Below are 72,089 nucleotides of genomic sequence, written 5' to 3' on the forward strand. Positions count from 1 at the left end.
GCATCTCTCTAATTCTTTTTCCTGAGCCTTAACAATGGCTAGTTACAAAAGCAGCTAAGAAGGCTCCATAGGTGATCTAGCACATATATTTTATATATTTTATAGTCCTTATAGCATCCTAAAATCAAATTCCTGTTTTACTTTGAAGAATTCTTGGTTCAATGCATTATTACAGATTAATTATTCTGAGTTTTGGAAAACAGCCAGTTAAGATGGGCAGGAAGAGAAATGTTTGGTTTTGACCAACTACATAACAACTCTAACAGCATGTGACACTCTCTAAAACAATGCAACTTTTGGGGCATGTATGGGTACATATTTATTATATTTTTATCATTATATTATTTATTTTATTTTTTTATTTATTTTTTTTTTAGCTCATGGTTTAATGGTAGGTGGATTATTGGAACTGATGATCTTAAACGTCTTATTCAAGAGAGAAATGATTCCAAGGGAGTTCCAGGCCATATTCCAACTCTGTCTACTTCGACTAAATCCTGCAGTTGTACTACTACATCCTACTGTTGCAAAATGTTACTTTAAATTTATTGGGCACATTTCTGAGAAATAAACATGAGCTCAAGGAACATGTGAAAAGGAAGAAAATTATTATTAATATTTTTGATCTAATTCTTTTCTTTCTGTTGTGGTATCAGCACTTGCTCTGTACAGGCTACTCCTGAATGTCATGAAATATTCAACCAAGACAATTGAGTTTTGGTCACCGAAGCAAAGAACAAAATTCTTAATTATGTTACTGATCTCCCAGATTCTCCCTGTGAAGTTGGTGCTGGGGAAGGAAGATCAAAAGAATAATTGCACAATTATATGAATCTTCCCTTCTCTTTAAAGGATTCTGGTTTTGAATGGGTCTTGGAAGCTGCAGCATGCTTCAGTTCTGTCTACATTCAGGAAAATGTATGAATACCTGAAGCAAAAGCAGAATTTTCCATACTTAACACTGCAAAAAGGATGGGGTTACTGTGGAGCTTCTCAGGAATATCTCACCCTTTTAATTTAACTCCTGTGTTTTCCTAAAGGTGATCACCAGCAGGGAACTTGCACATGGCTTCCATGTGGTCATACACTTCATTGTAACCAGTGCTGCAATTTTTGTACATAAAACTATCTTCAGTGCTTCATGGATTTTTAGTTACTTGTACTCAAAATGTCTGAATGTTTGAAGTAGTAAGTTACTGCCAAATGCAAATGAAATGATGATTGTGATGTGAAGTTAATAGCAATTTCTGAACATTTTTTTGTTCAGGAAAATCCTGTCAAAGTGCTTTGAGAAAATGAAGGGTGCATCAGGCTAAAACTTGTATCAGTCTATGTTCCCAAATCTCCCCATAGAACCTAATTTTCAGGCACTCTTTCTGGTCTCGACTCTCGAAGTCATACAGGAAATGAGGTACTTGCATGTACAGCACCCATGGAATTGGGGATCTGATAACCCTGCTATAGCCCATGCTATAAATGGGAAAATTCTTCCAGAGGGCTCTGCCAGTCTACCTCATACATGAACCCTTTACTGCCTTTGTCAGTCTTTCAGAGATAATATTTTGCATATGCCAGGCCATTTGTACCATCTGTAGCACAAAATTTTGTTGAGCAGAAGGAGCACAGACACTTGGATAATTGATTGGTCTTTTATTAGAGCAGGAATAGATACTGAGGCAGAAAACTCGATACGAGGATTTTGCCATTTAAGTAAATAGAAATAGTGACCATATCTGTTTAGGCACTGCAAGTGTCAGTGCAAGGTAAACAGTCAAACTGAGACAACAAAGAAATATATGAAGTATGTGCTGTATTGTCTTATCTCAGCTGCTTGGTGTTGGAATGAATGGCTCACCTTTGCAACTTTGCAGGCTGAAAAAATAATTTATATGCATGTTTATAAAAATTAGTCTCACAGCTACTCCATCTTAAGGTGTTCATTTTTGGATCTTGACAAATGCAGTCCCTAGGGTTGAGTATTGTGGTAGTAAAATGACTGATTGCAACGTTTATCATCATGGCGCAATAACAAATAGCTCAGTCTGGCAGCCATCATTTTCCTAAACCCTTTTGTCAGTAAGTATGTGCTGACATAACTTTCATGGCAGTTGTATCTCTGTAGCCTGACTTTATTCCCTCATCCTTTACCTCATAATGTAAAGCATTGCTTCACAGATCCAGATGTGGTCCAGGCAATGAAAAGAAGCCAAAGCCAACTCATCCTATTACTCAAAATACTTTAGTGTTGACACAGTGAAAGGACACTACACATTCAATTAAGGGCTAATAGTTTGGCCTAGCTCCTAGAAAGGAGCCACAGCACTGTACAGCAGTAGTACAATGCTCATTTCAGTGAGCCTATCATTGTAAAATTTGACAATTTCATGTATTCTGCACTTCATGGATTTAGGTTAAAATGTAAATTTAATTTGGGCACAACCCACCCAAGTTGTGAGTGCCCTGTTATACGCACTGAACTTTGATACTCACTGTGAAGAGGTAGTGTTATTGGTGGATTTTGTATTGGTCATGAGCTGTTTACAGAAACTTGATGAATTGAGCTCAAGTAGAAAGTTATCTTTCAGTGACAGATATATATAAAATCTATAAAATCTCCAAAAATTTAAAAATGTCTAATACTTCCTTGAATGATCACAGAACTATGTTACTAGCTGGCTTCTGCCTGGAGAGCACAGTTATCACATTTTCAAGGTATTAAAAAATATATATATATTGTCTTCACTACAGCATCCAAACAGATAGACTGTTTTCTCTTGACATTTTTGTTTGTTTGTTTGTGTTTTTTTTCAGAAACAAGCAAAGTAATAGCTGCAGTATGAATTCTGCCAGAGTCCAACACCCATGTTGCATAAGGGTTGAGGAGACTGATCTGGAATCCCAGTTGACAACACGAAGATGAACTCTCAGGGCTTGGGGTCTTGGCCATACATCATACAGATCTGTAAGTGGCTGTTCATTAACATAGGAACAAGTTCGAGTTGAGACTGTGGTGTCCTAGCAACAGAAAGCAAAATGTATGCAATTGTTTAATGCCTTAATTTACCAACTTCTTCATTTTGCATTCCACATGAATTTGAGATGAAAGCACCAATATATATATATTTGTATGTTTGCATATATACGTAGATATTTTATTCAGTTATAGGTATATGCAAATACACACACACATATATATGCATGTGTGCATCCCTAGAATATATGGAAACCTCAGATTATGATCAGAAAATATTTATTCAAATTTCCATTTATGCTGTTGTGGAGGAAAGAAATAGATTTAAATGCAGAAACAGGTGAAGAGTCCATTATCAAATGAGTGACCTTGATATCATGGCAGTTTGCTGCATCATAGTGTTAGTCTAAGAACCTTTATAAAAATATCTTTTTACAAAACAAGGCAAGACATTAATGTGTTTAAAATATCCTCTAATGAATTCTGATCCTTTCTCTGCTGAAATCCAAGTGCATTTACAGATGGTTTTACCATATTCTATCCTATCGCAAAGAAAGAAAAAAAGCTGAAATTCAGCTGGCTGGTTTCTCACTACTTCTCTAATCTGTCTATAATTTTGTGCATTTAGTCTGTGGGAGAGATTGGATAATTAAAGAATTCCATTACCTCAACTGCTTAAGCATTGTTACCTCCAGAGTTGGATTCAAAGGAGACTTTTTTTTGTTGTTTGACTTTTGAGGGAAGAACCTGTTTTTGCAGAGAAGGATTTCAAAAGCAATAAGAGAAGAATATGAACATAAGAGAAGAATATGAACATGCACATAAACTGAGAGGATGCATTCTAGCTTTGTGTTTATAGCACTGACATTTTATTTTACCTCTTTCTCATCATTGTTGAAAAAGTGTTTTGTATGACTTTTAGAAGGAAGTTCAATGGTTCCTTCAAGAGATGTTTCTCAAAAGGCAGAATTGGAAAGCCCACACTTATCTCATTCTGTTGATCATTTACTTCTGAGTCTGTGCCTGAAACAAGGGACAGTAATGGGCTATAGGTACTACTTCCACCCTACAGGGCTGTATAAGGCATGGTCAGCAAGCTACAGAGCTATATGGAAGAAGAATAAATAAATTTATTCTGGAACATTTTTCATTTCAGTGGATAAGAATACTTATCCTTATAACTGGTTAACACTCTGTGAAAGTGTTAGCCAAGTACAGGCTGCTGATCTGAGAAAGTGAGAAATATTTAGACTGCCTTAGCACTTCTTCCCACCAAGCTACTTCTAGATGTTTCTTGCTTGGTTTAAACACATTATTAGCAGGGGAGAGACAAGGAACTTCTTTTTTCCTCAATGACCCACTGTCTTCTCCTGCCCTCCCACAATCCTTTTTGTCTCTAGACATGTCTCTAGATGGTAAAAGGTGAAAAGGTTATTCCATATAATCCTGTAAAAGGGTTTTGTTGTTGTTTTTGTTGTTTTGGTTTTGTTGTTCTTGCTCTTGTTTTTTAATCTATAACTCAATGGCTAGTTCAATTGTATGACTTCTTAATATAACACAAGCGCTGGGCATCTCATCAACAGAGCTGGGGTGGGAACAGATTTCTTGATGGTGTAAGAAGGCCTCCCTATCTAAAACACAAAGAAAACAAGTTATTTCAAAGGTTTATATAGGGAGATGGAAGTTATACCAGAATATTTAGCAGCTTTGTGGCCTAGTTACCCACCTAGGATATGGAAGATAGTCATTAGATACAGGGGCTTACCTCATCTCGGGGCTGGACCCTGATACTGGCTCATGAATGTCTTCCTCTCCAAGTCCAGGTTTTCCATCATGGACCTGAGCAATTTTCTTAAGAAAACATGTTGTGTTTTCTTAAGATGTTGTGTTCCCATATATGTTTTATGTTTGGAGGAGCATCAGCCCTGAAGAGGGCTGTGTCCAGTGACTAGTCCAGTGACTAGGACTGGATGCATCTTTACCGTGCAAAGGGCAGGAAGCAGGAGCAACACAACCAGTTCTCCATGCTGTTGTCCTTGGGCTGCTCAGTACCACTCAGTACCCCACTAGGTTAATGACACTGCTCTGGGGGCTTCCTGCATGACTTACTCCCTCACCTGGCATTTCTAACATCCCCCCATGCTGCTCAGTAGAGAAAGGTCCTTAATTGGTGGTTGTGTTAGTGAAAACACATAGGCTTGGGAATTAGTCAGTCATCAGGGCAGAACTGAGAAAAACTGAAGTCCTTACAGACCTGATTCTCATAAATCTTTCCCTGGATGGGAATGACTTATTCCATTCTTGTAATATTCAAAGCAGGTAAATGTGAGTATTTATAACACCACAGAATTGTAGCTAACACTTCTTCACCCAGTCTCAAAATTTATGGTAACTTACTTTTCTAACTGCAGCAATTTGCCACAGGCCTTAAAAAGGATTTTGAGTATAAAACACCTTGGGGGATGGGGGGAGTGGAAAATAAATCAATCTCTGATGATCACAAAGTATTATGGTCACCATATAAAGCTGTAAATTCATATGTGACACTTAAATTGGGAATGTGTGTGTGTGCAGCAAATTATGCAGGGAGGAGAAATGTCTGAATTCAAATGATAGTGCAGGTCAGGGGAATTTCACCCCTTCAGATACTTAGTCTAAAAAAGACTCTGTATTTTGCAAGGTAGTTGCTCTTTACTAGCACATGGTAACCATGATTACCACTGCGTTTGCCAGGAGAGAAATACTCAAGAAAATTCCTACCAATCCTCTTGGGGCAAAGAATTTTCCCTTGTGGAGCTACAGCTGGGTCTGTTTTCACTGCTGCACCTGGTATGTTCCTGATCTAAACCCAGCCCCTGTTTCCTCCAGTAGTTGGCAGGGAAGAAGTGTGCAAGCACATTCACATGTATGTTCAGCTCAGTGCTCCTCTGAACAAGCCTTTGATGCCTCTGAACCTGTGGCTAGCCTTTCAGGAGCAAACTGAAATCCTGCTGCCATCCGCAGACAGATTTGTTGCCATGTGTCACTTATTGTGGCTGTGACTATTTGCCCAGTAGCCCGGAGGGATCACTATGGTGTCGTCAGTCCCTGTGGCCTCTTCAGCTTGGCTTTGCCTGTCAATAGCTCTCTGACTTTTTCCTTTGCTGTAGGTCACATGGATATTTCAGTGTTGTAGCTACCTCTTGAATAGTTGCAGATCAATTTCTGGTGCACAAAACCATGGTCATTTTCACTTCTCACAATGATGTAATTCTCTGGAAGAGCAATCAAAGAAAATGTTATGTACAAACTGTATCATACATAGTAAGTGAAGGGTATAGCTACAATATATAGCTAATGACAGCAAATCAGATAAACTTAAATAGCATCTCCCTGGTGCTGTGAGGTGAATATTTTTCTCTCGTCTTCTCAAAGTTTCCATGCCAGCAATATATTATGATTTGACATTTAACATTTTGTTCTATTTTACTTTTGTCTGGGAGGGGTTAGACAGATTCTGTGATGTCCCACTCTCGAAAACTGAAATTAGGTTTAGGGGTGTGTGTGTGTGCATATGCATATATGTTCACATAAACACCCAAAGACATTTTAACTCTGTTGATAACTCAACAGGAAAATTAAGTATGTGCTTTATTGTTATCCTCTTTAAAAAAAAAAAAAAAAAAAAAAAAAAAAAAAAGTGAGTGGCTCAAAAACTAAAGCACTCGAATATTGCATATAACAACTATGTAATTGTGACTACTACTTGGTCTGGGAAGCATGATTTCTTATGCATATTTCTGTATTTATCGATGTATTATCTTAATAAGAAGGTATTTTAGAACGGTATTGCTTTAAGTTTGTAGGTTTCACTGTGGACTTGGCTAGGCAGAATGTGATTTGGATTTATTGAAGCAGATGTTAAGCAGAGAGAAGAGACTGACATGTCTGTAGTGGTTCCGTAACTGTCTGAATTATTGTCAAAATGCTAGCACTGGCACATCTCTAATTTAATACACATTTCAGCAGTGACCATGGTAATAAAATCTAAACTGTCTCATTCTTCTTTCATTAAAGGCAGAAAGGGGAAAAAAAAAGGGGGGGGGGGGGGGGGGGGTTGGGGACAGAGAGAGATCTGTATCAATATGAATACAGAGGTGCTTCTGATTGACATGAAAGTGTCCTTTTATCAAAAACAAACAAACACAAGAAACAAGAAAGCAAAGAAAGATTAATTTTGTTGTTATAATGCATTATCGATTGTGGGGTGTGTTCTTTTTAAACAAATGTGATGTTTCAACGGAATTCACCGTGCACTCAAATGGTTAATTGCAAAGCTGCCCTCCAAAGCACCATGTCTCATTTCTAAACTGTACATCTCAACTCACAAGAGAGAGACAAAAGATGAAAACAGCTTGGATCTCAAATTTAGAAAATTAATAAAAACTAGATAAATAGCATGAGTCCCCTACAGTGAAACCTGTCTGGGTTTCAAAGACATTTAGGGGGCTCCTGTACTTCTGTGATCCATGATAGGTATTGTGGCTACTGGGGTGCTCAGGAGATGGAAGCTCCCTCACAAAGAGCTAGGGACTGGAGCCGGTCTATAGAATCAGGGCACCTACACAGAAGACAGACCCCAGCATGGATTCTGCCTCAAACGGGCGAGGGCTGCTCAGGTGCTTGATTGCTCAGGTGTTTGGGTTGCCTTTCTGAAAGCTGCATTGCAGGAACAGAAAGGGCTAATGCCATGTCACAGCAATACCTTTTCTTAACAGGTTAGACAGTTTCAGCTGCTTGAGAAACAAGTGCCTTCATTTAGCTTATGGATAATTCCTGAAACAAGGCACTTCTTTTTGCATCAGCTGACACTAGCAGAAGACAAGCTTGAAGTCAGTGGGAGCTAGGGGTTCTATCTAGGTCTGCAGAAGCTAAGAGTACCTTCAGAGCTGTGCTGTGAAAGGATATTTTTCATCCTAGTAACCAGCCAAATTAGGAATATACCACTGTGCTTAGAGTAGAACACTTCAGTAGGTGGTCAAACATCTGCTTGATAAGCATAACCCATCACCAGAAGTGTCTAATTAATCCCAGTGTGAAAGTGCATCAGTTCTATCACTGTTTTGGGGTGGAGTCTTTCAATTGCTTCAACAATTATGTGCTACTAACTTCATGCAGGGAGACTTGATAAGACAGTAGGGTTGAAAACAAATGGTTTTTGTTTGTTTGTTCATTTGTTTGTTTTTTTCTTCAGAACATATATTTGTGAATTTGTTACTTTGGCATTTGGTTTTAGAATTAGCATAGCTTTGGATTATTCTACAGGATGGGAAGTTCTGACTTAGCCTAGCCCTATTTATATATAAAGAGTAATGATGATAGTTATCCATTTATAAATGCTGTAATTGATCACTTGACACATAATGCTTAGATTTAATGCCTCATGTAGTATGATAAAACTCTTAAATATGTATATAATCCTCAAGAGGGTTTAGTTAATTACTTTGGGAAACAATAGTAAATTTAAACATGTGGGTAATTAAATTCTCATCCACAGTGGTAATATCTTAGCTATTCAATATAGAATGTAAGCTGAGTTTATCTGCTTTTCATTGGGAAGTGGCATTGAACAGTAAAATCTTCTAATGAGATTTTTTTTTTTCTATAAACAATAAAAATAACCCACTGAAACTTGGTTTCTTTAAAATGATTTAGCATAGTGGGAGCATGGAAACAACTCTGAATTACAAATAAGCACAACCGTCCAAGCAAAGTATGGTAACAGTGCTGAAGAGGCATTTGTAGTTATTTCTCACCTCTTAAACATAAGTCTAAAAGAAGTTTAAAAGTCCCCACTAAAAATTCAGAAGATTTTCTGTCACTGGCAAATTCAAGATTCATTAACAAACTGATTAATTGTGATCTATGTTCAGCTGGAGCACTAAAGAAACATGTTGCCTTGAGAACACTCCTCTATAATGACTTTTAAAAGTTCTAAGTAGTCCTGCCATTTTAAAGACTCAAATCAGTTAAATCTGTGTATTTTTTTCCAAGGAATATGATGGGAGGTAAATATCCATGATGATTCACACACACTAAGCTTAATTAAAAATAAATAAATAAATAAATAATGGAATTTTCTGTGACATTGGACTCCATCTCATTTTAAAGATAATGTCTCTTTCCAAATTTCTTCAAACTCTTCTCAAGGAAAAGGTTATACATATATCAATGTTTTTGTTCATCAGATAGATTATCTAGAATTATCTCTATTATATTATCTCTCATTACTAGAGGTAGAAAAGTACCATGGTTTTTGATATATGACTGTCCAGTTTGGCCATGCACATAAATTAGAGGTCTGATTTTTCCAATTCTGCTGAACCAGACTTGCCCAACTCTATAACTTACAAAACAGATAGTTTCACTCCAGAAAGAATAAGACCTATGAAAACAGGTAGCTTATGTAAAAGACTTTGTCAAAAAGCACTTTAATAGAAAAATATACCAAAGTCTATGAATCCAGGAAAAATTATTCTGCAGTGGAACTAAGTGTTTCATGTGAATACTTAGTTGCATTTTCCCCCTTATTTGTGTTATCTCCGTAATCTGCTTTGCTTTGGTCAAAGTCCTAAGAAGTTTCTGAAAGGGAAGACTTGTGTTTTGTAGTTCTGAAGTTTAATCACAATTATCCCATCAAGTTTTTTTTAATTTATTTATTTATTTTAAATTTTTCTTCTCTGGGAAGTAGCTTTATTATTTTTTATGAGAACTTTTAGTGAAAAAGTGTGCACTTCCAGTCAAAAACATTGCAAAGAAACTTTAAAATATGGCTGAATAATACAATTCAAGTTGAAATCTAGAATAATTTTGTGTAATCTGGAGAGTTTCAAACATGCATTTTTAAATCTGCATTGTCAGAGTATGTTTTGTCAAGTTAAATTTGTCTTATCAGGAAACAAACAACAACAAAAAAATACACTGGTAAAACTTGTTTACTGGAGTTTTGTGAAAATGTGCTCCTTCTGCTGCTGAAGTTTTTTTTTTTTTTTCCTGATTTTTTTTTCTTTTCTTTCTCCCTTTAAAATGATGGATATAGAATAAATGTTCCATATTGGAAAGACACATTGCTAATGCTCCTGTTGTCTTGGCATTCCAATACAAACCTCTTGTCTACACTGACCTGAGGTTATTGCCAGTTTAGCAGGCAGAAGGGGAGGTTCCCTTGGTATTCTTGAAATGTAGATGGTACATAAATCATTTTAAGGGTTTTAGAGGAAAGGAGTTTAACTTTTTTGAAAACTTTTCATCCTATAGCCCACTCTGTTGTACTAAAGCTGTCAAATTTTAAGCATATGTGGTGTTTTTCTATACATGGAACAGTGTCTTTCAGATGAGTCTGTCTTTTTCAAATTAAGAACAACAAAGTTGGCAGAAATGACAAACACATGGTAGGACAAAAATAATAAAAATATTGCTAGGACAACACAGGTTTTTCTTGGCAGAAATGGGAAAATTTGGTATATTGTAGTAACATTTGTTTTATGATAATATTTTTATGTGCATGTTGCAAGATGAATTTTGTTGCTTTTTCAGAGAGAAACAGAACTAGAAGGACAAGAGTTGCTGGTGACATTTGACTTGAATCTAGAAAGGCTTTTATTTTAGATTTACATTTCTTTATAAATATCTATATTTACACCTTGCTCTGAGAATATCTGAGATTATTCAAACATTAATGAATCATCTTCATAACCACCTTCTGAGGTAGAGAAATAGTATAATTTTGACTAAAGAAAAACAACCGGCAAATGGAAAGACTTAAGAGCCTCACCAAGATTAAGGTTGTTCTTTCCTATGAAGGATTGCAGGTCCAGATACAAAATTTTATTAGACTGTGTAAAACTGACAGATCTTCTTGGACTTGGAAGAACCTTTTCACAAGGGCTTATCTGTGCAGATAAAATGCTGGTATGGGAATTAGAAGGAGCTGTGGTCAGATGTAGATAATTATGTATTAGCTATGCATAGTTTCACATGAGATAGTTGTCAGCAGAAAATAACTTAAACTTGTTATATATTTTACTTACCGGCATTGATATAGCAGTGTGTTAATATTGAAATAACTTGAGACCTGGGGCTGGCTGTCACACCAATGGGAAAAAAAAAAAAAAAAAAAAAAAAAAAAAAGCAGTTATCCCCTTCTTTTTTGGTGGCTGTGAGCAAGTATTATGAAAGCATAACATTATTTGAAAATTTCAAGTGAGCAATGTCCATATAAAGATGTCAGGCAATGACTATTCTCAGAGATGTACTCTGGCCTCCCTTAGGATTAAGCTCATCCTAAACCCTCCCATTTTCTGATTTAGTGGCTTTCTTTTACCAACTCCTTTTCTCATAAAAGTGCAGTAGCAACCTTTTCAAAACAAATCCTTGCCTCTCCTCTCCAAAATAAAAACTTTAAAAATAAAAAAAAATACAAATGACAAATGCAGTTCTTCCTCTGGGAAGAGAAGAAAAAAGTAACAAAGTACATGTGATAGATGATCTTCTAGTTCATTGCTGATGGGTAGTATTAAGTCTCTTAAAGAATAGGATTTTCTTCCAAAGATTCCCCAAACCGGCACCATTCTGTTAACCTTGATGATAAAGTGGTGTTTAATCCATTCCTTCACCCCTCTCTCCATCCATCAAGTATCTTCTTTTAAAGTTCAAGCTCCCATTTTTACAGCACAGTATTGAAAGCATTTTCATCTTAGTGTTATATCTATGTGGCTAAAAATGTTGGTCTGGTTGCCAAAATTCAGAACCCCAGAAGGTAAATAAAGCCCCATGTTAAAGGAGATTACTTTTTTAGTTTTCTTCTAGTACTTATTCATGTTTCATCTGTGAGTACTCCAGAAAATACACTTGAGTAATTAGAATAAAATTAGGCCAGTCCTCATAGAAACAAGACTTTTTCCTTCATTTGACACAGTATGTAGCTTTGTGTTCACCACAAGTTGAAACTGAGCAGTTAGAGATTCTCATTTCTCCATGTCTGCTCTTTCCCAACAAAACATGTTGGCTAGGAAGCCAGAGTGAAAGGCCTGCCAACCTGATGAAAATATGCAAGTTTTCAAAAATGTCCTCATGCTAAATCACGAGGAAGCCAAGGCCTTTTGTTTTGTTGTGAGAAATCAAGGCAACAGTCTAGTGGAAAAAACATCACATGAGGCTGGGAAAATGAAGAGTTAAATCCCAGCTTTGCACTATTTAGAGTCAGGACTTGGATGGTGTCATCTAATTAATACATGAATGCCCTTCTAAGTGCCACTGGCTACCTAAAGATGTATGCACTGCCTCATTCACTCCAACCTATGCTCTTTCTTTGTTGTAATGCAAAATTCCATCTGGAAACATCATAAACCTTTTTTTTTTAAATGAAGTTTCACTTAAAGCTTCCAGTTAGAAGTTCCCTTCAACTGATGCTTATTTTCTAGAGAAGGATAGTGTTAGTCCAAGATCCTTCTCCCAAGGAAGTTGACCAAGCTTTGTTGTCATCTTAAAGAATTAGAATAAAATGTGTGGCTTTTTGTTTTTCATGGTCAACTCGGTACAGTTTTTAATATGAAAATTATTCAACTGTAATCTTGAACTGCTCGCAAAATGATTTGCTCATACACAGGTGTTCATGGAGGCTGACCAGCCCGACTGTAATAAGATATTGTAATGTGTTATATCATTGATAGACTGGGGACCAGGGAGTTTCACTTCTACACTGAATAATTAATTAAGCAAGAGGATGGAGGCAGCCTAATCTTTTAATAATAGCCCTCTTAGGCTGTGTTACAGACAAATTCTATTAGGAAAGAGATGCTTCTGATGAGCATGAGGCCTAATCTAATCAGAAATTTAAGTCACTTTCCTGTGTGGATCCTTGGATGACCCTTAACTACCACAGAGCAAAGAGCTTCACAACGCCAGATTGTGATAGGGATAGGTATTATGCTGAGATAGTGACTGCACTTTCTGAATAGCATGTTTCCTTATGATTATAGTCTCACTAATTCTCTCTTATTTTATTGTTTCTCTTGCTTTACTCTTTTACCACTTTTTCAGATCAGATCCATAGATGGATTGGATATAATTCCACATAAGCCAGGGGAAATATGCTAATATACATTACAGAAAGATGTTGTCTCACATAATAAAGTCAGATACCAACGTGAGACAGAATTTAAAATTGAGTAATCCCCTTCCTGCTTGAATCATAGCTTAATTAGTATTATTGGCAGTACCAATAGCTTACTGAAGTTTGGTCTGGGCTTCTAAGGAGGAAGATACAAGGCAGAAATTCTCACCTTTTCAAAGAAAAAATATCTTTAGAAATGACAGAAGTCCTCTTTTTCTTTCTATGCATGTTTTTTTTCAGTGATATTCTATCTAAGTTTTTTTCTCTTAGTTGTGGCACAGGAAAATCATCTCCATATTTGCTGCATGTTCCTAAATTATTGTATCTAAGTAAGCTACCAGTTGCTCCTTAAACTATATTTGAAGTATACCTATCCACAAATCTCAGACAACTCAGTCATAACCTATTATTGGCATCCTGCTGAATGTCCTGGCCCACCTATCACTCTGGGGAGGACTTATGAATCCAAGAGCATGGCAGAACAGATGAAGTGTTCTGACCTGTGCACTGGCAACACAAATGAGAGCAGCAGAAGACACAGGCAAACAGGCAGCTCAGTCCCAGCAAGAGGTAATGCAGAGAGTGAAGCAACAGGAGAACTGCCAGCAGCACAGACTCAAAAGCAGAATACAAATATGTTTCTACATGCCTTGCCTACTTCTGTCTCCTGCCCTCCCTTTTGCTGTCCTCTCATGCTGAAATTACAGTAACCCATTTTCAGGGCAGACATTCTCTAACTGCTTAGACATTTCAGAACTGTGTTGTAGGAATATGAAGTGAAAGCTTTCAAAATTATTTCTTTTTTTTTTTTTTTTTTTTTTTTTTTTTCCCCTCCTCCAGCTTCCCAGCTCCTTTTCTAAAGCTTAGCATACAGTTAAGCCCTAAAATTTTAACACCTTTTCCCTAGCCATGTCATGTTCCCTTTCTTACATCTCTCATTTCTACTATGGTGCTGCACTCAGCATGCAAATTAGTAGCTTTGCTGAGAGCTTTCTTTTAAGACCCTAAATTATCTCCACTAGTTTATTAGATCATTTCTTTAATAACACCAGCCTTCATGATTCACAGTGCTCACTTCTACGAAGGAAATATATTGATAGTATAAAGCAATTTTTTGTGTTTTTCAATTCTTTATTTTATGGTAAGCATTGTAAGATGTTCATTATATGCCTCTACCAGTTTATGGATGCAAATCTCTTCTCTTGCCACTTCCCTGGCTGTTTGTATTTCATTAATATCCAGAAATCTCAGCAATGGCCCAGGATCCCAGTGCAGTATTTGTACTGGGAGCACAAAGCTACCATTTTGAGGAAATAAACACAAGCATAGTGAAATTCTGAAAGCTCTGTGCTTTCAAATACTTTCTTTTTTTCCAGATGTGGGTTAAAGGGGTAAGTGTTAACCATTGGAAATAGTTACTAGAGCTTTTCATCTCTCAAGACTTTAATCTAATTTTTTATTAATCTTATGGTTTATGGAAAGTGCTTGTTTAGATAATGCAGACTAGAATACTTTTTCTCCTTGACTAGAAACATTACTGATGTAGCAGCTGCTATACAATTTTCTGCAACAAAATGCATACAGGAAGTTGAAAAACACCAACCCAACTGTTTCAAATAAAGCACTACAGTACACAGGTGCTGCTCAAAAGACAAGTTGTTCTCATAGTTTAAAAAAAAATTATGCACCAACATAAAAATATACATAAATATGTATATACATTTTTATACCTGTATGTGTAAAAATAGTCTAAAAACAAGAACAGTCACAGAAATTCTCTAACTTAGTATACTTAGGCTCCACATATAAATCAACTTGACCTTATAGGTGGCATCTGAAGTAGTCCACCACCTGCAGTAAATCAAGAGAAAGAGTGTAGTAAACAGATGATGGTCTTGTGAAATTTTAAGGAAATCAGACATAACTGGCCTGAAATTCAGAAAGGTTTCTCCTTGGAGGGCAAGCATTGACCCTTAGGGCAGTATCAACAATTTTATAACATGCTCAGAAGCAAATATCTCAGTGGCACAGCATCACAAGTAGCTGTGCACAATATGTTTGCCCTCCAGTAGAATAAATCAATGAGAGAACAAATAGTGAGTGTGGCAGAAAGGGAAAAAAAAAAAAAAAAAAAAAAAGCCACAGACAGGCACATCATTTCCTCCTGTGATGCAAGCTCATCCTTTTCATAAAATAAGAGAGGGTAGGAAAAATAAGTGGAACATCCTCTTGCTGAGAAAATGCCTTAAATATTTGTTACAAACAATTTTCAAAGGAATCATTGAAAAGCCTGTGTTGTGGATTCAGAATGCTGGAAGGAATGTTTAAGATGAATTGGTTGCTTTCTCCAGATAGGATAGGATACAATAGGGTACGATAGTATATATACCTAAGAGAGATTTTTACAAATTACACAGTATAATTTTTTTTTTTTCTTTTTTTTTCTTTTTTTTTTAAGTCTAATATAAAGTAGCTATATTACCTTATCAAAAGAGGACTGAGGTTTACTGTTAAAACAAAAACCATAAACAAGCTAACAAAACCCAGCAACAAAACAAAACAAACAAAGCTTTCAGAAAATGCAGAGTTAACTTAAGGACTTTATCTGCTATTTGCTAGTGGATAGGATTGGTTTCTCAGTGTTTAATCAAAACTGTTTTAGACACAGGACGTTAAGTTGGTGCATCTGTTTTGGAATTACACTTTGGAAATACACACAGTCATCTATCTTTTTGTTTATCCTTTGTTGATTTCTAGGCATCTCCACTTGAATTTCTAATCAGACTCATGCAGATGATGAATATGTAACAGTCAGTTATTTTGTAGCTGTGATAATGGCCTGAAGATGTAACAGAATCCACTACACAGGAACAGTTAATATCTCTTATTAGACTATCTGCAAAAACAAACAAACAAACCAGAAAAACATTTAAAAAACACCTGCTCTTGGCCTCATCAGATCAGAGGAAAAGCAGAAAAACTAAAATAGGTGAACAGCACCTGTGTGTACCCTCTGTTTTGCTGGAAATTTTTGCTCATCAGATCTGTTGGAGAGTTTTTGAGCTTCAACGCATGCCTATTTCTTCCAGCTGGTCCCATCAATGTGTGCTATCTCTGGCTCACCAAGTCTGTCTCCCTAGCTATAAATATTTAAAGGTCAAAGATATTTTCTCTGACATTATATTAATAATCACATAGCACTTATATATTGTTTTCAAGATACTAGGAAAACGTGAATCTTCTCAGCTGTCAGCAGTGGTTGCATTTAAGGTGGGAAAATGCAGAGAGAAGAAGAAAAGTGTGCTACCACAGGCTCAATGAATTGAATATTGTTGGCTCTTGATTCCAGTCTGTCCTTGGTTTATTGCACACAGCTCAAGTCAGTAACAATGAAGAACCAGTTTTCTAAAAATAGCCAAGTAGCCAGAAATATCAACACACAAAATATAGTTGGATTACATACTTGAATAGTGTAAAGAGTCTGATATATTTATAGAATACGATCTTGATCCTCTTCCAAGTGTGTGTATAGAAAATTTACAATTCTAATAAAAACAGTTGTCCACAACCTTACCTTATAGTTAGCAACCCTGAAATCAGTAATGTTAAACCTAAATCAGAAGAAGAAAAGCAAAATCTAGTCTCTGTGTTCAGTTAATTAGAGCTGTTTTCTGTCCCCATTATTTCAAATTTTCTATACATTTATTATTTTAATGAAACACTGAAGGTTATAAATGGTATTAACAGTTGTCTGTTCTGTCTTGCTTCTTTACCAACTACTGATTTTTATCAGAATTTCCACTACTTTCTCAGCTTACCATCAAATGCTTACAAAGCAAACTATTCATGTTTAAAAATGTTTACTTCTTTCTTCAGAAAACAAAAACAAACAAACAAAAATCTTGTTTAACACAAGCTTGTGTTACCCAAGTTTTTACCAAGTTGTTGCCTTTTTTTTTTTTTTTTTTTTCCTTGAGGACACTACAATGTCTTTGAACAAATCTTTTTCTTTTCTCCTTGGAACAATATTTGCAATATTTTTCCCACAATGTGCAAATTACTATCTAATCAATCACGTTAATTTTGGCATAACAGCTATCAGGGTATCTGTTATGGTTATTCACAGTATTGTTTATTATCCTTTTCTGCGTTAAAATTGCTAAAAAGCAGCAAACTGGAAGAGCTTGAAATGTTTTTTTGAGGACTACCTGAAGCAGCACATCATGCTGACTACTCTTACATCCTGTAAATATCTGACTGAGGAAACAAGAATAATGTTTATGAAACAGAGGATGAGTCCTCTGGATTCACCTTTCTAGACCCATGTGTTTAACTCTGAAAAGCTTACCTGGAAAAATCCAGGGAGTGAATTTCTTTCAGTAATTTCAGGCCAGGGGATTGGTCTGGTCTTGACCGGCCAAGCACATTCAAGTCATTGGTGCTCTTTCAAATCCCAGCTGTGAAATGAATTGAGTGGAGTTCAACCTCAGCCAGAATTTTACATTTATTTTTTGGGGGGAAAATAACATCAAACTAATAAGCTGTGATCTTGTCTAATAAGCACTTTGGATTACCTTCCTGAAGGTAACTGGAACTTTTGGTTAATGTTTTTCTTGGCACCTGATTCCATTGCAGTCAAAAACATTGCAAACACCTTTTCAGAAGCAACTGGGGTCATTGCACCATCATTTTACGTGAGCATGAGTCACCAAGATGGGCTGGATGCTTATTCTTTTTTTCTTTTTTTTTTTTTCCCCAGTTACTTGTGCTTGACTGTACTTATACACCACTTGATATCTGTGCAACTGTTCATTTTTATTAAAAAGTATGGTTTAAATAAAAATGTTACTGGAGTTGATATAAGACTTAATATTTGTTCCGAGTCACAAGGACCCTGGCAGAAGTACCTCAAAACTAGCAGGCAGCATTCAGAGAATATGGTAAAGAAGCAGTGACACTGAGGAATGTTTCTCATTTGTGACAGAAGTGTGGAGTAAGACATTTTCCTCTCCAGAGTTTTGGACAGTATACAACACAACCCAGTAGAAAATTCTTCACCAGCCCTCTTCATTAGAAAGCCAGAGCCCTAGCATCACGTATTTCCTTAGACATCAGAGTATAATACCACTATTTTCAAACAGTATATCCTATAAGAAAATATTCCTACAAAGAAGTCAGGAATACTTTTCAAATCTATTTCACTGCTCAGTCATCTGAAGTAGATGACAATAAAGAAATGGACAATCTTGCTAATGCAGAAAGGCTCTCTGATTCCAATAACCAGACCACAGCACAAATGTTATCTTGGATTCTGTAATTTAAAATTGTGCACTCCCCAAACACTTTATTAAACTTTGAGACAGCTATTCATTAACCACAGCATTTGACCATCTTCATGTGGCTTATGCGTCACTGCAGCTATTTTCTGTTTATCACAAGTGTGCTCTCAGTCAAGTTATATGACCATTTTTTCCATCCTTTTTATCTTTGAAGAAATGATACTGGATAAGAGCAGGTAGATAACACCAGTCTGACAAAAGCTTGAAAAACTCTTAAAAATGAAATAATCAATTTCTTAAAACATACTATGTTTCTCACTTCACACAAAAATATTTGCATTACTAAGACGTTTAAATAGCTAAACGAACACTCTGTGCCTGCTACAAAAAATACCACACACACACACAAAAAAACACAAATGATAACATCAAGTGCCTCAAACGGCTATATTGCAATTGCCATACCACTGAATAGTTTTATCTCAGAGAGCAATGCAGCTTCTATACATTGTGATTTTACTTGCATAAGTACATCTGCTTTTCACCAAATTTTCTGTTATGCTGACTTCTTTGAATGCTGCTTTCCACCATCATCACACCTTCACTAATAACTAGAAACAGTGGAGGTGCTTTTGAAGTGCTTCTTTTTTATTTTTATTTTTTACACACCTACTTAAATGCTTGGAAATTTTGTCTTCTATTCTTACCACTTCTTTTTGCCTTCAATACATGCTTCTTTTTTAATTATGATTTTACATACTAGACAGACATTAGTTCATTAGCTCCAATATCATCACTCCTACATTAACCTACATTTATTGCGTTTAGGAAAAGTGAAAAGTCTACAGTGCCTTCAACACACTTAGAAATACATGTACTCTGAGGAACAGGCATTTGGCTCCTTGTTGTCTACAGCCATCAGTCAGCTTCCTGAAACATTACCTGTGATTGCTCTTGCCTTTGCAAGAGTAACATGTATTACAGATACTGAAAGTAGTCGTGCAAATCTAGAACAAGTTGCATGAAAGAAATGAAATGCAAAGTGACCTTTAGTGGATGCGGGTAAATTTCCTTTGTTTCCAATGCTCTTTGAATAGAAGTTGAGTCTTCAGGAGCTTGCAAACTTATGGTTAATTTTTGTAGTCTGTTATTATTCGTAAGTGCTTCCAAGTGCTGCAAATTTATAATATGTTTTCATTGGTTTATGGATAATTGTATACACTTCCTTTGTTTTGTGAAGGCTTTTCTGATAAGCAAGATTCATCTGTACTGTGCACAAAAACGTACCACCACAGATAAGGGGTGTACAGATTGAGGGCTGTTATGAGTTTTTTTGCTGTCTCCTGGGGAAGGCATTAACCCTCAAACTTAGAAATTACATCAAACATTTCTTGAGTTTAGAGATATTTGAAGAGCAGAATTTTAAAAGGATGATGTTCACAGACACCATTGTTACTTATAATTTATTTTTTAATAGTAGAATATTATAAGTAACTTATAGAATGGCCTAGGAAAGCTCAGCTTTGTTGCAACAAAATCCACAGTTAAAACACACTTTTTTGTTGTTGTTGTTAACTCTTGTTGCCTGATGAACTCCTCTGTATAAAAGTCTAAATAAATATGCTAAAAGCTTCATCTAGTGGCTTTTAGTTTAGGATAGCCCAATAGAATAAAGTTGAGAAAGAAATGCTACCGGTATCTTTTTGTACCAGTTCAAATGATGGTTTCAACTCCAGGGCTGATATCTCAATATGCTTCACAAATAAAGTTATACAAATTTGTTTACTTTAGATGAACATTGTTTCAATATGACAGTCTTACTTCAAATCAATGATAGATCAGTGATAATGCTAATACTCTCCACTGAAAACTAACACCAGCTTTTAGTATTGATTTTCATTTCAATGTGTATCTGGGTGGTGCATTAGCAATATGCTTTCAGAGAGTCTTCTAATACTATAACCATATCAACAGCTACACAAACAAAATCACAGAGATATTTGACCTCAGATAAAAATGTACAGTGTGTATTTATAGCTAGCACCAGAGTTAAATGTATTTTAAAATGGATTCATGTAGTTGTGATAGCCTGCTTGTGAGATTGTCAATGTTGCAGGTGAGCTTGTTTGGTTGTTACTACATCTGAGCAATAGTTATGAACTCCAGTTAAAGATAGACCCAATCCACTCCTGCTCATAAAACAAGATGGTGAAACTCATCATAGGGCCATTCCATAGATATCATGTCCTCTTCCTCCATGCATTTCTTTGTACCAAGTGAATGTGCGGTTTCTTAAGAATCATACAGGAAAATGTATATCAGAAAATCCGAGTTTCTTGATACGTTTTTCAATTGTTGACACAGATCATCTTTTAGAGATAAAGCAAGTTTTTTGCATATGTGGTGTTATTTTCAAACAAAGTATTGCTTATGTATTTTCTTCCTTATGGGTAAAATATGATGGGATCTATGCTGAGGGAAAGATTTCAGGCTGCAAATGCAATTGGTTTTTCGCCCTCTCAAGTTCAGGCCCAGAGCCTGAACTTGCCTCATCCAGGAGAGGCAATCTTGTGGGTGCATTCTGCTTCCCCAGATTTCCAGCCAGTTATCCTGGGTCAGCCAACAAACCCTGTGGCGACATCCCAGTGCCTAATTCTTCTTTTTAGCCAATCTAGCTACTCAAACATATTTCTTTCACAATTGCAGAGATCTCAGAAAGACAGAGGATATACCAATATACAAACTAGTGCATACACTTTTATAGTGTAAGTTGCTTGAAGTAATTAGTCTTAAGGCTTGTTGAAAAGTAAGGTTTCTGCTCATTTACTCCAGGTTTGTCTCACGAGTTGATGTTGTTTGACCAAAGCAAAAGGAATACTATGTCAGTGTGTTTGTACTGCATTTTCACATAAGTAAATGGAATGTTCAAGTTGTGGATTTCTTTCATGATCCTTCTAAATAATTTGATTTTTCCCCATTTGTTTAATCAAATCCACAAAACCAGCTACAAATCTCTTGGTTATTTATTTCTCTTTATCATTGAGCATGCATCACTAGAAACTTCCAAGTCTGTGATGCAAACATATGTATAAAGCCAAAAAATGTTCTGGATGAGAACACAAGGGAAAACAGTGCTGATAAGAGATGACTGCAGTGAAATGCTGACACTTGATACATTGATATTACAAGCCCTAGCACGTCCATTGTGCTTTGCAAACTGTGATATGCTGACCTAAGGGTCATGCACACAAAAAGCTAAACTGCTCATTTCGATCAAAATAATGGGAATAGGCATGTTACAAATAAGTGGATGCTGTCAGGCTGTCTTTCTAGCACAATCTGTGTGTCAATAGAACAGGTTTATTTTCAGCAGAATACATGAGTGTGACCTACAGAGTATTATTACTATGTATATTTTAGAAATAGTTAATCATACTACTCAGAATTACTTTCCCTGGTCAGAAGACAAGAAATATATTTGTACATGCTGGGATCTGTGTATCTGTGTGCACTCTGTACTGGGATAGAAGAGTTAGCTCTTGATTTCTTTTTCTTTCTTTTTTCCTTAAAAAAGTGTGAATACCTCCCGGAATAGAGAATTGTTTCACAGCAATTCACTCTCCTTGGAGGTAAGAGATAAAGATTCTTACTCTTGAATTATGCAAATAAATACATGGAGGTGGGAAAACTGTTGAATTTGACTACTCTGTGCATCCCAGCCCCTCTCCCATTTCTCCTCTTGTTTGGCCATCTGAATTTACTTGTTCTATCTGATATCATAACAGTTCGACTGAAGCTGATAGGTCATGACTAAAAGTTTGAGAAAAGTGTTGTTATTGTTTTTTTTTTGTTGTTTTTCTTTTTGTTTTAATTTTTCTTTCTCTTTTTGTCTGAAGAAAACTAACTAACTAACTAAATAATCCTGGCCAAGTGTACCAGTTACATGTGCATATAAAACCTGATCTTTATGCAGCAAAGTGCTTTCACTAAGACTGTATTCTTTCACGTCACTAAAAAGAGACAGAACAGCCTATACAAAAATGGAATATTATATGTTAAATCAACCACAGTCCAAATTCATAGCCATCATAATAAAAGGTGACAGGTCAGTATGCCTTGTTCTGTCTAGTGTCTTTCAGTACATGAGGAAAATGTTAGTAAAGTTGCAAAATCTTAATTCATGTTTTACTAAGCTAGCTGCTACATGTCAGTACAGAAATGTTTTGTGCATCTGATGTGCTTGTTGGTGGACTTCTTGATGCTATGTGGCATTTGACACAAACTGAAGTGTTTCTGCAGAAAGTGTTAAATATCTTTAAGAAAAAGATGGTGTATTTTTTAGTTAGCAATTGCAATTAAAATGTGTTCTTTGCTAATGCCTTAGTGTAATGTTAAGTAATTTATCTACAGAGAGGCATAAAGAGAAGCACTTGATATAGTTTCTTATGTAATGCTTTGAGACATTTATTAGACGAGAATGCTATTGCAAAAGAGATTTTATTTATAAAATAACACCTATTTTATGACATGCGGTAGGTGCGTTTGTGAGTGAATAGAGATATAATTTAGCTGGCCTACATCTAGGAATGGCATCTCACAAGAGAAGTTGCACAATTAGCACAGATCAGATTCTTCCTTTCAGCAGTGTAATGCTCAAATATTTAACACACAGTTTGGATATTGGGAAATGTAATGCATGTACATTGTTGCGTGTCACAGCTTGTCTTTGATATCTCTTATTTGGGGCTTCTATATATTAATTATGTGTATATTGTCAGTAAAGGATAATAAATACTTCATCTGTGCTGTGAATGAGGAATCTCGTTCTGTGGGGAACTGGTAACAGGAGTAATTTAAGAAACCAGATTGCTGCCAAAAATAACAAAGTAGAAACATGAGTTGGTTATAAAAATATCAGGGCAATGTTTTTTTTGTTCTACCCTGCAGATAATTCTATATTTAAGGTTATTGTCTTGCTTATGGATATCTCTCTCCTCCCTGATTATAAAGAAATGTAAATTAAAAATTTTTATGCAATGGTAGAAATCTACTACGAAAGAATATCTAATGATTGGTGTCAACATTTTCCCCCTCTTCAGTGTTTCTTCTCATCTCCCTGCATGCCCTAGCAGACATTTCTAGCCAAACTGAGCCACATTATGTTGGAAGTCACTGTTATTCAATGTACACCTTCTGAATTGTGTGAGATGCTTCTATGCATAAAGACTGTAGAGATTGAGACTTTCCTAAATGAGTCTGACTGGACTGAATCAGAGCTACTTCTGATCCAGACTCAGAGTGGCATACAGGACTTCCAACTGTTATTAATTCAACCTCAGCAGTCCAACCACAGCAGCACTGTGTTTAATGTATGTTTTACAGCGGTACTTGTGTTAAGCTATTAATTGAAACTATTTGTAGAAACTATGCAGAATAAAACTTGGGACTGATGATGAATGGCCTCATTGTACTAGGTCATTATAGTCCTAAGTAATTTTGTTGGTTGGTACTTTTAATTTTACACCTGAAATCAAATAAAAATGATGAATTGCAGAGAAATGAAATAAGTATAATTGGCACAATAGGTTATTACACTCCATGATTGGAAGTAATGAATTGCAGCAGGAATTAAAGACAAAGGTATACCACTTAAACTGAATTAAATATGCCTAAGTAGTGAAATAGATATTTCTGCCAGTCCTTAATGTTCTCAGGTTATCCAAAGATAATAAAGAATCTACAGCCCATGCATCTTTTTACTAACTGTGTGCAGGTAGCTTAATCCCACAGACTTGATTGATAACAAGCACTAGGTCATCATCAATGTGGGAAAGAGCAAAATCAAATCCAAACCAAAATTGGCCCTGCCCAAACCTACTGCATGGCCTGTGTTTAGATACAGCCTACCTCCACAGTCTCCTCAGGCACAATAAGTCTTTTTCAGAGTACAGAAATGTCTTCAAGACCAATGCTTAGCAACATTCACTACACTCAGAAATCTGAAAATACAGTTAGTAAAATAGCAGATATTAGACATGGTCATTGTTCAGCCCAAACTGGATGTCACAGTAAAAGGAATGCGTATTGACTTTTGTCCCTCTTTTTGTCAGTAAATATTTTAAGGTTTAAACCCATGTTTTCCAAAATCCTTGATAAAGCTTCTATATAGCTGGAACAGGAACATTCTGCTATCTCATAATCTGTGAATTGTTGCTCCATTCAGTAATACAACAGCATCTGAAAAGATTGCATTGCATCTTTACATTGTTTTCTTGTATTCTTGTCAACAGCGATTTATAACAAAAAACAAACTAAAGAATTGTAGAAGCATGTAAATTAATAACAATTCATTATAAAAGAAAGTTGCAAATAGATTATTATTTTTTTATTTTATTTTGTGTCAAGGGAGTTAAATTATGCTTCATGTATTAATAGTTGGCATTTGTTACACATGAAATTTCTTTTCCTGAGATTGTAGGATGCTTTATTCAGACTGACCAATGTACTCTCCTCTAGACAATATATTCTGTAATCTGAAGAAAACGTAGGCATGTTCTTGGATGTTGACAATTTTTGTTTTCTAACTCTCCAAAGAGGCTTTAGGAATAATGCCATGCAATTCTTAGTGAGGAGACTGAAAGCTCACTTTTGTTTAGATTGTGTCCTTTATTTTGCAATTTATTTTATCCATTTAAAAAAAAAAAAAAAAAAAAGTAATAAGAACAGTGAATAAAATCATTCGAGGAGCTGTAAAAGTTTGAAATCACAGTACAAAAGGGAAGTTGCTCACACAGGGATTGATGAATACTAATAGGCTTGGCAGATCAACTTGCTGCAGCTCCTTACAATCGTTGTAATTCAAAAAGTTCACCTTGAAGTTTGCATATAACTTTGCCATTCATTGTGCAAGTAACTTTTATTGTTAATGCTGGCTTTCTTTTACAGACCAGGGATGAGACAATCAAATTTGAGTAACAGCCTTGTCAACATATTAATTCCTGTTGTTTTGTTTGTTTGTTTGTTTTGGCCTTAGGTCACTTTTTTTTTTTTTTTTTTTTTTTTCCCTAAATTCAGTTACCAGATATAATCTTATTTTATTTTCTTTTTCATGTAAGTCCCACTATTGTTAACAGGCATTTATTTTTCAGGTAGACACAGTACATGCTGTGTTTTATGCATTTCAGCATAGTTGTAGACTCACCTTTCTGCGGACTCATCTTCTCTCTTGTACAGCTCTTATAATGCTGCAGATTTATTGTATCTTTTTTTTTTTTTTTTTAATCTATTTCAACATGAAGACTGCATTTCTGCTTTAGGTTTTTCACTCTTAGTTAAGATTCTATGCACCTTGCCTACTTTTCAGATGCTTTCTGGTCCTAACCTTGCACCACTGTTGCTAACTACCCATTATCTTCTTGTTTCCCATGCTAGCATCCTGAATGTTTCATATCAATTATTATGAAGTTAAACCAAAGGTTTATGCAATATTTGTGATCTTCTTTTGAAAGTAAAGAAAGAATAAAAGGAAAATAAACAGACTATGCAGCAAAATGGTACATTTAAACAGTAAAATGTTTTTGTACCTCTTTCATAATATTTTCTACTAGGTGAGGAATATTATTGGGAAAACAGGATGAAAACTGGAAAAGTAACAGTCTCCTTATGAATGTAAATGGAACTCTTGTGAGTGATGTTTGTAAGGTTCTGAATAACCTTTGAATTTCTTTCAACCCTTCTTATGCATTTTAATTCTGTGCATGGAGAGGTATAAAACACAGAATGTTAGCAAACAACTAAATCAGATGTTCTGACAATGAAATATTAATTTAATTCTTATTTAAAAACACCTTGTGAGACTAAGATATGCATATCTGAGTTTCAGACTCAGATATGAGTATACATCTAAATAAGTAATACGTATGAAATAGTGTTTCAAGAATAAAAATAAATAAAATAAAATTAAAAAAAAAAAATGGGTAGCCAATACTTGAGGTTTAGCCTCTGTAAAAGGTAAATGACCTTTTTACAATTTTATTTTGTGTTCATATACTTAAACCCTTCTGTCTTCTCCCCCCGTGTCCCTGTATGCTAGGCTATCTTGCATGTAAATGGTAAAATTTTCACATGACACTTCAATAGCAGCCTTAATTTTGAAAAATGTGTATATCTTTCTGTAACCTAGTCTGAGATATAAGCATATAAAAAGAACTTGAAGCAAATCAGTTCACCCGACTAACTTCTGCCTGGAAAGTGTTTCATCTCTGTTTGCTCCTGTCCAGAAAACAGCTGGATACAAGGAGGGAAGATAAACACCCTTGTCTTTACTTCTTAACAAAATACATCAACCTTGTCCAAGAAGTGTTGCCTATAGGCATGAAAGATGTGGCACAAAACATCTATTCAATCTTTGTCTCTTCTGAAATCACCGTTCTGTGCAAATTTATAGTATGAAGATGTTTTTTCAGGTGAGAGTTGGGCTGAAACCAATTTGCTTTACACAGCCCACTTGACAGACATCTGTCTAAAGTTAACAGTATTCTGTGTTTTGTTTTGTGTGGGTTTTTTGTTTTGTTTTGTTTTGTTTTTTTAATTTGTTTTGGTGCTTTTTGTATTATGTTTTTGAACTCGTATTGCTGTTGAACTTCATAATCTAACATTTCTTAACTCTTCACCTGCTGCCATGGAATTTAAGAACCTTAATATGTGACAACCATATTGTGTTACAAATTATTTTTTACAGCATCAACGCATATTTCTCAGTCATCCCAGGTGCTAATAAAATCTATTCAGCAGCAGTTGTCTACAGTAGCTCCTCAGCTTTGGATACTGAACTGGTATAGACTTCATTGTCTCATTAGAACTGGGTTTTGTAGCCTGACTGTAGCTATAGCACACACAAAAACCAGTTACACTAAGCTGTGACCATGGAAAAGTCAAAAGCATCAGGCAAATTACTTCCAAAGAATTAGGCTGGTATTAATATCATTCTGCATGTCTGTGGAGAAGACTGCGTTTGGAATGGCCTTCTGCAATCATAGAGGGTGAATTGTAAAATGGAAGAGGAGACGTGATTTGGAAGGAGTCTCTTTCTTAGAGGCTGAAAATCCTATAGTATATCACTTAGAAGTAAAGAAAGGGAAACAAGAGAGAGGAATGAAACCAGAGAACTGAGTGCAAGCAGCATGAATTTTTCAGTGGCTCTGAGATGATGATACAAGGTTCACATATGTCTTTCAGGGGTAATGAGGGATTAAAAAAGATTAAAATCTATGCAGAATGAAATTTGATACTTTGATGAGCAGAATTGTATGACATCCTTGTTTACAGTAGCAGGGGACCAGATTTACTGACCTGGAAGACTCATATCCGTTCCATGTTTCTAAACTAAACACCATCAATATAGTGATCAAAAATAGAAGCCATATTTGGGCAAATTCTGAAAGATGTATTAAACTGCTACTTTGAAAATTGCTGGAAAGGTTAAAAAACAAAACAAAACAAAACAAAAATAATAAAACACACACACACTATTTTGGTAGTCTGCTTAGAAATACATACAGTAGAAAAGCTTGTGTGATTATAGAGTAGAATGCTACCATAGATGGATTGCACTGAGCAGGCAGAAGAGCAGCTCACTTGCTAGGGTGGTGTATCTGACACCATTCACATATGAATGCCTTGATTGCCACTGGGAAAAAAAAAAAAAAAAGAAAAAGAAAAAATGTTTAAGGCAGATGTGCACTCTTGTCTGCCAGAAGACAGAGAAGAATAATGTGCACATATTTGACATAATGGGAACAGCAAACCTGTCTGAAATATTCACAGCAAGGCAGCACTCCAGGAGCTTAGTAGAAAGGAGGTAAAATAAACAAATCTGTTTTTATAATAGCTGCATATTGCTAGAGCTGAAGCAATTGGAAGGAAGCTAAAGGAAGAGAGTATGGTGCGATGCGAGTGCCAGACAGGAGAACTAGATGCTGGGAGAATGAGCAAAGCTTCTTAGCTCAGGCTGTCTGCTGTAAGCTCACAGTTCCTAAAGCCCAATTCCTAAGCTAATACTTATTTTTGAAGAGCTGCTTTCAGTAGCTTTGTGGGATGTGCAGTGGATTTTTGGTCTGTCATCTTCTTGTGATGTTCTTAACTAGCTCTGGGTCACATTACGTTACTGCTGACCACATCTGTAATTTGTCACCATTTTGGCTACCTAGAGATTTTGAGAAGAGCATCAAAAATAAATAAAATAAAATAAAACAAAATAAAATAAAATATTAAAATACTGACTTTGCAGTAGCAACATTAGGGTACTTTTCTATTCCCTTTCACATCCTACAAAATATCAAGAAAGCGAGATGATCATATTGTATTGATATCAGGCTTGTATTAAGGGAGTGATACATAACCAGATTTTAGATGGAGAATCTCATGAAGGATGGCATTATGGAAATGGAAGAAAAGGATACAGGGACTTGTGCTTTAACTGCATAAAATCACAAATGCTCATTTGCTCTTTAGCTAAATATACCATCTTCTCCTTTATTCTTTTAAATAGGAAGAAGCAACTTAGTGTCACATCAGCTCATGAAATTAAGTTTGTTATTCCCTCCCTAAATCTTCCATCTGGTAGCAAAGTAAGTACATTGTGATAATAAATATATTCTTGCTAAAAGGTGTCTGACATCTACAGGATCTCTGTCATTTTACGGGATCTCTCTGTCAGACAATGTTCAAATTTTGATGATTTAGCTAACTAAATCTTTCGGGAAGAATAAAAAAAAAAAAAAAAAAAAGCCATATGTTATCATTCTTTATTACATAAGTACTGATTAACAATTTCTGCAGTTATTTTGAGGCTTCAAGCACTTCAAAATATGGCTTGGATTGGTTTAGATACAGCTAACTAGACCACCAGATTGTAACCTAAAGGATTGTAACCTTTTTGATTGTACGAAATCAAACTGAAGGCTCATCACTATGGTGTCCCTCCAGGTGTGTGGACCCTGGGAATGGCCATAGGCCTTAATTTACTCAACAAGCTCCACTGGGGGCTTAATACCCATAATACCCTCTGTGCTTGGCCCAGGTCACCATTTCAGCTGAGGAATTCACCCACGTTGTGCCATGGAAGTGACTGTGCCTGTGTATGTGCCCAGCCCCTGGTCCTGCTGGCCTAACATGGTTGCTGCACTTCCCAAACTGATGCTCGATCTGACTCATTACATTTTCTTGTCCAATGTTTACCAGGCTATTAAAGCACCTTGTCACTGTCAACAGACTGATCCTGTTCAGAGACCACAGGGCCGCACCCTGCCCACCTTGTGAGCACCCTCTGCTCTTGCCTCATTTTTCCTTGAGAAGCCCTGCTCCCAGTTCTGCCTGACCCAGAGGGCCAATAGTGAGCCCTGCAAGAGCTGGGCCCGTTCAACCTGGAGAAGGGTAGGATGAGGGGAGGGAGTCCTCAGTACTGCCTGATAGGAGGGGGGGCATTTAGCGGCACTGAATTTTAGCAATTATTTACTTTAATTCTTTCTCATCCCTTTGAAATTCAAGTTCAGATATCCTCAAAGAATGGTTGGTGCTAATTTACTGTAACAACATTGTCTTAGCAGACTACTAATATACTTCACCCAGCTATTTTAGGAGTTATTAAGCAATAGTGCATATACAGCTACTTACATTATCTTTGGGCATTTTTTTAAAATAATAAAACCAAAAAACATCCCTTGTATATTTTCAGTTATCGCAAAGAGCAGACGGCTGTGTCAGGAAGGCATGAGAGCTTCATTGCACATTTTAGTGTACAAGGCTAACATTTGTCTTTAAGCAGGCAAAAAACAACATGTATGTCTTCATTGATTCCATCTAGCATCTAATTTTTATAAAATGATTTTTTGTTAAAAAAAAAAAAGGAGGGGGAACTTAACGGATATTATCTATAAACATATATGTAAGATATATATACATATTTGTATATATAGTAAAATAATAATATAATAATAGCAATATAAACATATGCATACACATACATCAGACTGAATTGTTTTGAAAAATGCTCCAGCAAATGGAAATTGAGAAATGTGGAGTTCATAGAGCTGCTGGAGGAATCTGCATGTACAGATCAGCTACACTGTCTGCTGACATGTGTTGGTCAGTTTTTGAGAGTCTGGTGCTAGAGCATGTTTTTTTTAAGTGCTGTTTACTACCTTCTACTGCCTTACAAGTTTATGGATATCATTCACACCAATTAAATACAATAGTATGTCAGAGCCTTCCTGTTTATATTTAAAGGCTTTCTAAAGCCCTTAGTTACTATAATTGATGGACATCTTACCTGAACATAAACTGATAACCACATCTTTCTGAGACTAAGCTTTGCTTTACTCCATACCTAACACAGCAGCGGTAAATATTTCAAAATTTAAAGTTTGAACAGTATATTTTCAAGTCCTACACCTGAAGGACTTGAAGTGTGTTAAGCTCTGAGCTAGGGGCTCTACTTCTGAAGACAGTCAGTATCTGTTTCCCCCCTCTTCTATTTTTAATTGAAAAATTATGGTTCAAAGCAGAGATGAAAGATTCACATTGTAGTTCATTTACTAGAAAGAAGCTTATGCTATTTATGACTTTAAAATCTTTCTTTAAAATACAAGAAAAGACTTTGGCAAAGTGCTTGGATACAGCACAGCTGTAAATTCTTGTTTATCTGCTCTGTTGCAGTTTGTGTATCTGCATTTCTCATCATGTTGTGATTTCTGAAGAATGTTTTTTCTTTATTTTTGAGAGCTCTACTGGGCTGGCATTTATCAAGAGAAGACACACAGCACAGCCTTGCATAAGTAATGGCACCGGTCCAAGTACAGCTGAGGTGGTTGCCAGCACAACTCCACTGAAGTCAAAGGAATTGCACCATGAGTGAGTTTGGACATTGGCTCAGGTTATATAGGACTTTTACATGACAATTTGCAGTAATACATCAGCTGTTTAAGGGAGTCAGGTCAGGTTTTGCTTTTTGGTAGAATTCTGTATTTGAGCTATTTCAAATTAAGGAGCTGAACTTCTGCTCAATAGAGTGAATGGGCTTTTTGTTAGTGGACCACTTTTGCACTTTCTGTTCTCACTTAACCTACTGCGAGTGCTAAATAACTCAGTTTCATGAAATGGCAAGTCAATAGCACTGGGGCCCAGTGAATTGCTGGGAAGAAGCACTGTGCTGAATGTTTTGTAGGTTTTGTGTTCTAATCTTGTATTTAATATATTGCATTTTAAGTGATAAGATGATGCCCATTGCTTGTATGCAAGTGTTCTTTTGTACTGTCCTTAAAAAGTCTGCAAATAATACCCATTTTTCATGGTGTTGCTTTTGGTTCATCTTACTGGCTGTTGTATGGCACTTGTAGTAATCAACCTCCTAAATAAAGAACAAATGACTAAACAACTTACATCATGCAGGAACAGAATAAACTATGCTAAGCATTTAGCAGTAGGGCAGGTCACTAGGTTTATAATAGTCCTGAAAAGCAAGAGGTTTATTAGAAGCAGCCAAATGAGGGTTTAATGTTAAATCTGTGAGGATATGTAAGAATGGCAATTTGATCTAGAACTGAGATTCCTATTGCAAAGTACTGAGGGAATTCATTAGAATTCTGAAGAAAGCATAGTTCAGGTTTGTTTTCAATTAGTTATTGGTAGCCCATGATTTTATCACATATTTTTCAATAGTAGTTATGTTTCTTAAAGTCAGATGACAAGGTCACCTAGTGAGATGAGGTGTTTTTGTTTTTTTGTTTGTTTGTTTTTGTTTTTGTTTATTATTATTATTAATTTTTATTTTATTTAAAAGCAAGTAGCCATATAGATCTTTCTCAGGACCTTCAGGACTTGAAGAAATAAGTGCCCAGAAAAACTGAAATAAAAACAACCACACAGTAGCGATCAAATGTGAAGGATCCCAATGGTGAGTTTTCTTTAAAAGTATCTGACTTTATGCCAATATTTCCATGGTTTGTTGGGAGGAGTGGAACAACAGACAGTATTCATTTATGATGCTGAATTCTTGTAGTCCAGCTAACCCAGAGATTCCAGGCCCCAGTCACTTGGGATCAATACATAGTTCTAAAAGGAGTAGTCCAAATGAAAACACCATTCCTGGGCCCCGTTCCCGGGCCCCTAGAAATGCAAATTTAAATAACATTAAAGTCAAGAAAAGTCATTCTTTATCTGTCGTGACTAGACAGATGAAAATCTATGATGGCAATATTGCCTTTAAGGTCATTTCCTTCTTTCATTTATTTATTTATTTATTTATGTTTATTTAATTATTTGTCTGTCCTGGTCCCCAGAGTCCCAAGGGTGAATGGTGGAAGGCACTTTGAAATCCTTGCAAGTCGTTCTTGTTGTCAATTGCCACATAAATTAAGGCCATGCAAGTACTTTCTACTGCTTCCTCTTCCCTTTCATTTGTTGTCTGCTTACTACCAAATATTACAGATTTGGTGAAATGCCTTAAAAGAACTTTACGGTTTAAATAACAACTTTTTTTTTTTTCTCTCTCTAGGTTTGCCAGTAGCTGATAAAGTAGAAAGGTGTGCTTTTCGCTTTCTTTCTTGTATAGAGTTAGAGGCAATGGCAATGTAATCCGTGACTGAGGCTCTGCGATGGGGCAAGTCTATCCTACTACTTCAAGTTCAGTGATGCAACCTGAGTTTACGCTAATTAACTTTCAGGGATTGAACCAATTTAACGCTTTTGGACTATGACAATTATCTGAAAACATTCCCACAGGTTTATTTTCTTCTTTTACGTTTGTTTGCTATCTCCATCTCATTCAAAGCAGTCAGGACGGCTTTGCTTCTCTCTCCTCTGGAAAAGTTCTCTGCACTAGGAACCATGGTTAGAATCAGAATCCTGATCTAAGAGTATGATGAAAAGCGTTGCACTCCAAGTTGGAAACTGGAGAGGAAAATGTTCACGTATACGTAAGGATTGTACTCAAACAGCTGCTTACACCTTTTCCTACACCTTAACAGCTGCTTACACCTTTTAAGGGAAAACTTTATACCTGAGACGCAATGGGTAGTTTCTACGTTTCCCTTGGGCATAGCGTACTCTTCTGTATTTTGCTTCTATACAAACAGTTCAAACTTTTAAAGTCCCGTTGTCAGTCATACAACCAAACAACCTTGCGTGGCATTACATGTTCCCCTCCACATAGATCAAGCCCTGAATGCAAGATCAGTCAAGTAAATAACGCCAAGGCGTAAAACTAATTTGAAAATACGTTACCTTTTTTTTTTGTGTGTGTCTCTGTGTGATTTCTTTTGGCACTTTGTGGGTCTTAGCTGTACTGCAGTGAGAAGAATGTCTTCTGGTGTGAACTGGAATTATACCTCTATGCCACAATGTCCTTTTTTTTGGGTGTGTTGGGGGGGGAGGGGGACGGGGGAGGTGCAAAATTATTTGTGGTCACCTGAAGGAGTCGCAGCATAAAAAAACTAGGTGAAGGAAAAGTTCCTTCCCTGTTGTTGTTGTCTTTGTTTTCTTTTCCATACGGTCTGAAAATGAAGGTCCCATTTTCTGGCCTTTGGCAGATTGCAAGCATGCTGGAACACTTCACTTAATGTAGACCATAGTTGTCCGAAATGATATCATACCTGTAGCAGGCTGAAAAGTAGCCTGTGCCTCAGGGACCGTTTTATGCCTTTTGCTTCTGTTACTGCATCCTTGTAAATCTTCCAAAGGGAAATGAAATTATTCTACCCAGAAGAAACACTGTCCAGAAGACACTTGAGTTGTTAGGGCCTGAATTCTCACTGAAACCAAAGGCGGGGATCTTACTGACCTGAAGAAAGAGGCTTTAATCTATCCCGGCTTGTTTCCTCCTGAAGGAGCGTGAAAGAGATGCGTGTCCTTGTGCCTGAAGAGGAGGTGAAGGAACAGCTAGTGCAAGGACCAAAAAAGTCCCTTGCGCCGGACTAATAGGTGGTTGGCTGTGAGCTTGGAGGCTGCAACAGAATCACGGAACCATCTAGATTAGAAGAGACCTCCAAGATCACCGAGTCCAACCTCTGACCTAATGCTAACAAGTCCTCCACTCAGCCATATCACTGAGCTCTACATCTAAACGTCTTTTAAAGACATCCAGGGATGGTGACTCAACCACTTCCCTGGGCAGCCTGACATCCCTTTCAGTAAAGAAGTTCTTCCTAATATCCAACCTAAACCTCCCGTGAAATGTGTTCATCTGATTCATGTCAACGTGGAACAATGCTAGGTCTGCACGGTACGATGAAATGTGACCTTCTGTCGTGGTTCCGCTCGAGTGGGCAGCCGAGCTCTACCACAGCCGCTCTCTCACTCCCCTCCTCAAAGAGGAACGGGGAGAAAATAAGATGAAAAGTGCTCAAAGTCCGAGATAAGGACAAGCAGATCACACAGTAATTATTGTAACGGGCAAAACAGACTCGGCATAGGGAGATAGTAAGATTTATTGCTTGCTACTAACAAGCTAGAGAAGTGAGAAACAAAGGAAAGAAACCAAAAGCACCTTCCCTCCCCCCCATCCACCCTCTTCCACCTCCTCCCCCCGAGTGGCGCAGGGGAACAGGGGAATGGGGGTTATGGTCAGTCTACAGCACTGCTTCTCTGCCACTCCTTCTTGGTCACTGTTCTCCCCAGTGCTGTGGGTTCCCTCCCACGGGATACAGTCCTTGATGAACTGATCCAGTGTGGGCTTCCCACAGGCAGCAGCTCTACCAGAACTGCCCTAGATATGGGTCCGTACCACGGGGTCCATCCCTCAGGAGAAAATTGCTCCAACCTGGGTCCCCCACAGGCAGCAGCTCCTGCCAGGTCACCTGCTCCTGCGTGGTCTCCTCTCCACGGGCCACAGGTCCAGCCCGGAATCTGCTCCGGCAGGGGTCTTCCCCAGGCGGCAGCCTCCGTCAGTGCAGGGCCACCTGCTCCACCGTGGTCTCCTCCACGGGCTGCAGCGTGGAACCCTGCTCCACCGTGGTACTCCATGGGCTGACGGGGGACATCCTGCTTCACCATGGTCTCACCACAGGCCGCAGGGGACTTCTGCTCCGGCGCCTGGAGCACCTCTCCCCCTCCTTCTTCACTGACCTTGGCGCCTCCAAGGCTGTGCCTCACTCCTCTCACTCTCCCAGCTGCTGTGTGGCGCAGCATTTTTTTCCCTGTCTTAAATATGAGGCGCAAACAACATCGCTTATTGGCTCGGCTCTGGTCAGCAGTGGGGCCCTTACCAAACATGGGGCAGCTTCTAGATCCTTCTCACAGAAACCACCCCTATGGCCCCCTGCTACAAAAACCTTGCCACGTAAACCCACCACACCTTCTGTCTTACGTACCCTTGTAGTTATACAAGTCTAAGAAAAAGAGTGGTTAATGTATATAGTTCTTGTATCTTGCAAAGGAATTGTGCAGCAATTTGTGTCATTAGGGGATAAGAGAATGAAGGGGTTTCAGAAGAACTGCAAACTATTATGACTATTGCATGGGACACTATGCAAGTCTCTGATCCGTGGCCAAGAGCTGAAGGAGAAGGGAAAAAGCTGAAGGACGAGTAAAAGGCAAAGCTTGCATGGGACGCTGCATAAGTCTCTGACATCTGGCCAAGATGGACAAAGGAGAAGGAGAAGGAAAAAGCCTGGGAGGAAGACTACGAGCCTTCAGCACGAGAGACCCCCAGAGGGACCACCAGAGACTGATACGCATGTGCCAGTGGGAGGGTTCAGATTCCGGGAACTAATTATAATAACCCTGCCTTTTCTAGAAGTGGTAATGAATATGTATTAGCCTAGGAGCATTAAAACCAGCCGCCCGATGTAACTTGTGTGCGTCTTGCTGGAGCAGAGGCTCCCAGCGCACCCAGCTCTGTTTGCTTACCTCTATTCCTTTAATAAATTGTAAACTGTAATTGCAATCCTATCTGGGACTCGGTCATTGATTACGCTCCCCCGGCATAGCTTTAGCCCATTTCCCCTCGTCCTGTCACCAGGCACGTGGGAGAATAGACTAAACCCCACCTCTCTGCAGCCTCCTTTAAGGTACCTGTAGAGAGCGATAAGGTCGCCCCTGAGCCTTCTCCTTTCCAGGCTGAACAATCCCAGCTCCCTCAGCCGCTCCTCGTAAGACTTGTTCTCCAGAGCCCTCACCAGCTTCATTGCCCTTCTCCGGACTTGCTCGAGCACCTCGATGTCCTTCTCGTGGCGAGGGGCCCAAAACTGAACACAGCACTCGAGGTGCGGCCTCACCAGAGCCGAGTACAGGGGGACAATCACTTCCCTAGACCCACTGGACACACTGTTTCTTATGCAAGCCACAATGCCATTGGCCTTCTTGGCCACCTGAGCACACTGCTGGCTCATATTCAGCCCTCTGTCAACCAATACTCCCAGGTCCTTCTCTGCCAGGCAGCTTTCCAACCACTCAACCATCTTCAGACTTCCAGATCTAGAGGAACGCTTTGGCTGCAGCCTAAAAGCCATGTGTACAGAAGCTCCCCCAAGCCAGCCCATCTTCTTCCCACAGCCTGCCAGAAAACAGCTGTCCTGGTTTCAGCTAGGATAGAGTTAATTTTCCTCCTAGGAGCTGGTAGGGTGCTGTGTTGTGGACTAGGACGAAAAGAGTGTTGATACCACGCTGATGTTTGAATTGTTACAGAGCAGTGACTACACCAAGCCAAGGACTTTTCCAGCTTCTCCCTCTGTCCTGCCAGTGGGCACGCTGGGGGTGCAGCAGGAGCTGGGAGGGGACAGACCCAGGACAGCTGACCCAAACTGGCCAAAGGGTTATTCCATACCCTCTGATGTCATGCTAAACAATAGGTAGGGGTGGCTAGCCGGGATGGGGAAGGCCGTCTGCTCGGGGACAGGCTGGGCAAGGGTCAGCGGGTGGTGAGTAATTGCATTTTGCATCACTTATTCCGTACGCATTAGTAGTAGCAGTACTATTCTCGCTGTTATTATTATTTTTTCCTGTCTTAATAAACCGTCTCTGTCTCGACCCACAGGCTTCACTTTCCTGTTTCTCTCATCCATCCCAGAGAGGAAGGGGGGAGGGGGAGCGAACGGCTGTATGGTGCTTAGCTGCCGGCCGGGGAAAACCACAACAGCAGCAATGTAGTCATGTAACCAAATTAAAGCCAAAACTTTCAGCCCGGTCCTTGACCTGAATAGGGAGTGAGGATCCGGATCCTGGCACTTATACGTGATAGTTTATATGCAGCCAAAGGAAATACTGTAGTCAGAGGTCATGGCGCTAGATGTTGAGAAGTCCTGCATAAAGAAGAGATCTCAGAGAAGCAAATTTAAATAACAATAACGTCAAGAAAAGTCATTCTGATGGCTATATTCTTGATCTGTCGTGACTAGACAGATGAAAATCTATGACGGCAATTTTGCCTTTTAGGTCATTTTCTTTTTTCTTTTATATCTTTCTTTTATTTAGGTTTGTTAATCTTATTTTAACAGGCTCTGTACTAATTTTCCTCACAAAATGACTAGCAGAAATACAGCCCTTACGTGCCTTTTGTACTTAATTCATTAGGGCAACACTAACCACTGAGCCCCTTGTCAGGTGATTTCTATTAGCGATAAGGAGCAATTGAACCTAAAACATTGAAGCCAGGTTGATGAGCCTATTCCACAAGGTCTCTTGGCTCCACACATGTGAAGTGAAATCTGCCAGGTGGGGATCATTTGACCTTTGCTATAAAGGAAGCATGAGGAGTTATGGGAAGAACTGCCACTGCAGAGGAGGTTGAGGTTCAGGTTGCTTAGGGTGCTGTTCTACTGTCCTGGTGAAAGGGACTCAGTGTTCTGGAGTAGGCTGCTTTTTCTTCATGTTTTCTCTCATCTCTGTGAAAGAGCTTTGGAGGCTCTATGAGCAAGTGACGTTGGTGGTGAGATCTCAGAACAGGAAAGCCCTGGTGGTGCTACTTCCCCGTGAAGCAGTTTGACAGTAACTCAAGTTCAGGATGTGGCAGGTAAGTGTTCCTTGGTTCTGGAGTTGTTTCTAATTTCTAACTAAATGAACTAAATATTTTTTTTTTTACATTAAAAAACAATTCCACAATTTTATTTTTAGAAAAGGGTAACATTAAATAAGACATGCTTGTTTTAATAGCTTAACTTACTTTTTTTGACTTACTTTTGCTGCAGCTTTGTTGGATATAAGTTTTGGGAAAAACAAACAAACACTACAACAACAAAATCACAACCCAAAGCCTTCCTGTTCCTTTACATAAGGAGTAGAAAAGTGATAAAATAAATGTTATCACAACCACGTGTATAAGGCAAGCATTAAAGAACAGACTTGGGGAAAATGTATTGCTGTAGCTGATTATCTCCATGAATAAAGTAGTCTTCATTCCTTATATTTCCATGGTAAAAAAAGGTTTGTGTATCAGCCCCCAGTGTTATTCTGTTGTACAGTTTGTATGTCATATGGGTATAAGCTCCTACAGGCTTGTGCCAGTAGTTGTCAGTATTCAACTTTGTGAACTCAGTATTCTATTTTAGTGTAACCTATAGGCCTGGAGCTAATTGTACTCTTATGTGCAATTTACTCTATTAACTATGGTTAGCCAAACAAAACAAATCAATGAAGAAATGTGTAGTGCTCTTTAACTACCTCCTCCTTGGAGATATGTTTCACTGCAAGCAGTCTGTGTGTAACACATTCTTTATACTTGGCATTCAGATCCTTGAAGTTTATGTACTAGGCATAGCGGAGAGAGACATTTTAACCCCGTTAACCACAGGTGTGGTGCTTTCAGGGATGAAAACAGTACCAGATAAATGACTCAGTAGAAATGTACCATGATTTGCAGTGGTAATCGTAATGAGGTTTACCAAGTTAGTTAATTTTCAAGTGATGTAGATATTTCACTGGAAAATCAGTCCTGCCTTTATTAATGGGAAAGTTACAGGAAACTAAAACATATCAATTGTATATAAACTGTTTGACAAACTAGAGCAGGTAAACTCTCCAAACAGGGCATGCTCTCCAGAGAGACTAGGTGGTCCTTTCTTTGACTAAAGCTGCTATTGCAAATCTACTAAGCTAAATACACATATCACAGCCTGTTGTTTCTTGAATACATTCAACTGAGTCCTTGTGTGCCAAGTATTTGTTCAGAATACACTGAACATAACATCCAGATTTGCTGCCAAAATGAACTCTGTCAGGCCTCCCTCCTGCATTTAGCCAGCTAAAAAAGCTGTTCTGTTCTAGTGAATTCCAGTACCATCAGTGTTTTCCTTGACTTAGTAAGAGCATTTCTTTCATTGCTTTGTATTGTGAATGTTCAGTGCCACATTTTTCCAGAGGGGACAACAAGGCTATTGCTGCTTTGGCAAAGAGAAGACTTGGAGAATATGCCCAGGCTAATACTTTGCTTGCCTTTTCTTGCCTCTGTTCTTTAATACACGCAGGTTCATGTAAAATGTTTCATTAAAACATGTCCTTAAAATCTTTCCAGGGAAGATTCATTCTGTTTTTGTTGTACTTGCTACCTTAGAGCAGCTTCCCTCTTGGGCTAGCCTGCACCTGTCTGTCTCTGTCATCTCCCTGGACAGTATGGAATTATACTTGCAAATGGAATTGTCAACTTTTGTAGGGATTTGAGCGCAGTGACATGCATGCTAATTCTCCTGTTGCTTCTCAGCCTTAGGCAAAATAAGATTAATTTTCCTTGAATCATATCAGAGGAACATTCTGTACAGGGCATAAAATTGGATTTGGTCACTCAGGGTTAAAATACTGAACACCTTTATTAACAACTTGCTGGAATTAGGTTATAATGTGCAACAGGAAACATATTTGGGGTGTTCTAATATAAATGAGATGGTAATGTAGCACAGATGAGTGCAGAAAAGCAAAACTTCATAGAACCCTGATCTAGTCCAACAGTAGTAACTGTTTCATTGCAACTGTGAGTCAAGTGTGCATTTTGGCAGCAGGGAAGAATTTGAAGCTATATGATTGCCTTTGCCAATGCTGTGTTTGTGAGGTCCTTTCTTATTTAGGCACCTAGCTACAAAACAAAAAGAGCAATACACTGGCTATCATGACATGATCCGTTCTCATTAGTCAGGTTTTTAAAAATATGACATCTTGGCCTGCATTCTCAATATGTGCCTTGCGGTAACAGTTCATAGCTTTAATGTTTCATTGCAAGAAGCCTTACAGTTCCTATTCCCTCAGTTCTGAGCATTAGGGTTTCATTTCTCCTGTTGAATGGTGGAACTTGAGGCCAAGCCCTTCCCTAGTACTTAGTTCCATTACACAAATAGGCAGCAGAGGTATGGTTTTGTGATACAGGATTGTCACCTTGGAAAATGAAAATAGCTACCTTGGACAGAGTTATTGTGCTTGGGCAGGCCACTGAATGAGTAAGTGTCAGCTTTGGTGGGCCCATGAGGAATCTGCGAAGGCACTTTTACAAGACCACTGAGCTCAGAGGCCCTGCTGAAGAGGGCCTTTTTCCACCTCTACCAACCACTCGATTTCTTCCCATGTGCTGGCAATAGTGGTAGTCTGGCCCTGGGGAAGATAATTCCAGGAGCTAAAGCAGCAGAAAATTAACTGTACCAAAAATAAATAAGTTTTCTGCTTAGTGTTGTTGAGTCTTTGTAAGAAAGGTAAGACATCCCCTCTCATAGAGAGGCGGCAGTTAAATCACCTCAGCAGTATCATAAAAACTAGCTATTAAGAACTACCCTTCTTAGGAGGTTGTGGCTACCAGGTCCAAATATATTGGGTTCCCATTTTATAAGCCTTATAAAGAAACCATTAGGAGTGGTACACTGTACATTGCTTTGAATACTAACAGTTAGTCTGGATTTTCAAGTCTGGATGTAGCAAGCAAGACAGATTTTTTTCACAACATGTAGGTGACTGGCCATACAATAACTGTTTGTCACTTTTCTGTATCTTCCTCTCTCCTGTTTTCTGAGGATTTTTATTTTCTCCAACCATTACCTTAGCCCTTGTTCCTGTGGGGAAGGCACACTATCACACTTGAATTATGACATTTAGAGAACTTCTTAAGTAACAGAATGGCCCTGAAAAACTCCCTGTGATGCTTCTAAGCAAGAGGCCTACATTTGATGGCTTGGCATTTCTGTTGTGGTTTAGATGTTGTTTAATGGTAAAGCTATAATGCATGAGCTCACAGATTGTTGATGTGAATGCAAGTGTATGGAGGAATGGAATGCATTAGTTTCTGATGTATAAAAGCAGAGCAATGTCAGGCTCCAGGTTTCTCTATTTTTTCCCAGCTGTATCAGTTGGACTAGTAGGATCTTTACCTTTCCAATTGGACTCTCCACAGTTTTGCAAACAGCTGCATCATAACTTTTTCAAGAGCAGATAAACACAGGCCTTGTTTATGGTGAGTCAGACAAATTTATGGATGTGTAGATTTAGAGAGCAGTTCTGTTTCCAATATCTTATTTTGTCTTTGTAGTTCAAATGAAGAAAAACTTTGTCACAAATATAAACAAGCCAACATCTGATTTCACAGTGATTTCTAATTTAGCCTATTCTGTGAAGGTATGGTCAGAAGCATTCAATTACAAAGAGGAAGGAAATATTACATGTTCAGATGTCTAACTTTGCTTGTACTGAATGTGGGAGTCACCTCTGGCAGTTGAACTGTCTTGATGGCTGCAGCCTTCTGTGAACATCAGAACTGCTTACTACCTTGGAATAGAGGAGAAATTAATATTTTATTTTCAAGATGCATGCCAAGAGGTTTTTTTATCCTTCAGAAAAAGCTTAAGTTAACTAAAGAGCACCAGGAAGGAAACAGTGTGCAGGACACTTGCTGTACTTTGTCTGAAACAATGGAATCTTTTAAGCCACTAAAGGTCTAATCAGAGAATTACCAAGACTCTCAGGCCTTTCCCACACTGGGAATATGGCTGTAGTTTTTCAGCCTATGGCAGAACAACGCAGTTGCTGACTCAGCTCCTCTGGCTGCACCAACTGCCACATATGGAGATTTTGGCCAAGCAGTTTTGCGGGTGCAGTTTGAAACACTGACACTTGTTTCAGCCATGGGTATGTGGGGTTTGTGTCACACAAATTATATGAACAGCATATTAGTTTTCTTGACTGTGAATTCTTTTATCTCCTGTGGATTTTCTTCTGCAATTTGTATGCTGCAAGAAGCTCATATTTCCACTCATGCATGATGTCAGCACTGTGGAAGAAGTTTTTTCCACTTCAATTTTATGTGTATTTAGGGTATTTACATGCATGAATTAATATGTCATGCATGCACATGTATATTTGTATTTATATCTGCACACAGATGATACATGCAGAAGTTTCTAGCAGGTATGAAAACCTGAACTTTTTTCTCCCCTATAGTATTTAAACAGTAATTTACATGGGAAATTAAATCACTAATTTTAATGTAATAATTATAATGTAATAAATTTTAATGTAATAAATTAATAGCAAGAGCACTTGACATCAGATTTGGGTTTCATATTGAAACTGTTGCCCCATAATATTTTCCTTTTTACATTACCTTTCTACCTTCCACAATAAAATGGTTCCAAGGGACTCCAGTAGCCACTATCTTCTGCAATGCAACATCATTTTACAACAGGAATTACATGTTTTCACATTTTCAGCAGCATTGTCAGTACTGTCTTTAGTTTTCAGAACTTGCTACTAGCTAATTAAAATGTGTGTAAATTAATACAAATGTACTCATGTCACCATATCTTGTCTCCCTTATCTGGTTTGTTTCTTCATGTGTTTCCTTATGCCCTGTGTTTCCCTTCCCCTTCAAGAGTACAAAGGGATGTGTGTGTATTAAAGAAGAGAAGTAAAGACAACCACTGCTCTTGCATGTCTTGTATGATTTTTTTCTTTGGCAAGTTATCAGATTCTTGATGTCATTACTTGCTTCTTGCAATGAGATGTCTACTGTCTGCTTAATGAGGTTTTGAATAGCAGTTAACATGTTTGCTTCTAAAAGAAATGGATGTTAATATTTGCACTACTGGAATCAATATTGAGTAGATTGAGAAGTAACTTAGGGTGAGGGAAGGTGATCTCTTCCTTCACTGTCACACACGGTTAATCTCATTTTATCTGGGGACCTAGAATTATGTCTGTGCTTAGATCTTTTTCTTCCTTGCAAAACACTTATTTCACCAGTCTTAGGAATAGGTAATGGAGGCTGGCATGCTGTGCCTTGCCTGCATGAGCCAGTCAAGGGTGACCTTCGAATGTTGGAAAAGCCATAGTGTATTTTACGCCACAAGATAGTTACAGGTAATAGGGGGAAAAAAAAAAACACAACAATATTTTTACTGATAGCTAGAGCAGGAGTAAACTTATGCCAAAATTAAGGTTTTAATTTCTTCCTCTCCTGTCACTATTTTCCAATTCTCTTCTTTCTCCAATGAATTTGTCCAAGACAAGGAACAGTAACATGGACAGTGAATTTCACATTGGTTATTGAATGTAGGAGAGTGTTGCTGTCTTGCTTTGTGTAATCTGACAAGTTTCAGTGTTAAATACTGAGAAGAGGTTTCTCTGAACTATATTAACACTGTCATGCCCAGCAACATCAAGAAATGGGAACAAACAATGTTTATTCCCTCAGTTCACAGTCAGGTATTGTTAACTTGACTGAAACCAAAGCATTTTACCAAGGCTGTCTTTCAGCCACAGACTAATAATCCACCTTCATTCTCATAGCGGGAGCAAATAAGATTGTCACTGACCAATTACTACTTTTCTACCTCAAGAAAGTGGTTTCCTCAGTGTGCTTATGCCTGTGCTGTGCAGCTGGAACACAAAGAAAGGTCAAGCAGGTCAGTGTCCTCTTGGTGGCAAAAGCTACTGTTCATTGAAACCTCGGATAATTTGGATCTGAACGCTGCAGTGCTGGAAGTTTAAGATGGGTCTCCAGGGCAACATTCTCCCCAGTTGATTTTGACCTGGACAGTCAGAAATGAGCTGCTGTGTGGTTGCTTTCACTTAATTATTATGGGCTGGGCTTTCGTACAACTTTAAGAATTACACTAATTCAGTATTTAAAAAGCATTTCTGTATTGTATTGGCCATAGATATTTTAATTACATGAAAATTAAATACAAGCTAAGGAAAAACATCCTAGCTATGTGTTCAACCTCTCCTGAGCATAACATATTTAAAGAGTTAACAGGTAAAATTGAAATAGACAAAAGAGTACCGTCCTTTCCTAGAGGCTGGTTTTGAGCCTTTTTGCTCCTTTAGGAAGTCTTCAAAACACCAACAAGTGCAGGCACAGAGGTCTGAACCATTAGCAGCTGCCTTAAACAAAGGTGAGTGAAAACAGATGCTGCCTTATGGTAGGAAGGCAGGTGATTCACCAATGGGATGGAATGTAGCATGAACACATTATCCTTCCGAATAAAAGTTTTTCTGAAAATGTGGGCAGTGTGGAAGAGAAGAAAATAAACCTTTTGTGTCTTAGAGAGCTTCCCAGGATCAAACCTCGTGCTGCATGAACCTTTGCATATGATTATGAAATAATCTTTCTTGGATGGAGTGTAAATGAACGCAGCTGAGTTGTGAATATTACAGAGCTTCTTGTGCTTCTTAATATAGAAACATATTTTGTGTCAATATATACACCTATGTAAGTATCAAAATCTAGTTCTCCTGCTGGTATGGTCAATGTCAGCTGGAGTTTTGTCATTTGCTTAGAGGAGGAGAGAGCAAATTCTTATATGGTGTTGGGGGGTACTTCTTCACATGAGAGATGAGATTCTTTGCAGCAGTAGGTACTCATGTGAAGGAAGATGAGTTCCCCAAATCATACGTAATTAAAGGAAATTGAAGGAAACTAGCTTTCTGTGGCTATGGCCTTTTCTAACTACAGTGGAACTTAGTGTTTTTTCTGCTCTAATATGTTATGAAGGAATACCTATGAGATAACAGGTCAAATTGGAAGAAATTTTCTGTGTAAATCTGAAAGAACCTTAAGCTATAATGGGGTTAACACTTCAGGATAAAAGATGGAACATCTTACAACTTTGGAGTGGGATTTATTTCATTTCTGCGATTCAAACCATAATAAGACCAAAAACAAGGGATGGAAGGGGGAATAAAAAGTGAAATAAATGTGAAGGGAAAAAAAGAAACATCCAGAAAGGAACAGTGAATATCGAGGAGAAATCATGTGCGTTTTTTTTTTAAAGTTTTTCTTAGCAATAAATACACTAAAATTGCCTTTTAAAAATACAAATCGGCTCACCGTCAATGAGAATGGCTGAGGTAGGGGACCTGTGCATGTTAAATCATGATGGGATGTGTACAGAAGATCTAATGACTCACAATGTTACTGCATATTCCTAAGCTTTCTATTTTTTTCTTTGTCATGGCATCATCAGAATTTTGATCTGAGTAGGCTTATTTTCCTGCATTGTCTATCTGTTTCATCTAGAAAGAGTTTTGTTTTTATCATTTGAGGAAGGTTTATATGGAGTTTTTTTGCTAGTTTTAGTACTGGCCCAATATCATTATACTTCTCAAGTTGTTAAGAGCATCTCAAGTTTTCGGGAGCATCATAAGATTCTCTTAGAGGAATAGTGCAGTGAAAGTTAAAGGAAGCTATATTCTGAGCTATGCAACCCGTGGAAGTGAAGGAAATGGTCCTGTGGGCTTTAATCCCTTGCTGTAGGTCTGCCAGAGCCAAGCAGGCAAGGTAGAGGGTTTCTTTGACCCTTTTCTGTGCCTCATTTTCTGTTACATATTTCCCTTAAAACTGAAATTACTTTTATATCTTCAGGTGGTAAATGTGAGGTATTCAGATGCTAAATATAATTGAAGTCCATAGTCATTACTGTCATAGAAAACCCACCCCTCAATGACCCTTTTTCGAAATGTCTAGCTGTTATCTCTAGATTCACCCCAGTAAGGAGCTGCTGGAATGGTATCTTCCAGAAGTCAGTCCAATCTATTGATAAAAGCCTGGGATGCTCAGTGGTTTCTGAAAGATGCTTCCTACTGCCACTTAATAGTGATGTTAGGGACAAGTGATTTAAAATACATAGCAGACTGCTCACAGCAATGAAGTCAGGGAATTTATCCTCCAAGAGGCAATTTCTTATTTTATTCCTGTTCTTTTGCTAGTGACTTTTGTCATACTGAGCAAGACAGTAAAAGCTAGGGCAGAATGAAATAAGATATCTTTCCCGTGAACATTTCAAAACACACTTTAATAGTTTTTTTGTTTTGAAAATGAATTATTCAGTTTTATAATGCAAAAGGGAGAAGAATTTTCTCCATTTGGATTAGAAGTAGGAAGCATTATATTTTATTTTTACATTTCAGTGCTCACTTTTTAGCTTAAAAAAAAAAAGGAACTGGGAATTAGTTGTGGTCTTCTTAGAACCTACAGAATTATAATATACATTTATATGTTTATATAAACATGTTTACATAATATTAATAAAGGGGTGTGAATATATGTAGAGGTAAGAATTTACTTGAAAGCAACTGAGACCTTCCTCAAGCCCAGTTTCTTTCTTCTGGGAGATCCTGAGTTTTCAGAGTTTTAGAGAAGTCCTGAATTTATCAGGTGTGATAACCTTGCCTTGCTGTGTATAAGATCTGCCAGTGTCTCCAGTAACTTTTGATTAAGAACATTACTAGAGTTCAGACGGGAATAAAATACATGAGAAGTGGATAAATTGGAGAGGGCTCCTGTACGCCATAGCACATTTAAACTGCCTCACCCAAATATCAAAAGACAGTAACTATAAAAGTAGAACTGTGCAAGCAGACTTTACACTTGTATGATTCTAGTTCAGCTTAAATTTTCAGCTGAGAGTAACAGTTTTTCCTTCTGAGCTCTCTGGTGACAAAGAACAATTGCTCTGTGTGGAGGCTGAACTTTCCACCTTACCTTAAAAGCTGCTGGTTCTTTAATCGATTGCACCAGTCTTGCTAACAGACCTAGTGTAGAGTTGACAGTGCAAAGAAATTCTTCGCCATTTGCACTATTTTGTTAACCATTGTTGATATTGAGAAAACAGTTACAGGCTTTTTCTGCTGTGCTGCTTTCTGTGTGAATGCCCTAGTGGTGTCTTCACTCTTTTTCCTGAAGCCACAGTCCTGTCCCCTCCCACCCCAGTGGTGTAGTTACTCGTGTTTCACAGACATATAGCTAAGGCATGATCTGTAATCACTAGGTTCCTCTTATTTTGGATACCAAATCTGAGATATTTAGAAAATTAGTGGTATTTCACTCTTGCGTACCATGTCTTGTCACAGTAGATTCACTTTTAGAAATAAACAATTATAAATATAAAACATGAAATAAAGAAATGGAGGAACAGTAACATCTTAAAACAGCAGAGCTATTTGTTAGGGACAGTGAAGATCTGCCCATAGTTTGGTCCGGCAGTGTCAGGAGAGTGGAAATGGGGAACAGTAAAGGAAAAAGTCACTGGTTTAAGCCTTTAGTGGCTAACTGTGATATAAAGAATTGTTGAAGAACATGTTTTGACAACAACTCATTTTTGAAAATTTTATGAGAGTTTTTTAATGCATTTATTGTTTAAGTTATTCTGTATTTTGGGTTAATCAGTTATTGAATTTCTGTTGTCTAACTTTGAAGAAGAGAAATTCCCTAACTGGTTATGAAAGTGTACCCCAGAAGCAGACTACAAGGTTCTATCTGCACATATAAAGCAATAATTTAAGAGGCTAATTTTAAGTTCACTTAGCACTTTGGAGTATTAAAACCTACAATAATAGATTATTGATGAGTAAAATTAGTCTGTACTCAGTTTCATAGACTGATACTATCCAGGTTTGCAAGCCTGTATTTACATTGTGTGTGATGTCTCTTCATTTGAGCCTAGCATGAGGAATTTTGAATGCTGCATCTGGGCAATCCCAAGCATCCCAAGGAAGTCAAACTATTAGTATGTTCCTAATTTGGGGGAAACTGGAAAACCAGAAAAGACGTTGGTAGTATTCATATACACAGTTTAATGCTTTCTCAGCCTTACAGAAAATACTTAGTAATCTCTATAAATTATGAAATAAGAATGTAAAACAAGTGAAATCTCTCTATTTTTTAATGGATTTAGTCTCTCTCTTCTGTTTCACTACTAAATAAAGTTGTGAAACTATCCCTGTCTGCTTCTTCCTAGCATACTTGGAACTGTTTTGGTGGATCTATCAGGAAGCTTTCCTCTTTTAGCTAGCTGTGTCTTTGTCTTCCCTTCACTTATGTTTCTGTGGGATACAAGTCTCTTTTACGGTTTTGGGAAAGTAAAGCAAATAAGTTATGTTATACTTAAAACAAAAGCAACAACAGGAACAAAAAGCTGCCTTGCATGGTCCATTACACTTTTGATAATTACATATTTGTGGCCATTATCCCATTGCTCCTATTTTTGTTCCCATACATCATCACATGGGGCTCTAAGCTGTGTAGTGTTATTCTCCACAGCTAGTATCATTTTCACAGACTGCCATGGTCTTGACTACTGTAGATACTTTTGAAAGTGAAAACTAATCTATTGCAATGTCAACTAACGACGTTTTTAAAAACAAGACTAACAGTCTAGAGTTGAAATAAATAATAGGGAGCCCAAGGAGATGGAAAGACTAGAAGAAGGTTTAAAGATACGCCTACTAATCTCAGTTGGAGCTGTGGGTCAAGGTAGAATTACTCCCTTTGGCTAGCTTTGAAATCAGATTTAAAAAAAAAAAATATCCTGGAAACAGGGATATTGAGGACTAAGTTGGAAAGAGGGTAGTCCAGTAAGATGAGAAGTTTTTTGGACACCTGATCAAAAAGAAGAGATACTTTAAAGCATGCACTAAAACATTTGTTATGCATGTCTTTGTTACCTTTTTATTTTTCCTTTCAGAAACATCACTTAAGAGTGAGAACAAAGAATAGAGAGAAATAGGTGGCCAGATTGAATATCAGAGGAAGGAGTAGAAGAGTGTGAAGGACAGCCAGCAGGGAGAAGGGGTAGGGAGGAGTGGAAGGGTTGGAGAGCAGCTCACCTGCAGGGCCAGCAGCACCTGGAGCAGTGCCTTGGTGTCTCTCAAATCTTGCCAGATCCACCAAGGAGGACGGTGGTGTATTGTCCCTGTGGGAGAAACTTCCTCCTACCTCAGCATATGCTTTAGTAGGAAATAAAAGGCCATGGAATAATTTTGAGAATTAAGTACTGCAACTTGTTCATGTGCCTTGCTTGAATCTTTACGCTTCTCAAAATATCATGGTTCCTAAGTAAAATAAATTGATTCCTGTACATGGGGGGAGGGGAGAGAATAGCAGATTAAGCAGCACATAGCTCAGTGAAATTTTCATCTGTTTCTGGGTGAGGCTTGGGCTGGTATTTTACAGTGAGCTTTTATGTTCAAACTTAGTCCTTGATGCCATATCTGGCAGAATAGCTTCACTGGTGTTCTAAAAGTAGTTCGTAAATTTAAGCTGATGTAGCAAGCTAACAGGAATGCTGGGCCCTGTGGCTCTGTACTATCACACTTACTTGAGTTAGTTAGAAATTTAACAGGTTATAGTTGAAATATCTCATTGAGTCTTTACCAAAGACTATGCAGACTCCCTGCAGTGACCCTTGCTGAGTGGGTAAGGATTAGAGTTTGTGTCACTTCTTAGTTTAAACTGCTTCTTAGATTTCTTCTGACAATCATATTTGTCTTGCTGGGTAAACTGAGGCATAAATCTGCGAAAACCTTTTACAGAAGGTCATTTTCTCCCTATTAGAAAAGTTTAGTTGAGAGTATGTCATGCTCTCCCAGCAGGTATTGTCAAAGGACTATGTCTGTACTTCACAGAAGGTGCAAGATACAGCACTAGTCCACAGCTACCTGAAAGCTTAAGGTAAGTAAAGGGAAAATGATCACAAACCACCTGGAAGGTAAGGAAAAGCTCTGTTCTGTGGATGTGACATTTGAGGGGGATGGGGTTATGTTTGTGTGTTTTGATTATTGTTTTTTTGTTTTATTTTAAAGGTCAGAAAATGCAATTCTTTGCACTGGTGGTAGGTTTTCTACCTACCCACCAACTGCCAGGGCACACACCCTATGCCCTGTCTGGCTGCTTCTGCCCTTTCAAGCAGAGAGCTCACACTTTGAAAATGTTTGGGTATCTAGCTTGAAGTATGGCCTGTATGAAATATGTTCATCTGATTCGTGTCAGTATGGAACAATGCTAGGGCCGCATTGTATGATGAATGTGACCTTATGTCTTACATACCCTTGTATAACCACAAGTCTAAGAAAAACAGAGTGGTTAATGTATATAGTTCTTGTATCTTGCAAAGGAATTGTGCAGCAATTCGTGTCAATAGACAGCTTGAAGGGAAATGTATTTGTAGACTTTTCCTTGAAGTCTCTGGTATCTGGGGGGTTTCAGAATAACTGCTAACTATGATGACTATTGCGTGGGACACTATGCAAGTCTCTGATATCTGGGCAGGAGATTAAGGAGACAGGGAGAGCTGAAGAACAACTAAAAGACAAAGCTTGCAGGGGACGTTGCACAAGTCTCTGACATACAGCCAAGTTGGACAAGAGGGAGGAAGAGTATGAGTGTTCAGCATAAGTTCATCATAAATTCAGCATAAGAGACCCCCAGAGGGACCATCGGAGACTGATACGCATGCTCCAGTAGGAGGGTTCAGATTCCAGAATCTAATTATAATCCTGTTTTTTTAGAAATAGTTATGAATATGTATTAGCCTAGGAGCATAAAAATCAGCCGCCTGATGTAACTTCTGTGCGTTTTGGAGCAGAGACTCCCGGCGCACCCAGTGCTGTTTGCTTACCTCTATTCCTTTAATAAATTGTAAACTTTGATTATAGTCCTATTTTGAAGACTGAGCTATTTATTACACAAGGTATTAAGCCCTTTATGTTAATAGGAACGTGAGTCTTTCTGCCTGGAACACAATTCAACAGAGCAGTCAACCATTTCTTTAGCTTTGAAGATGCTGAAATGGACCCTGGGTTAAAAAGAACCGGTTCCCAGCCTGTCTCTAAAGATAGTTGTTTAGTGCTAAAATGTGAGTTTCCTTTCTGGTACGTGAACATCCTTGTGTTAAGATTATCAGTACTCAGTTGTGTACCCCAGACTCCTGTGTTTTGAGAGGGATTGTACTCCCCTTACCTAATATGGGAATCCCGTTTTTGTGCCTCAAGGGTCAATGGTGTAAGACATTTAGAAATCATTGTGGATTGTGGTGGTTGTCAATTGCCACGTAAATTAAGGCCATGCAAGTACCTTCTACTGTTTCCTCTTCCCTTTCATTTGTTGTCAGGTTACTACTCAGTATTACACCTTTGGTGAGAAGTCCTAAAAAAAAAAAAAATCTTAATGTTAACAACTCTTGTTTTTTCTTTCTCTAGGTCTGCCAGTAGCTGATGAGGTAGAAAGATGACCTTTTCTCTTTCATTCTTGTGAAGTTAGAGGCAGTGCCCATTTAAACTGTGACTGAGGCTCTGCGATGGTGCAAGTCTATCTTACTCCTTCAAATTCAGTGATGCAGCTGGAGTTTTCAGTAATGAACTTTCAAGGATTCAACCACTTTAAAGCTTTTGGACAGTGGTAATTATCTGAAAACATTCCCACAGGTTTATTTTCTTCTTTTACGTTTGTTTGCTCTCTCCATCTCATTCAAAGCAGTCAGGACTGGTTTGCTTCCCTCTTCTCTGGAAGTTTGCACTAGGAACCATGGTTAGAATCAGAATCCTGATCTGAGAGCATGATGAAAAATGTTGCACACCAACTTGGACATGGGAGAGGAAAATGTTCATGTATACATCAGTATTGTACTCAAACAGCTGCTTACACCTTTTAACTTTTAAACCTGAGAAGCAACAGGTAGTTTCTACATTTCCCTTGGGCATAGTGTACTCTTCTGTATTTTGTTTCTATACAAACAGTTCAAACTTTTAAAGTCCTGTTGTCAGTCATACCACCAAACAACCTTGCGTGGCATTACATGTTCCCCCCCAGATAGATCTTGCCCTGAATGCGACACCAGATAAGGAAATAATGCTGGCATGTAAAACTAACTTGTAGATACATCCCTTGTTGGCATTCTTTTTTTTTGTTTTGTTTTGATGCTTTGTGGTGCTTAGCTGTACTTCAGTGAGAAGAATGTCTTCTGGTGTGAACTGAAATTATACCTCTCTGCCACAGTGTCCCTCTATTTATTTGGGGGGAGGGGGAGGGTTAGGGGGGAGAGAGGAGGGTGTTGATAATTCCTTGTGGACACCTGAAGGAGTTGCAGAATAATAAAATTTAGGTGAAGGAAAAGTTCCTTCTCTTAGTTTTTGTCGTTGTTATTTTTCTTTTCAATCTGGTCATAAAATGAAGGTCCCATTTTCTGGCTTTTGGCAGATTGCAAGCATGCTGGAATTATTCATGTTACATAGACTGTATTTGTCTAAAGTGATAATATCATACCTATAGTCTGCTGCAGGCTCAAAAGCAGCCTATGCCTCCTGGACAGTTTTATTTTGCTTTTGTTACTACATCCTTGTAAGCCTTCAACAGGGAAATGAAATTACCCTATACAAAAGAAACACCATCCAGAAGAAACATCAGGTGCTAGGGCCTGAATTTTCACTGAAACCAAAGGCAGGTATCTTACTGATGTGAAGAAAGGGGCTTTATCTATCCTGGTTTGTTTACTAATGAAGGAGCGTGAAAGAGATGCATGTCCGTGTCTCTGAAGAGGAGGCGAAGGAACAGCTAGTGCAAGGAACGCAAAATTCAGTTATGCCGAACTAACAGGTGGTTGTATCCCAGTTTGGAGACCACAACACAGAATCACCTAGGGTGGAAGAGACCTCCAAGATCACGTAGTCCAACCTCTGGCGTAACACTAACAAGTCCTCCACTAAGCCGTAGCCCTAAGCTCTACACCTAAACATCTTTTAAAGACCCCCAGGGATGGTGACTCAACCACTCCCCTGGGCAGCCTGTTCCAATGCCTCACAACCCTTTTGGTGAAGAAGTTCTTCCTGACACCCAACCTAAAACTCCCCTGGTGCAACTTTAGCCCATTCCCCCTTGTCCTGTCACCAGGCACATAGGAGAATAGACCAACACCCCACCTCGCTACAGCCTCCTTTAAGGTATCTGTAGAGAGCAATAAGGTCGCCCCTGAGCCTCCTCTTCTCCAGACTGAACAATCCCAGCTCCCTCAGCCGCTCCTCGTAAGACTTGTTCTCCAGATCCCTCACCAGCTTTGTTGCCCTTCCCTGGACTCACTGGAGCCCCTCAATATCCTTCTTGTAGCGAGGGGCCCAAAACTGAACACAGTACTTGGGCTGCGGTCTCACCAGAGCCAAGTACAGGGGAACAATTGTTTCCTTAGTCCTGCTGGCCATGCTGTTTCTTATACGAGTCAGGATGCCATTGGCCTTCTTGGCCACCTGAGCACGCTGCTGGTTCATATTGAGTTGACTAGCCACCAGTACTCCCAGGTCCTTCTCTGCCAGGCAGCTTTCTAACCACTCAGATGGCTTTTCCAACCATTTTCAAACTTCCAGATCTAGAGGAACGCTTTGACTGTGGCCTAAAAGCCACGTGTATGTAAGCTGCCGCAAGCCAGCTAATCTTCTTCCCATGACCTGCCAGGAAACAGCAATGTAGGCAGGTAACCAAATTAAAGCTAAAACTTGCAGCCTTGACCTGAATAGTGAGTGAGGATCCAGATCCTGGCATTTATGCGTGATAGCTTCTACGCAGCTGAAGTACAGGGTGCCCTGAGCTGGAGGACCATGACGATGGGAACAATAGACTCCCAACCGGCCCTGAACGTGTGTGGGATTTGCTGCTCCACCTGGATCTATACAAGTCCGTGGGTCCGGATGGGATTCATCCCAGGGTGCTTAAGGAGCTGGCTGACGCCATTGCGGGACCTCTCTCAATTATTTTTCAATGGTCTTGTGAATCTGGAGAGGTGCCAGTGGACTGGAAGCTGGCAAATGTCGTGCCAATTTTCAAGAAGGGCAAGAAAATAGACCGTGGCAACTACAGGCCTGTTAGTCTCACATCAGAACCTGGTAAAATTATGGAGAAGATGATCCTTGAAGTTCTTGAAGCGCACCTGGGGGACAATGCAGTCATTGGTCCCAGCCAACATGGGTTCAGGAGGGGTAGGTCCTGCCTAACAAATCTGAATTCCTTTTATGATAAGATCACCCATCTGGTTGATCAAGGGAAACCAGCTGATGTGATCTTTTTGGACCTGAGCAAAGCTTTTGACATGGTTTCCTGTGGGATCCTACTGGACAAAATGTCCAGCATACAACCTAATAAAAACATCATGCGATGGGTGAGCAATTGGCTGACAGGCAGGGCTCAAGGGCTTGTGGTAAATGGGGCCACGTCAGGCTGGCACATGGTCACTAGTGGGGACCCTCAAGGCTCCATTTTAGGGCCAGTCCTCTTCAATGTTTTTATAAACGATTTAGATGTAGGACTAGAATGTGTTTTGATCAAATTTGCTGATGCCACCAAACTTGGAGGAGTTGTAGACTCAGATGAGGGGCTGAGGGTGGAAAGGCCTTGCAGAGGGGTCTGGATAGGTTGGAGAGCTGGGCGATCACCAACCTCAGAGCAAGTGCCGGGTCCTGCACCTGGGAAAGGGCCACCCTGGCTATACGTACAGACTGGGTAACAAGATGCTGGAGAGCAGCCCCGCAGAGAGGGATCTGGGGGTGATGGTTGACAGCAAGTTGAACATGAGCCAGCAGTGTGCCCTGGCAGACAGGAGGGCCAACCATATCCTGGGGTGCATCAAGCACAGCATTGCTAGTCGATCAAGGGAAGTGATTGTCCCGCTCTACTCTGCGCTGGTGCGGCCTCACTTCGAGTACTGCGTGCAGTTCTGGGCACCACAGTACAAAAAGGACAGTAAACTGCTGGAGAGTGTCCAGAGGAGGGCGATGAAGATGGTAAAGGGCCTAGAGGGGAAGCCGTATGAGGAGCGGCTGAGGTCACTGGGCCTGTTCAGCCTGGAGAAGGGGAGGCTGAGGGGGGACCTCATTGCAGCGTACAACTTCCTCGTGAGGGGGAGTGCAGAGGCAGGTGCTGACCTATTCTCTGTAATCACCAGTGATAGGACCCACGGGAATGGTGTTAAGCTGAGGCAGGGAAGGTTTAGGCTGGATGTCAGGAAGAGGTTCTTCACCGAGAGGAGGGTGGTTGCACGCTGGAATAGGCTCCCCAGGGAACTAGTCACTGCACCAAACCTGTCTGAATTTAAGAAGCCATTGGACTGTGCACTTAGTCACATGGTCTAAACTTTTGGGTAGACCTGTGCGGTGCCAGGAGTTGGACTTGATGATCCTTATGGGTCCCTTCCAACTCAGGATATTCTATGATTCTATAAATAGTGTAGTCAGAGGTCATGGGGCTAGATTTAGAAAAGTCCTGCATAAAGAAGGGATCTCAGAAAAGAAAATTTAAATAACATTAATATCAAGAAAAGGAATTCTGATTGCTAAATTCTTTATCTGTCGTGACTAGACAGATGAAAATCTATGATGGCAAGCTTGCCTTTAAGGTCATTTTATTTTTGATTCATATCTTTTATTTATTTTTTTTTTTTTTTAACAGGCTCTGTACTAATTTTCCTCACAAAATGACTAACAGAAATATGACCCTTGTGCACCTTTTGTAGTTAATTCATTAGGTCAACTCTAACCACTAAACCCCTTGTCAGGTTATTTCTACTAGTGGTAAGGAGCAATTGACCTTAAAACTCTGAAGCCAGATAGACGAGCTTATTCCACAAGGTCTCTTGGTTCCACCCTTGTTAAGGGAAACCGGCCAGGTGTGGGTCATTTTACCTTTGCTATATAGGAAGCCTGAGGACTTGTGGGGGAATTGCCTCCCCGGGAGAGACTGAGGCTTGGGTTGCCTAGGGTATTTTTCTCTTGTGGTGAGTTGGGCTCAGTGTTCCCCAGTAGGCTGCTTTTCCTTCATGTTTTCTGCCCTCTCTGTGAAATAGTTTTAGAGACTCTATGAGCTAGTTACATTGATGGTGCCTTCTTCAGTAAAACCCTGGTGGCACTATTTCAGAGCGAAGCGCTTTGGAAGTGACTCGAGTTCAGAAGACTACAGGTAAGTGTTCATGGGTCCTGTGGTTGTTACTGTTGAGGAGTTTGAGTACTTCCTTCACCTTGTCTGTTTTCCGTGAAATTCCTTACGTGGATTCTAAGCTCCATTCCAAGCACAGGGGAAAAAAAAAAAACAAAGGTCTCCAAAACCCAAGTGCACACAGGTAAGCCTGACTTTGAAGAATGTTTTTAAGTATTTGGAAGCTTGAAAAATGGGCTGTGTGAAAAAGGTACCTCAATGTGAATGCAGAATTTGCCTTGTGGTAGGTAGAAACAGATAGGGATGGATACTGGGCGCAGAATTGGGGCGCGTCCCTCTCCTGCGGATGAATGGTGAAAGGCAAATAGAAATCGTTGCAAATCTAGTTGGTGTCACCTGCCATGTAAACTGTGGCCATGCAAGTACCTTCTACTGTTTCACCTTCCCTTTCTGTTGTTGGCTGGTTACTACTCCGATATTCAGTGAGATGTCCAAAAAAAAAAATAACAAACTAGCGAACAAAAGAAAACATTTCTTTTTAATTTTAACATATTACATTTTTTCCCTCTCTAGGTCTGCCAGTATCTGACAGAGCTACTGCACCTGGAAGGAACAACCTGAAGCATCAGTACAGGCTGGGGCACGACCTGCTGGAGAGGATTTCTGAGGAGAAGCACCTGGGGGTCCTGGTGGACAACAGGGCGGCCATGAGCCAGCACTGCGCCCTTGTGGCCAAGAGGGCTAATGGGATCCTGGCGTAAATTACAAGGAGCGTGGCCAGCAGGTCAAGGGAGGTGATCCTCCCCCTCTACTCTGCCCTGGTCAGGTCTCACCTGGAGTACTGTGTCCAGTTCTGGGCTCCCCGGTACAAGAAAGACAGGGATCTCCTGGAAAGAGTCCAGCAGAGGGCCACAAAGATGATATGGGGCCTGGAGTACCTTCCCTATGAAGAGACCTGGGTCTGTTCTGTCTGGAGAAGAAAAGACTGAGAGGGGATCTCCTCAATGTATATAAATATCCGAGGGGTGGGGGACAGAAGGATGTGGCCGACCTCTTCGCAGTGGTTTGTGGGGATAGGACAAGGGGCAAAGGCTGCAAGTTAGAGCACAGGAAGTTCAGCACTGACATGCGAAAGAACTTCTTCACGGTGAGGGTGATGGAGCATTAGAACAGGCTGCCTAGGGAGGTTGTGGAGTCTCCTTCTCTGGAGATATTCAAGGCCTGTCTGGATGCCTACTTGGGCAGCCTTCTCTGAGGAACCTGCTTTGGCAGGGGGTCGGACTTGACCTTTCGAGGTCCCTTCCAACCCCTTACAGTTCTGTGATTCTTCATGTTTTCTACCGTCTCTGTGAAATAGCTTTAGAGACTCTATGAGCTAGCCGTGTTGGTGGTGTCTTCTCAGAACAGGAAAAGCCTCATGGTGTGACCTCACTGGGAAGTAGCTTGGAAGTGACTCAAGTTCAGCAGCTGGCAGGTAAGCGTTCCTGGGTTCTGGAGTTGTTTCATGTTGGGGAGGGGCCCCATTCCCTAAAATCACAGCTCCTGGGCCCAAATCTGAATTTCTCTTCTGTTACCTGAACAGCCAGAAAGGCTCAGCCTCCTTTGCCTTTTGAGTTCGTTGCCTCCTAGTCTTAAGATTTTCAGTGCTCTGTAGCGTACCCCAGGCTCTCGTATTTTGAGAGGGGTTGCACTCTCCTTACATAACATGGGAATCCCATTTTTCTGTCTCAAGGGTGAATGGTGAAAGGCAAGTAGAAATCATTGCAGATTGTGGTTGGTGTCAACTGCCATGTAAACTATGGCCATGCAAGTACCTTCTACTGTTTCACCTTCCCTTTCTGTTGTTGGCTGGTTCCTACTCCAATATTACATATTCAGTGAAATGTCCAAAAAAAAAAAAAAAACAAACACAACCAACCAACCAAAATAAACATAACTTTTTAATTTTAACAACTTTGTTTTTTCTTTCTCTAGGTCTGCCAGTAGCTGACAAGGTAGAAAGTTGTGCCTTTCTCTTTCCTTCTTGTGAAGGAGGCAGTGCCGATTTAAAATATGACTGAGGCTCTGCAATGGTGCAAGTTCATCTTACTACTTCACATTCAGTGATGCAACTGGAGTTTCCATTAATTAACTTTCAAGGATTGAACCCATTTAACGCTTTTGGACAGTGACAATTATCTGGAAACACTCCTATGGGTCTATTTTCTTCATTTACATTTGGTTGCTATCTCCGCTCTGCTCTTCTTTTGTGGCACAGGTCACAATGCGCTGCTCCTTCTGGGCCTGATCCTTATGTTTTGCACTTCCCCCAATCTTGACTCTCTTCTCGGGGTTGCTTCCCGGGTTCAGACTACTGTCCAGGCCCTCAGCCTCTTCCGCAACCTCTCTGAGAGCCTCAAATCTATTTCCCAGGGACACCGTGGGGGTAGGTGGCAGCGTGGGTGTCGGGGGCAGACGTCTCTTTCTGCTCCGAGCTGAGACAAGTGTCCAGCCCCTTGTCTCTTGCGGACAGTCTGGCCCTCTGTTCTGCATGTGTACAACGGGGGCAGCCTCTACCCCTTGTCGGGACATAGGAGAGGGCTGCCGAGCAACAGCAAGGGTGGGGAGACCCCTCCTATCTGTCACCATCAGAAAAGTCCCCAGTCCTGGTCCCCCCATAGACAGGCTCCCTGAAGAAAAAGTGTGAAAGGCGTCCTTGTTCATAGTTTCCGAGGGAGGGTCAGGGGAAGATGTGTTTTCCCGCTTGTTCATTCTCCCTTTCTTCTCCTTCAGGCGGGTTATGGTAGCCTTCCAAAGCTTCGTCTACCCTTGGGATGTTCACACGAGTACGTTCTTCTTGGTACGTCTCCAGAATGCGCTTGAGGTTTTGTCAAAGGTTAAAGAAATCCTAAGGAGCGTCATGCACAGATGGGTTGAGAGGTAGGAGAGTTATGTGTGGCAGGGAGAGGGCGAGAATATCTGGTCCCCAGAGTCCCAAGGGAGAATGGTGGAAGGCACTTTGAAATCCTTGCAAGTCGTTCTTGTTGTCAATTGCCACATAATTTAAGGCCATGCAAGTACCTTCTACTGTTTCCTCTTCCCTTTCATTTGTTGTCTGCTCACTACCGAATATTACAGATTTGGTGAAATGCCTTAAAACAACTTTACGGTTTAAATAACGACTTTTTTTTTTTTTCCCCCTCTCTCTAGGTCTGCCAGTAGCTGACAAAGTAGAAAGGTGTGCTTTTCTCTTTCTTTCTTGTATAGAGTTAGAGGCAATGGCAATGTAATCCGTGACTGAGGCTCTGCGATGGGGCAAGTCTATCCTACTACTTCAAGTTCAGTGATGCAACCTGAGTTTACGCTAATTAACTTTCAGGGATTGAACCAATTTAACGCTTTTGGACTATGACAATTATCTGAAAACATTCCCACAGGTTTATTTTCTTCTTTTACGTTTGTTTGCTATCTCCATCTCATTCAAAGCAGTCAGGACGGCTTTGCTTCTCTCTCCTCTGGAAAAGTTCTCTGCACTAGGAACCATGGTTAGAATCAGAATCCTGATCTAAGAGTATGATGAAAAGCGTTGCACTCCAAGTTGCGAAACTGGAGAGGAAAATGTTCACGTATACGTAAGGATTGTACTCAAACAGCTGCTTACACCTTTTCCTACACCTTAACAGCTGCTTACGCCTTTTAAGGGAAAACTTTATACCTGAGACGCAATGGGTAGTTTTGACGTTTCCCTTGGGCGTAGCGTACTCTTCTGTATTTTGCTTCTATACAAACAGTTCAAACTTTTAAAGTCCCGTTGTCAGTCATACAACCAAACAACCTTGCGTGGCATTACATGTTCCCCTCCACACAGATCAAGCCCTGAATGCAAGATCAGTCAAGTAAATAACGCCAAGGCGTAAAACTAATTTGAAAATACGTTACCTTTTTTTTTGGTGTGTGTCTGTGTGTGATTTCTTTTGGCACTTTGTGGGTCTTAACTGTACTGCAGTGAGAAGAATGTCTTCTGGTGTGAACTGGAATTATACCTCTATGCCACAATGTCCTTTTTTTTGGGTTGTGTTGAGGGGGACGGGGGAGGTGCAAAATTCTTTGTGGTCACCTGAAGGAGTCGCAGCATAAAAAAATTAGGTGAAGGAAAAGTTCCTTCCCTGTTGTTGTTGTTGTCTTTGCATGCTGGAACACTTCACTTAATGTAGACCATAGTTGTCCGAAACGATATCATACCTGTAGCAGGCTGAAAAGTAGCCTGTGCCTCAGGGACCGTTTTATGCCTTTTGCTTCTGTTACTGCATCCTTGTAAATCTTCCAAAGGGAAATGAAATTATTCTACCCGGAAGAAACACTGTCCAGAAGACATTTGAGTTGTTAGGGCCTGAATTCTCACTGAAACCAAAGGCGGGGATCTTACTGACCTGAAGAAAGAGGCTTTAATCTATCCCGGCTTGTTTCCTCCTGAAGGAGCGTGAAAGAGATGTGTGTCCTTGTACCTGAAGAGGAGGTGAAGGAACAGCTAGTGCAAGGAACAAAAAAATCCCTTGCGCCGGACTAATAGGTGGTTGGTGTGGTGTAAATGCCTGAAGTAACTAGGGAAATAAAACTAACATTCACATTTTAAGGAAAAGGTACAGCATTGAAGAGGCTTTCAGGGTAGGGCATAACTGCATTCCCTAGGCTCCCAACCTTAGATGCTATCGCGCTGGGGAAACTTGGTGTGCTAGCTCTAAGGAACAGCACGGAGCGTAGAGTGGAGTGGAGACACCACGGCTAGGCTCTGTAATCAGATGGGATCTCGATTGTTCTTGTGCACAAAGCTGCACTTTTTGCCACCCTAAGCCAAAGACCTGTCGTGTTTTGACAAATGCTGTACCCTAGTGTACTTTTTGCTCATTATAATATCATTATAATACCAAAACACACCTCCATCCCAAAAGCTACCCGCCTCCAAGGTGCGACCACCCCTCACTGAGCATGCGCTCTGAATTTCTCGGAGCCTATTACTTTAAACGGAGACGGGAAAACTTTACACCAATCATAACTAAGATATGCTTGACTAGAGCCACTCAAGCTCCACCTAAAAGATAGAAAATAATATAAATTGGCCCAAGAGAAAGGGGATGTTAGGGAAGATACCACCGTCAGGGGAGATACCATCCCGAGGACAACATCCTTAGGACCTCCTGACTCCTGGGATCAGTCGACGGGCTGAGCCTCTCTTCCCCCCCGTTGGGACGCCTTTGGGTGAGATCTGAATACTTGCTTATAAATCTCTGTAGAGTCTTTGATCCTTCTAACGCGTTTATTTCTAAGCTGCACACCTGTAACACCTGTAACACCTATAACACCTGTGTATTTTATGCATACTAGCTTGCTTTTGCAGACAGTCCCTATCACGGGCAATCCAAAAGGACCTGATTATCTGTTGCTGTAATAAACCATACTTGATTGCGTTGTGATAACTCTCATTAAGTGCAACGAGGGTGAGGGTGGTTATCCGTGATAGTTCAGTGTTCTGAATCTAACCAGACCCCCAGGCGGTTAATCCATTTTTGGTGAATGTCCGAACGGACCCCCAGACCGTTAATGCGTTGATGGTGAATGTCTGCCTGGACCCCCAGATGGTTAATGTGTTTTTGGTGAATGTCCGACTGGTTCAGTACCCTGAATCTGACTGGGCCCGTAACGGTTAATCAGCTACACCCCTTAACGCGACAGTTGGCTCTGAGCTTGGAGGCTGCAACAGAATCACGGAACCATCTAGGTTAGAAGAGACCTCCAAGATCACCGAGTCCAACCTCTGACCTAACACTAACAAGTCCTCCACTAAGCCATATCACTGAGCTCTACATCTAAACGTCTTTTAAAGACATCCAGGGATGGTGACTCAACCGCTTCCCTGGGCAGCCTGACATCCCTTTCAGTAAAGAAGTTCTTCCTAATATCCAACCTAAACCTCCCGTGAAATGTGTTCATCTGATTCATGTCAACGTGGAACGATGCTAGGTCTGCACGGTACGATGAAATGTGACCTTCTGTCGTGGTTCCGCTCGAGTGGGCAGCCGAGCTCTACCACAGCCGCTCTCTCACTCCCCTCCTCAAAGAGGAACGGGGAGAAAATACGATGAAAAGTGCTCAAAGTCCGAGATAAGGACAAGCAGATCACACAGTAATTATTGTAACGGGCAAAACAGACTCGGCATAGGGAGATAGTAAGATTTATTGCTTGCTACTAACAAGCTAGAGAAGTGAGAAACAAAGGAAAGAAACCAAAAGCACCTTCCCTCCCCCCCATCCACCCTCTTCCACCTCCTCCCCCCGAGTGGCGCAGGGGAACAGGGGAATGGGGGTTATGGTCAGTCTACAGCACTGCTTCTCTGCCACTCCTTCTTGGTCACTGTTCTCCCCAGTGCTGTGGGTTCCCTCCCACGGGATACAGTCCTTGATGAACTGATCCAGTGTGGGCTTCCCACAGGCAGCAGCTCTACCAGAACTGCCCTAGATATGGGTCCGTACCACGGGGTCCATCCCTCAGGAGAAAATTGCTCCAACCTGGGTCCCCCACAGGCAGCAGCTCCTGCCAGGTCACCTGCTCCTGCGTGGTCTCCTCTCCACGGGCCACAGGTCCAGCCCGGAATCTGCTCCGGCAGGGGTCTTCCCCAGGCGGCAGCCTCCGTCAGTGCAGGGCCACCTGCTCCACCGTGGTCTCCTCCACGGGCTGCAGCGTGGAACCCTGCTCCACCGTGGTACTCCATGGGCTGACGGGGGACATCCTGCTTCACCATGGTCTCACCACAGGCCGCAGGGGACTTCTGCTCCGGCGCCTGGAGCACCTCTCCCCCTCCTTCTTCACTGACCTTGGCGCCTCCAAGGCTGTGCCTCACTCCTCTCACTCTCCCAGCTGCTGTGTGGCGCAGCATTTTTTTCCCTGTCTTAAATATGAGGCGCAAACAACATCGCTTATTGGCTCGGCTCTGGTCAGCAGTGGGGCCCTTACCAAACATGGGGCAGCTTCTAGATCCTTCTCACAGAAACCACCCCTATGGCCCCCTGCTACAAAAACCTTGCCACGTAAACCCACCACACCTTCTGTCTTACGTACCCTTGTAGTTATACAAGTCTAAGAAAAAGAGTGGTTAATGTATATAGTTCTTGTATCTTGCAAAGGAATTGTGCAGCAATTTGTGTCAATAGGGGATAAGAGAATGAAGGGGTTTCAGAAGAACTGCAAACTATTATGACTATTGCATGGGACACTATGCAAGTCTCTGATCCGTGGCCAAGAGCTTAAGGAGAAGGGAAAAAGCTGAAGGATGACTAAAAGACAAAGCTTGCATGGGACGCTGCACAAGTCTCTGACATCTGGCCAAGACGGACAAAGGAGAAGGAGAAGGAAAAAGCCTGGGAGGAAGACTACGAGCCTTCAGCACGAGAGACCCCCAGAGGGACCACCAGAGACTGATACGCATGTGCCAGTGGGAGGGTTCAGATTCCGGGAACTAATTATAATAACCCTGCCTTTTCTAGAAGTGGTAATGAATATGTATTAGCCTAGGAGCATAAAAACCAGCCGCCCGATGTAACTTGTGTGCGTCTTGGAGCAGAGACTCCCGGCGCACCCAGCTCTGTTTGCTTACCTCTATTCCTTTAATAAATTGTAAACTGTAATTGCAATCCTTTCTGGGACTCGGTCATTGATTACGCTCCCCCGGCATAGCTTTAGCCCATTTCCCCTCGTCCTGTCACCAGGCACGTGGGAGAATAGACTAAACCCCACCTCTCTGCAGCCTCCTTTAAGGTACCTGTAGAGAGCGATAAGGTCGCCCCTGAGCCTTCTCCTTTCCAGGCTGAACAATCCCAGCTCCCTCAGCCGCTCCTCGTAAGACTTGTTCTCCAGAGCCCTCACCAGCTTCATTGCCCTTCTCCGGACTTGCTCGAGCACCTCGATGTCCTTCTCGTGGCAAGGGGCCCAAAACTGAACACAGTACTCGAGGTGCGGCCTCACCAGAGCCGAGTACAGGGGGACAATCACTTCCCTAGACCCACTGGACACACTGTTTCTTATGCAAGCCACAATGCCATTGGCCTTCTTGGCCACCTGAGCACACTGCTGGCTCATATTCAGCCCTCTGTCAACCAATACTCCCAGGTCCTTCTCTGCCAGGCAGCTTTCCAACCACTCAACCATCTTCAGACTTCCAGATCTAGAGGAACGCTTTGGCTGCAGCCTAAAAGCCATGTGTACAGAAGCTCCCCCAAGCCAGCCCATCTTCTTCCCACGACCTGCCAGAAAACAGCTGTCCTGGTTTCAGCTAGGATAGAGTTAATTTTCCTCCTAGGAGCTGGTAGGGTGCGTTGTTGTGGATTAGGATGAAAAGAGTGTTGATACCACGCTGATGTTTGAATTGTTGCAGAGCAGTGCCTACACCAAGCCAAGGACTTTTCCAGCTTCTCCCTCTGTCCTGCCAGTGGGCACGCTGGGGGTACAGCAGGAGCTGGGAGGGGACAGACCCAGGACAGCTGACCCAAACTGGCCAAAGGGTTATTCCATACCCTCTGATGTCATGCTAAACAATAGGTAGGGGTGGCTAGCCGGGATGGGGAAGGCCGTCTGCTCGGGGACAGGCTGGGCAAGGGTCAGCGGGTGGTGAGCAATTGCATTTTGCATCACTTATTCCGTACGCATTAGTAGTAGCAGTACTATTCTCGCTGTTATTTTTTTTTTCCTGTCTTAATAAACCGTCTCTGTCTCGACCCACAGGCTTCGTTTTCCTGTTTCTCTCATCCATCCCAGAGAGGGAGGGGGGAGGGGGAGCGAACAGCTGTATGGTGCTTAGCTGCCGGCCGGGGAAAACCACAACAACAGCAATGTAGTCATGTAACCAAATTAAAGCCAAAACTTTCAGCCCGGTCCTTGACCTGAATAGGGAGTGAGGATCCGGATCCTGGCACTTATACGTGATAGTTTATATGCAGCCAAAGGAAATACTGTAGTCAGAGGTCATGGCGCTAGATGTTGAGAAGTGCTGCATAAAGAAGAGATCTCAGAGAAGCAAATTTAAATAACAATAACGTCAAGAAAAGTCATTCTGATGGCTATATTCTTGATCTGTCGTGACTAGACAGATGAAAATCTATGACGGCAATTTTGCCTTTTAGGTCATTTTCTTTTATATCTTTCTTTTATTTAGGTTTGTTAATCTTATTTTAACAGGCTCTGTACTAATTTTCCTCACAGAATGACTAGCAGAAATACAGCCCTTACGTGCCTTTTGTACTTAATTCATTAGGGCAGCACTAACCACTGAGCCCCTTGTCAGGTGGTTTCTATTAGCGATAAGGAGCAATTGAACCTAAAACATTGAAGCCAGGTTGATGAGCCTATTCCACAAGGTCTCTTGGCTCCACACATGTGAAGTGAAATCTGCCAGGTGGGGATCATTTGACCTTTGCTATAAAGGAAGCATGAGGAGTTATGGGAAGAACTGCCACTGCAGAGGAGGTTGAGGTTCAGGTTGCTTAGGGTGCTGTTCTACTGTCCTGGTGAAAGGGACTCAGTGTTCTGGAGTAGGCTGCTTTTTCTTCATGTTTTCTCTCATCTCTGTGAAAGAGCTTTGGAGGCTCTATGAGCAAGTGACGTTGGTGGTGACATCTCAGAAACAGGAAAACCCTGTGGTGCTACTTCCCCGTGAAGTAGTTCGGCAGTAACTCAAGTTCAGGATGTGGCAGGTAAGTGTCCCTGGGTTCTACAGGGGTTTTTTGTCGGGGAGCATGAGGACTTGCTTCACCTTGTTTTTTTCAGGGAAGTTCCATACATGGATTCTCAGTTGGTCCCATTTTCAACGGGAATTCTTTCTCAGCATGGTGCCGCGGACGAATGATGAAAGGCAAATAGAAATCATTGCAGACTGTGGTTGGTGTCAACTGCCATGTGAACTATGGCCATGCAAGTACCTTCTACTGTTTCACCTTCCCTTTCTGTTGTTGTCTGGTTACTACACCAAAATTCAGTGAGTTTGAGTCCTTCCTTCACCTTGTTTGTTTTCAGTGGAATTTCTTCGGTGATTTCCAAGCCCCAAAGTAGAAGGGAAAAAAAGCAAAGGCCTCAGAAACCCAAGTGTACACAGGTAAGCCTGACTTTGAAGAATGTTCTTAAGTATTTGGAAGCTTGAAAAATGGGCTGCGTGACAAAGGTACCTCAATGTGAACGCAGAATTTGCCTTGTGGTAGGTAGAAACAGATAAAGATGGATACTGGCAGGGTGCGAGGCGCCCCCTTTCCGGCCGTTCAAAAGTTGCACTTCGGGATTTAAAGCAACCAGCACGGGCAAACAGGGCATGGCATGTTAGAAGGGTGGGGTGCAGCAGTTAGCGCAGGCAGGGCGAGCAGGAATGGTAGAGCGCATCCCCCGCCCATACTTACACCTCCTTAACAACAGCAGTTAGCTAGGTGATACTGGTCTCCACCCAGTATGGTGCGCTGTTCAGAAAATCGGTACACACCCAGACCGACTACCTGTTTAAAAATGCCGCAGTTCAGGTCACAGAATGCAAGGAGTGTCTGAGCCTGTTCCTGCCATCAGCGGGAGGCAGAGAAACTGTGTGCGTGAGGTGCGAGCAGGTGGATGACCTGGTCCGCGTGGTGGCGTAACTCAAGGATGAGGTGGAGAGGTTGAGGGATATCAGGGATTTTGAGCGGGAGTTAGACTTGTGGAGCTACTCCCTGTAGGGCCTCAAGGAGTGGTATCGAGGTGCGACACCCCAAATGGGGGTGGACCCCCTGCCCTGTCGCTGTTGGGCAGAGGGAGGGGATCTGGGAGTTGAGGAGGAATGGAAACAGGTCCCTGCTTGACATCGCAAACGATGCCCTCCCCTTCCGGCCCCACCTTCCCAGGTGCCCTTACGCTTCAGGTTTGAGGCCCTGGAGCTCGAGAGACTGGTGGGTGAGGAACAGGTAGCAAGTGTTCCCAGGAGGATGCCTAGGGTGAGGAGGTCAACTCCACACTTCAGGACTGCCTCCACCAAGAAAGGAGGGTTATTGCTGTGGGAGACTCTCTTCTTAGGGGAACAGAGGGCCCTATTTGTCAGCCTGACCCTAGTCGTAGGGCATTCTGCTGCCTCCCTGTGGCCAGGGTCAGGGACGTTGCCAGGAAGCTTCCCAACCTGGTACGCCCCTCTGACTATTATCCTCTTTTGATAGTCCAGGCAGGTAGTGACGACGTTGAAGAGAGAAGCCTGAAGGCTATCAAACAAGACTTTCAGGAGCTGGGACGGTTAGTGGATGGAGCGGGAGTGCAGGTGGTGTTTTCATCCATCCCTACGGTGGCGGGGAGGGGTACAGAGAGGACACGGAAAGCCCACCTGTTAAACACGTGGCTCAGGGGCTGGTGCCAACGCAGAAATCTTAGATTTTTCGACCATGGGGCACTTTACTCGGCACCCGGCCTGATGGCCGCAGACGGGTCCCTATCTTTTAGGGGAAAAAGGATTCTGGGCCAGGACCTGGCAGGGCTCATTGAGAGGGCTTTAAACTAGGTAAGAAGGGGGATGGGATTGAAGCAAGGATTGTTGGAGCTGTGCCAGAGGGAACAATAGCAAGGCCGGGGGATAAGGCAATGGCCCAGCTGAAGTGCATCTACACCGATGCACGCAGCATGGGTAACAAACAGGAGGAGCTGGAAGCCATCGTGCAGCAGGCAGGCTACGACTTGGTTGCCATCACGGAGACATGGTGGGACCAGTCTCATGACTGGAGTGCTGCAATGCCTGGCTATAAGCTCTGTAGAAGGGACAGGCAGCACAGAAGGGGTGGTGGTGTGGCTCTCTATATTAGAGAGTCTTTTGAGGTTGTAGAACTCGAGGCTGGGAATGACAAGGTCGAGTCCCTTTGGGTTAGGATCGGCAGGGACAACAAGGCTAGCGTCCTGGTCGGGGTCTGTTATAGACCGCCAAACCAGGATGAGGAGACGGATGAGGAGTTCTACAGGCAGCTGACAGAAGTTATGAAATCTTCAGCGCTTGTACTCGTGGGGGACTTCAACTTCCCTGACATATCCTGGGAGCACAACATAGCCCAGAGAAGCAGTCTAGGAGGTTTCTGGAGAGCGTGGAAGATAGCTTCCTGATGCAGCTTGTTAGTGAACCTACCAGGGGTGGCGCCCCGCTAGACCTTCTCTTCACAAACAGAGAAGGACTGGTGGAGGATGTGATTGTTGGGAGCTGTCTTGGGCAGAGTGACCACGAAATGGTGGAGTTCTCTATTCTTGGTGAGGCCAGGAAGGGGACCAGTAAAACTGCTGTATTGGACTTCCGGAGGGCTGACTTTGAGCTGCTCAGGACACTGGTTGGTAGAGTCCCTTGGGAGGCAGTTCTGAAGGGCAGAGGGGTCCAGGAAGGCTGGGCGCTCTTCAAGAGGGAAATCTTAACGGCGCAGGAGCGGTCTGTCCCCATGTGCCCAAAGGCGAGCTGGCGGGGAAGAAGAGCAGCCTGGCTCAACAGAGAATTGTGGCTTGAGCTTAGGAGAAAAAAGAGGGTTTATAGTCTTTGGAAAAGTGGGCAGGCCACTAGGGAGGACTATAAGGATGTTGCGAGGCTGTATAGGGACAAAATTAGAAAGGCCAAAGCTCATCTGGAGCTCAATCTGGCTACTGCCATTAAAGATAACAAAAAACGTTTTTATAAATACATCAACACAAGAAGGAGGACTAAGGAGAATCTCCATCCTTTACTGGATGCAGGGGGAAACTTAGTTACAAGAGATGAGGAAAAGGCAGAGGTGCTTAATGCCTTCTTTGCCTCAGTCTTTAGCGGCAATACCGGTTGTTCTCTGGATACCCAGTACCCTGAGCTGGTGGAAGGGGATGGGGAGCAGGATGTGGCCCTCACTATCCATGAAGAACTGGTTGGTGACCTGCTACGGCACTTGGATGTGCACAAGTCGATGGGGCCGGATGGGATCCACCCAAGGGTACTGAGGGAACTGGCAGAGGAGCTGGCCAAGCCACTGTCCATCATTTATCAGCAGTCCTGGCGATCGGGGGAGGTCCCAGTTGACTGGCGGCTAGCAAACGTGACGCCCATCTACAAGAAGGGCCGGAGGGCAGACCCGGGGAACTACAGGCCTGTAAGTTTGACCTCAGTGCCAGGGAAGCTCATGGAGCAGATCCTCTTGACAGTCATCACGCAGCACTTGCAGGGCAAGCAGGCGATCAGGCCCAGTCAGCATGGGTTTATGAATGGCAGGTCCTGCTTGATGAACCTGATCTCCTTCTATGACAAAGTGACACATTTAGTAGATAAGGGAAAGGCTATGGATTTGGTCTACCTTGACTTCAGCAAGGCTTTTGACACTATCTCCCACAGCATTCTCCTCAAGAAACTGGCTGTTCTTGGCTTGGACTGGCGCATGCTTCATTGGGTTAGAAACTGGCTGGATAGCTGGGCCCAAAGAGTCATGGTGAATGGAGTCATGTCCAGTTGGAGGCCAGTCACTAGTGGCGTCCCCCAGGGCTTGGTGCTGGGGCCGGTCCTCTTTAATATCTTCATCGATGATCTGGACGAGGGCATTGAGTGCACCCTCAGTAAGTTTGCAGATGACACCAAGCTATGCGCGTGTGTCGATCTGCTTGAGGGTAGGAAAGCTCTGCAGGAGGATCTGGATAGGCTGCACCGATGGGCTGAGGTCAACTGCATGAAGTTTAACAAGGCCAAGTGCTGGGTCCTGCACCTGGGATGCAATAACCCCAAGCAGAGCTACAGGCTGGGAGATGAGTGGTTGGAGAGCTGCCTGGCAGAGAAGAACCTGGGAGTGATGGTGGATAGTCGGCTGAATATGAGGCAGCAGTGTGCTCAGGTGGCCAAGAAGGCCAATGGCATCCTGGCTTGTATCAGGAACAGTGTGACCAGCAGGGCTAGGGAGGTGATCGTCCCCCTGTACTCGGCTCTATTGAGGCCACGCCTCGAGTACTGTGTTCAGTTTTGGGCCCCTCGCCACGAGAAGGACATCGAGGTGCTTGAGCGGGTCCAGAGAAGGGCAACGAAGCTGGTGAGGGATCTGGAGAACAAGTCCTACGAGGAGCGGCTGAGGGAGCTGGGCTTGTTCAGCCTGGAGAAAAGGAGGCTCAGGGGCGACCTTATTGCTCTCTACAGATACCTTAAAGGAGGCTGTAGAGAGGTGGAGGTTGGCCTGTTCTCCCACGTGCCTGGTGACAGGACGAGGGGGAATGGGCTAAAGTTGAGCCAGGGGAGTTTTAGTTTGGATGTTAGGAAGAACTTCTTTACTGAAAGGGTTGTTAGGCATTGGAACAGGCTGCCCAGGGAAGTGGTGGAGTCACCATCCCTGGAAGTCTTTAAAAGACGTTTAGATGTAGAGCTTAGGGATATGGTTTATTGGGGACTGTTAGTGTTAGGTCAGAGGTTGGACTCGATGATCTTGAGGTCTCTTCCAACCTAGAAATGCTGTGATTCTGTGATTCTGTGAATTGTGGCGCAAAATTGTGGCACTTCTCTAGGTCTGGCTGGAATGTTAACTTTCCCAGCAGCAGCCGGGAAAGTGCTATACTCTGCACTTGTAGCTGGAACAGCAGTGTTATCACACCAGTGTTGTGTCTACTGCTGAGCAGCAGTGGCACAGCATCGGGCCTTTCTCTAACCCTCCTAGGGGGTGGGCAAAAAGTGAGGAGAGAATCATCACTAGGGCAGCTGACCTAAACCAATCAAAGGGATATTCCATACCATGTGATGTCACACTCAGCAATAAAAGGTGGAAACAAGAAGAAGAGGGGAGGGGTGGGCTCTTGTTGAGAAAACGTCAGTCCTCCTCTCGAACACCAGCTACGTGCATTGAGGCCTTGCTTCAAGGACGTGGTCAATCATCGCTCATTTGTGGGAAGTAGAGAGTAATTTCTTTCCTCTGCACTTCCATATAGCCTTCATTTATTTTAGTTGTTTGTTTTCCTCCCTTCTTTTTATTTTTTCCTTTTCCCCTCCCTTTTCCCCTTTCCCTTTTATTTCCCCTTAGTTAAATTGTTTAGTTCATAATAATCTTTATTTAATTGTTATTATTATTTCCCTTTAATTAAATTATCCTTATCTCAACCCGTGAGGTGTTCTTTGCTTTACTTCTCCCCCTCCTCATCTAAAGGAGGGGGAGTGAGAGAGCGGTTGTGGGGTTTAGCTGCCCAGCACGGTAAAACCACCACACAGAAGTCTGCCGCAGAAGTCGCTCGTAAAGTTGTTCAACAATCCTTTCCATGCTCTTTAGCCATAATGTCTAATCTGTGGTGGCTTGCAAAGGAGTTTCTGTGCCTGCAGGGATACGTTAAAGTAGTTTTGTGGCAATGCAATGTAATTTTGGAAGTTGTCTTGCCCTTTTATACATCTGTAACCTCTTTCCTGCATCCAGAGGAGAAGCTGTGAAGCTTGATGTTACAAATGTCTTGTGCAGAATACCATCCCCACAAAGTTAAGGTAGTTGTTCATCTTGGAGGGGGTACATTTGAATCCAAAACTCATCTTTAGGACAGAAGCAAGTGTGAGATATGTTCATCTGATT

At 40.9% G+C, this 72,089-nt stretch overlaps 2 long non-coding RNA genes across 3 annotated transcripts; one reads left to right on the plus strand and one right to left on the minus strand.

Annotated features, from left to right (window-relative positions):
* The first annotated feature begins 2,775 nt into the window (after positions 1-2,775).
* On the plus strand, positions 2,776-34,890 carry LOC311437961. 2 transcript variants are annotated; one of them, XR_014693858.1, is made up of 6 exons: positions 2,776-2,962; positions 21,978-22,032; positions 28,953-29,031; positions 31,182-31,312; positions 32,241-32,354; positions 32,955-34,890. It is a non-coding gene; the product is annotated as an uncharacterized lncRNA (long non-coding RNA). The 2 variants fall into 2 exon arrangements; XR_014693859.1 differs by lacking the exon at positions 21,978-22,032.
* On the minus strand, positions 2,819-6,226 carry LOC311437974. The gene is made up of 2 exons (XR_014693874.1): positions 6,151-6,226; positions 2,819-3,015 (listed from the first exon to the last, which is right to left on the minus strand). It is a non-coding gene; the product is annotated as an uncharacterized lncRNA (long non-coding RNA).
* Positions 34,891-72,089: the final 37,199 nt, after the last annotated feature.

The sequence above is a fragment of the Aythya ferina genome (genome assembly GCF_964211825.1).
Source record: "Aythya ferina genome assembly, chromosome: 1".
Classification (NCBI taxonomy): domain Eukaryota; kingdom Metazoa; phylum Chordata; class Aves; order Anseriformes; family Anatidae; genus Aythya; species Aythya ferina.